Below are 72,089 nucleotides of genomic sequence, written 5' to 3'. Positions count from 1 at the left end.
ACTGTAGTATAAAGTTAACTTGTTAAGGCTTACAATTGATCACTTTTGATGATCTTCCCTGTTAGAAGCAATAACGATTGTAAGGTCCAACTTGTTAAAGGATTTACAAACATACAATGATGTATACATTTTGTTAGGAGATTTAGAAAAAGATAGTTAAGTCGACCCAGTTAAAGGATTTGACTAATGCACCTGTTAGGATGTATTAGTGAACAATCACTAATCTACAACTTTTATTTGATGAATGAGATTCCTTGAATTGCAAAGGTTGCCTAGTTGTGATAGATAAATCTATGCTATCTCTTATATTTCTTGTAGCCTTCTTTAATTTTCACTCATTCACCTTTTTATTCCTTCTTATTGACATTCTTGGCTATGATACAATGAGTTACATATATATCAATCCAAATAACTACTTACTGGAATCTGCTACAATACAATTTTCATCATAATTTACAAAGTTGACCCAACTATTGTAAATCAGGTTCAGAAGACAAACATAGTGATTTTTTGATACTTAGCAAACACTATCAATGCTTGAAAAACTCTTGCACTTGGTTGAAGTTGAATCTCGGTCCATACTGGCCACTTTCAAGTAGCTCAAACTTGATCAGCACTGTGTGACTTAGTGAACACTAAGAAACTTCATAGCTACTGAATCACTTAGTTGATATTGCATGATGTGGTCAACACTAGATTCACTTTGTTAACATTGCAGATTAGTAGAGACTGTAGAAACTTTCTTAACACTAGAGTCTTCATCACTTCTACTAGATAGTGATGTAGACATTGCTATGCTCAAGATATACTAAAAACTATCTCAACTACTTGGTAAATACTATGTAGCTTAGAATGAGTCATAAGCTAACTATTTAGCTCGGTAGCAATTGAAACACTTGGTTAAAACTGCTACATGAATGATAAGCTTGGTAGAAAATCTAGATCTCATTAGAAATGTAACCAAATGACTAAATTTTGAGTCACTAATAGACAAATGGACCTTAATGTCAACAATCTCCCCCTTTGCAATAGTGACAAAAACACTTATTATACCATAAAATATGAATAAGTAAAAAAATTCCTTTACCAACATTTTTTGCCTTCAACTCATTTTGACTTCCTATTGTTGTAGCTCAGTAAAATTCTCTTTTTTATTTTCTTTTTTTCAAAAGAAATTTTTGAAAAAAAGAAATTTCTTTTGTAAAGATATGTTCTACTTATTTGTACATTACTATACTACTCCCCCATACATATATCTTGAATATGATAATCTTCTCTATACAAGTATATATATATATATATATATATATATATATATATATATATATATATCCTTTTACCAATAGTATTCTCCCTCTTTTTGACATAAATGCCAAAGGTGTATAATATCTACAAGTTAATACCAAAATGTGATAAGAAATTAGAATGTACCACTAAAATTAGTACCATAGTCTTGTCCCAACTCTCTTATAATACCTTACTTGCATGTAAGGCTATCTATACTTTTTCTGACAGCTCCATCATGTGGTATAGAGAATTTATTATCATGGATGATAGTCTTTGTATGTTCATTGTGTTTTTGTAGTACATCCATGTTTTGAAGAATCATGCCCTAAATTTTTGCAAGTGTGGCCCTAATTTTGGCTTCTTCCCTCAATAATTTTGCAAGGAGATTTGTCACATATATGATCTTTATGAAGTGTTTATAACTATAACGTAGATCAAGTGATAGATGGTATGCACTTTCCTTCATATCCTCAACTATCTTTGATCATTTTTGTATGAGCTATTTGGTGATCTGAGATCAAGTTGAAGATCAGAGATTAGACAAGGAAGACAAATAATAGTAAATTACTTGTTTGAGTAGTGAGCTCTTCTTGTAGTTGAAATTGCATGTTTGGACAGTGGGCTCTTCGTGCATACATTATACTACAACTCCTAATGAAGTTAGAGTCTCCTAATAGGGATTCAAAGTCTCCTATCAAGGATTGCTTATACTAAATTTTCTCATTGACTCCTGATAGGGTCCATCCTCTAACAAGGAACTTATATATTAGTATATTATCTAGTGGGTATCATCCCCACTGAGGTTTTCCCTTGGCTAGGGTTTCCCTAGTTAGAAAAATATGGTGTTATGATTTATCTTTGTGCATTGATATTGTTACTTTTTAACATTACTTTATTGCTTTGTTGTGCATGGTTTAAAGTAATAATATTTAGTTGGTGACTAAAGTTTGTATATTACCGATTCACGCCCCCTAGTAATCCCTATTTCTAACAATTGGTATTAGAACATAGTTACTTTGAAGAGTCTTAAAAACTTTAGTAAGATCCCTATGGATATGGAATAGTTGAAGAAGAACCTTGAGGAATCTCTTGAACAAATTGATCTCCTTACTAAAAGTATACATTGGTCAATTGAAGGAAAAGATTAAACATCTAAAATCCAAGCTTGAATCTACTGAATCTAGAAACACTAATGATAACTATTCAAAGTTGAAGACAGAATACAAGATCTTGAAGCATGAGTTGAAAATTAAAAATTGGAACTTGATCCTTAGAAATGATCCTAGAGAAATTGAATCTAATTTGAAGACTAAAAATGGAGATCTAAGAGCTAGTCTGGCAAAGAAAACATCTGAACTTGAAACATTGAAAGAAGATCATGAAGAACTTTTGAAGTACAATACTATTGTGAAAGGAGAATTGAAACAATTTAAATAGAAACTTGAGAAACTTTATTCTAGTAGAGAAAAGCTTGATGATTCAATGTCTATACAGAGACCTTCTTATGACAAGATCGGTCTTGGCTATCTAATTAACATGTCTGCGAAGAAACAAGATTAGATTAGATCCAAAAGAAAAAGACAAGTCTGATGACAAGATGTAATCCAGTCAATCTTCTAAGAAACCTAAAGAAGCAATGCAAAACAAGGAAGTTGAAATCTTGTATGAACCTAAGCATGTGGAAAATCCTAAGGAAACTAGGTATGAATTTTAGAGGTAAGTGTTTTTTAATGTAATGAAATAGTTCATATAAAAAGAAGTTGTACTAATAAGTCATTTAATCATGTTAAGGAATTTTATTATAATAATTGTCATGGTATGGGTTATAATGTAATTAATTATAGGAAACTTAAGTACGATAATGATAGGAGAAATAGTAGAATGTCTAGATATACTAACCCTACAAGTAGAAGAAGATCTAATGAAAGGACATTGAAAGAAAAAAGATCTTATAGAACATAGATCATGTGTTATAAGTGTAACAACTTAGGACACATTGCTTAGAATTGTCATGTACCTAATAATCACCAAAATCCTAGAAGAAGAGCACCTATATGTTAGTTATACAAAAACTTCATACACATAGTGAAGTACTACAAAATGGATAGAAACTTTGAAGATAGAATAAACAATGGGAGAAACTTCAAGAATAGAAGAAATGATAGAAGGAACAATGAAAGGAACTCTAGAACTAGAAAAGACAATGAAGAAAAAAGAAACATTATAAGTGAACTTTGAGAAGAAATTAATGAAGCATTTTTGAAAGGTACATACATCTCAAAATAAAAGTTAGATGATGATGAGATAGGAAGATCAAAGTCAGTCATTGAGTTTGATTCAATTAAGTTGAATTAAGCTTGTTCATTGCATTAGTATTTGAGAACTTCATTCAAAGACCAAATTAGAGGAAGAAAAGTTGGGAAAAGGTGTGCTCAGTTATTTTTAGATGATATCTAAGCTCACTTGTGATTTGGAGCTCATCTAAAGAAGTTATGACATAATTTAGAGTTACTGGTACTATAGTAAGAAGTGACTCTGTAACAAAAAAAAAATGGTTTTTACAAAGAATTTTGTGATGTGAAGTTTTGAGAATATTTTTCATAATGGAAGGAGGCTATAGTAAACCTTGGGTGACATCTGAAAATTGGATAGATTATTTTGAGTAGTTATCTGATTGTAGAATGCAAGTAACAACTTTTTCATATTTGCAAAAGTACGCAATTAATGCAAGTTCAAGTTGAGGGATAAATGGAGTACATAATTAATTTTACTTCATCATGAACACATTCAAAGTCAAGAGAATTTTGAAGCAACCTATCAGAGCGATTTTGAAAAAAACCCTATTTAGAGGTATTTTATCATTGTTTGCAAAATTTGTTCGGTAAAAGATATTGTTGATAAAGAATCATGGATATGTTAGTTGTTCATAGTGTTGAGAATGAGGATAGACCTAAGTTTAAGATAGTTTCTATAAAACCTAGTGATGGAAACCCTAACTCTACATTGTCTATCACTCCAAACAACATAGTCTATCTAGAAGACGTAGAAAATTATTTGAATTGTAAGTTTGAGTCAATTGGTAGTGAATATATGAATAAGGATATGGAACTGGTTTTTAACCTTGACATTACTATGAAGCTCAGATTTGAACACTTAAAAGAATTAGAATTGTTTAAGTATCATTTCTACTGTGAATTACATAGAGATGAATGGACTCAAATCATATCAAGTAGGTTACATGATGGTAAACTATGGACACAAGATAATGTAGTAGACATTTCTGCCAACCTTATACATGATGTAAATAGTCTTAAGGAAGTTTACCCATAGGTGATAAGATGGTTAAGAAGAAAGTGGAAAGTTACACTAAGTCAGTATAGAATAGGAAAGCTATGGTAATTAGCTCCATCAAGCAAGATGATGTGAGATTTCTTAGCATAGTTATTGCTTATTCAATTTGTGTAAGTTCTAAGATAGATGAAATTTTAGTAGGATTTATATATACACCTTATAAGATATGTGTTGAGAAACATTATGTAAATCTAAGTAAAATACTAAGGATGCAACTCTTGGAGAACCTTGAAAAGATTCAAAGAAAAAAGAATGGTGTGTTTAGATTCCAATCATTGATTAATCACATATTCTTTCGTGTGCTAAAGATATTTCCCTAATTATAAATAATAGATATAATGAGTAGTGATAGATGCACTATGGAAATGATTATAGAAGTATGTAGAAGGCACCCTACAGACAAGATATTAGATAGTGGTAATTTGATAATGAGAACATTCCAAAATGATATGAAACAAAGATTTAGGATCTCACCTATAATTATGGATAGGTTCAAGGAAGACATATGTATTCTAGTTGATATAGATTATACTTGCATTCAAGTAGTGGAACCTCAAGAAACATTTTTAGATCCTTTGAGCTATGAGTTGAGTGATGATGTTGTAGTTGGCTACATTGATTTTTTGTTGAACTCAAGAAAAGATAAAAGCTAAGTATAGATTTGGCACATTTGATGAGATTACACAACATGCTCATCAAGTAACCATGGATAAAGCATCTCACAAGAAAGTTGAGTCAATCTTGAAGAAGACACTATCTAAGGCCAAAATGACAGAGAGTGAATCTGAGGTCGTGAGATAGACTATGAAACAAGGTGTATTGAACATACAACCCTTGTTTGTTTTAGTTGCTAAGACATCTTTGGAACAAAGCATATCTTATGCAGTATTATCTAATGTTCATCCCAGTGAACGTAAGATAAAATCAAAGAGATTGGTTGAAGCAGTGACTACAAAGGCAAAGAGAGTCAAACAAATGGCTATAGGACCTGGCAAGAGGAAAAAAGCATTGTTGAAAATTGAATCTAGTGATGATGACAAAGTTGACGAACATGAAACCAAGCAAGAAGAAAACATGACTCCACCTAAGCAAGTAGCAAGCAAACCTCAGCAACCATGGAAGCCAAAGATTGAGAAGATTAACACACCAATTTCCAATGAGGGAAACTTTGTTTAGATGAAAAAGTTTTATGATCTATAGAATAATTTTGAGAAGGAATGGATTGATATATCTACTATGAGATATATTATAGGAAATAGTCTTAGTATGAAAGATATCAAAGGAGTAGTGAACCAGAAATTCTATGAGAGACTTATAGAGAAGAACACTCCTACAAGGGAAGAAGACCTTGAACTTTGGAAGTCTATGCTAAGGAAAATCTACAAGACTGGTGATGAAGATGAGATTAAAAAATTGTTAAATAACCTCTCTTCATACTTGAAGAAAAAATTGAGTCCTTCTTCGTTCATGGTTGGTGAGAAGGATAAGTTGAGAAAGGAGAAAGCAACAACTATCAATTAGATGTTTTCACAAACAACATCTCCTCTAGCTCTTAGAACCTTGAAAGTATCAGTAAGTGATGATACTATGAAGATTGATCAAACCATTGTTACTCTTAACAATGATGATGCCAATCCATTTGGTGGATCTAAACCAAATGTACCTAACACCAAGGATGTTGAAGAAAATTTTAAAAAATTAAGGAAGAGAAGAGGCTAATAGAAGTTGAAAAGAAGAAGGTAGAAGAAGCCAGGTAGCAATTGCCTGAGGTAGATAGAAAAAGAAATGAATATGAAGGTGATAGAAGAATTGCAAAAGAAAAAAGGAAAAGGAAAAAAAAGGAAGAAGAAAAGAAAAGATCAGAAGAGAAGAAACAAAGAGAGGAAGAGGAAAGGAAAGAAGAGGAAGAGAAGAAAGTTAAAGAAGTAGTGGGAAGATGAAACTAAACCATCTAGTTCATCTACTCCACTCTCTCTTGCTAATTTGGTTGCTAATGATGATGATTAGACTGATCTAATTTCATCCTTATCTAAACTTTTATAAAAGAATAAAATGGTGAAAATTTTACAAAAATCACTAATGGAAGTGACTGATAGATTGCATAGTACTTTGAAGTATAACACACTGAGTCAGATCCCAAACTAAGAGCACAAGCAGTGCTATAGAAATTTCATGAAGAGTGTACTAATTTTTAGAATGTTGTAGAGGAGAAGGCTTAAATTTTCCATGATCCTAACTTGTTTAGCACCGTCTAATAGAATATCAAGAATGAATTAGTTGATCTTGATACATGTGTAAAAGAACTTTGGAAATGTTAGCAAGAAGGAAAAGCCTTGTATGTTAAGTGTGCATGATCATACAAACTAAATAAGGATTTGAATAGTGAGATAGAAGCAAAGATAAGTGATCTTGAAGCTTTATCTAGCTAGATCTCACACCCTTCTAGCAAAGTTGATAATTTTGAGAGTCAAGTTGCTAGTGTTCATAGTGAGATCAAGAAACTAGAACTTCAGAAAGAATAGATTTTGAAGAGAACATCTAATTTTAGAGAATCTATTGCTCTAGAGTTACCTTTTGTTGAGAAGTAGCTAGAGGAATGTGTCAAGGCCAAGTACACATATACAAACTTTTTGTATCCAGTTATCAATGCAATTGAGATTGCATCATATGCATTATGTGCAATTCTCTCATTAGTAGAGTCTACCACAAAGGTATGGATAGCTTGAAGACCATTTTTGATGATTTTATGAATATTATTTCAACATAAGGCAAGAACAATAGTTTTGACAATTTTGGTCAACATATTGACATTTTCACCTTTGTCATTAATGTCAAAGGGGGAGTAATAGCAAAAGAAAATTGGAAAATGGAAAATTTGGTTACTAAAGGGTAGAGATGTGAAAATTTTATACATGAGATTTTTGGGAGAGATACATGTGTAGTATGAAGTATATTGTAAGGGGGATCATATATGTAAAGTTGTAATAGATGTAATTTTTATTTTGATGGTTAGGTTTTGTCACTTTGCCAATTTTCCCTATTTTGTTGTCATCAATGCCAAAGGGGAAGATTGTTGACAATTAGCTAATAGTGATATTTAATTATTGTTATTAATGGCAAAAAATGATGTAAATGTTGATAGGAAACCTTTAAAATAAAGATACTTAGTGTTTTCTTATTAGATAATTATCTAAGTATAGAATTTGGTTTACAACAGCGTATTGTTTTATTTATAACATGTTGCAAAAGTCATATTATGACAAGTGAAGTTACATGGAGATAGTATACATGTTGGTGATGACATGTATAACCTCAAAAGTTTGTATAGACTATAGGGAATAGATATAATCATGTTTTGATGATGCAAGAAAGCAGAATTGAAGGAAAGAATTGTTTTGTTTACAAAATAATTACTTGTCCAATTAGGGCTGACATCCTAGATGTTTACTCTAACTTGGAAAAATGAATTGTGGTCTTAGGTGACCAAGAAATAACTTATTTAAAGGCATGGTACTTATGCAAAGGACTTCTTGAGATAAGAAGTGTGTGAACTTGTGAGATTATGTAATTGTGAAGTTATGCAAAGTGAGCAAACTTTTGTAAAGAAGTAATACAAAGTTTTGTATGAGCTATCTAGTGATCCAAGATCAAGATGATGATAAGAGATTAGACAAGGAAGAAAAATAATAGTAAATTACTTGTTTGAGCAATGAGCTCTTCTTTTATTTGAAATTTCATGTTTGGATAGTGGGCTCTTCTTGAATATATTGTACTACAACTCCTAACGGGGTTGGCACAACTCCTAACAAGGTTAGAATCTCCTAACAGGAATTCAAAGTCTCCTAATAGGGTTTTCTTATACTGAATTTTTTCATTAACTCCTAATAGGGTCCATCCTCTAGCAAGGAACTTATATATTAGTATATTATCTAGTGGGTATCATCCCCACCAAGGTTTTCCCTTAGCAGGGGTTTCCCTAGTTAAAAAAAATGGTGTTATGAGTTATCTTTGAGAATTTCTATTATTATTATTCAGCATTACTTTATTTCTTTGTTATGCGTGGTTTAAAGTAAGTAATAATATCTAGTTGGTGACTAAAGTTTGTAGATTATTGTTTCACCCCTCCCCCCCTCTCAGTAATCCCTATTTCTAGCATCTTTGTCATCAACATGCACAACAAAGTCACTATGTTTGTGTAACCCATAAATATTTTTCCATGTGGCACTAGTAGACTTCACTTGAAATTAAATGTCTTTAAGAAGTATCAGACATGTATTGAATTTGAAAGTGAGCTTCTTTTGATTCTTCTTCAAAGATTCCTTCACCTCTTTCTCATTGAGACTTGGCATAAGTTGTCTCAAGTTTTGTTTATAGATGTCCCTAGTAGATTTCATTGTACTATTCCATCTAGGTTTAACTATTTTTAGAAGTTCATCAGGAATTTTCTATGAAAACTCATATGGTGAGCATTTCCACTTACCTAATTTTACCATTAGGGTATCCTCAATCTTATTTTTCTCTTCATCATTCCTAGTCTCATACTTAAGAGACTTAAAACATGTCATACCTGGTCCTTGTTCCATCTTCTTTAATTTTTCTTGAAGGGTAGGTGTAGGCCTCTAAAAGATAATATATTCATCTTCATCTTCACCCAACTTCAGTGTCTTCTTGGACTTTGCAAATATTCTTGCAAACACAAGGGAGGACTTAGTAGGTTTGGTTATTATAACTTTCCCCTTCTTCTTAGGAGGCTCCTCTTCCTTAGATTGAGTTTACTCTGATTTTTCCTTTTCATCTTCATCTTCTACATCATCTCCTTTACCCTTATTAATCATGATAGGAGAGCTTGAAGACTTGGTATTCTTGATTATTTTCTTTATGCTCTTCCTTCCTCTATTCACTACTTGAGGTAGCTTAATCTCAAGCTCAATTCTAGCCTTAGCCTCATCATATGTTCCAAAATAGGTTGCCTTAGGATCCATAGGCTCATTCAATAGAGCTTCAAAGATATCTCTAGGGTCATCTATGTTAACCTCATATTCCAGAGGCTTAACCCATACCACTATAGGTTGACTGCTTGAATGTAAACTTTTTCATAATTAACCATAAAATAGATATCTTGCTCATAAACTTCTACAAGCTTCCTGAGAATCCTAAATCTTCTTTGCATTTCCTCCTTAAATGTGTCAAAATAGTTATCCATGATATTGTCAAAGTTTTCTCCCATCTTTTCTATGAATTCATTGATTTGGTATAGCACTAGAGTATCTTTCTTCCATACTATAGAACCTTTAGAAGGGAAAAAAATTTTGAAAATAGAAAAATAAATATGTCAAGAGAGAACCAAACTTACATGGATTTTTCTTTAACACTTGGATGATTTCGATGTTCTTATTGAATTGATTAAACAACAACTCGGAAAGGTCAAAAGATAGATTGTTCTTCACAACCTTGTATGCCAGATCAACTGCTTTACACGACATGATGTTCAATCAACTTGACCTATAGGTTTTGTGAGCAATGACATAGATGCCAAAATTTAATTCCATTTTAGTCACACCACTTAGCTTTATGGCTCTTTTGTCCCACTTGACAAGAGTTCACTTTGTTAGTTAAGCCTGACATAGGGTTTTGGTGTTCTTTTCTTTATTCAAAATGGGCAACCTAGTAATCCTTTGAATCATTTTCTTGGTTGTCAAAATAGGATGATCTAACCAAAACTATCCATTGTGAACATTACTTAGGATAAATCTAATCCATTTCACTTGAAAATCATTCGGCATATGTAGTATATGGGTCAAACCCTTTGTGTCCAAATTTTTGTGCTCAGGTTTGAGAATATCATCCACACATAATTCATTGAATTCTTCATTTAGCTCTAGTGTTCCAAGCTTCTAAATAAAATAGTGATAGAATGAATGAATTTCACGAACAAGAAGTACATCCTATGGAATTTGAGATTGTGCTCTAGTGGGGTCCAATGTCTTTGTGATTTCCAGAGTTAGTTTGAATGTGGGAATGTTGCAATCCACTCCATGAACCAACATTTTTGTACCTTCCTTGACCTTTTTTCTTGAAGATACCATTTCTTAGTAGAGTTTTGAATACCTGAGACTCTTCAATAGAAATTGCTTAAAGTACTCAGAGGCTTTGAATTCTCTCTTCACTCTATGCTCTAAAAAATTATGGTGAAATAATTCAATTGATTTCTTCCTTTTCATGAATTTCATATTTTCAATCACTATTAATGCTTCATAAGCATATTCACTTCGTAATAGGCTATCCTCCACTCAGTTTGGTCTTTAATTCTTAGAAGACACCTTCAAAATGTCTCATGACTTGGTAGGAACTACCAGCTTAGAGAACTCTGAACTAGGTAAGATTACCACCATTCAATTTGAACTTGGTACTCGATAGAGTCACCAACTCAGTGTTTACATCCTGAAAAGACATACAACCCTACCTTGCTCATTAAGTTCTTGAGTTTCCATCATCACTTGGTTATCCTTTTGCATCTTGAATGTTGATATGGATCTTTATGCTTACTAGATGGAACTGATGTTACATGACTTCTTCTGAATCACAATTCTAGTGATCTCTATATGGAACTAAGCTGAAAAGGTTGGGCCACCCAAATCATTGACTTGGGGGTCAACAACTTCATGATTTTGGATTGCATTCTCTAGAGGTTTCTATACCCATTACTTCCTTTTTTTTTCTAATTTTGTTAGTTTTGGCTTTCTTTTCATCTTCAATTCTACCTATGTTCCTACAATTTTTGGCAAGATGTCCAAGTTTTTTACAAATAAAATATCTTTTTGTACTATCTATTTTCCTCATGTGTTGTTTCATATAGTTTTCTCCATTGTACCCAAACTCACCATAGTACTTACATCTACACCATGTGTTGTAATCCCATCAAATATTACTTTCACAATTTTCTCTATTGAGTTCCACTTCTTGATCTTGCATCTAAAGATTTGTGTCCTTATTTGTTACAATAATGACACTTTCCTTCAAACTTAGATTTCTTTGTGCATTGACTTGCTCTATGATGATGCTTATTGTAATTGTAACACTTTCCATTAAATTTTTCTTTTCCATTGCTTCAACTTTTTTTTGATGTATGACCTATCTTACCACAATGATTGCAAGTAGTTTTTTTTCTCTTTTGAGCTCCTTGTTGAGATGATTAACCTTCTTCTATATATCCTAATCTAGCTTTCCTTTTGTGTCTAAAATTATTTTGTTCATTCAATTGATTCATGCTTTCTTGAGATTTCATCATTCTCTCATTGGTTTTCTTTTCAATACTGAGATCATTCTGCAGTCTCTCATTTTTTGTCCTTAGGTTGATAAGATCTCTATTTGCATCATTGAGTTGATCAATAAAGTCTTCTTGTTGAAGGGATAGTTGTTGAATTTCATTTTCCTTTTCTTCTATCTCTTCTTTGGCTTGGTCCTTTTGTTTCATGACTTCACATAATCTAACAAACTGGATTTATTGCTCTCTTTTCAGATTTGTGACTTCTTCTTGAAGATTGGAATTTTTCTCTAATAGGTCTTTGATTGTTGCATTGGCTTCATCTGAATTTATTTCTAGACATAAGTATTCAGTTCTTTCTTCAATGTAGATATTATCATGCATTTGTATTGCAAGATCTGTTAGAATCTGATAAGATTAATAACCCAGAAAATTAGTGCAAAGAGTAAATATCTAAACTATGAATGCAAATGATACAAAATCAAAATAGCATCATAGAGTTAGTCTCCAAGAGAGTAATGCAAATGCTGAAAGCAAAATAGCATTAAGAAGATGCAAAAATAAGAGATCCAAATACAAGCCAGGTAGCATGCTTATATAGGCTAGGAAGAGAGAGGAGGTGGCAACACCAACCAATGAGGAGCAACCATCTATCGGACTAAAGATAGCAAAGTATCTTCCCAAGATAGCTAATGGATGCTCACATGTAGGAAGGTGACACCTCACAACCATTCACCTAATAAGACATGCTTTATTAACCTAAGCGAGATTATTAAAAGTGTAGGAAAAACCTAGCAAAATAGGAAAAAATAAAAAACTACACTAACACCCCCCCATAAGCGAAGCTTAGGTGGATGTAGAAATGGGTCTCGGCAACGAGGCCATGTTAGGTACCCAAGTACAATGCAAGAAGCTGCAACCTCTGAAAGCGGGGAAAGAGAGAAAACCACAAGGGAAAAACCCTCCCCCAAAAAGAGGTAAGAACCTAGTGAAGAACTGAAGAAGTCTCCCGCTAGGGAAATTGTCCCCTAAAATAGGAACAAGGAGTGATCATGAAGAAGCAGCATCACTGAAGCATGAAGAACCGCAAAGCTCTGTCAAAATGCTAATCTATAGAACCCCCATGGAAATAGAAGGCACGAACCATCAACCAAAGGAACCTCCATGGAAATAGAAGGCACGAACCATCAACCAAAGGAACCTCGGTGGAAATAGAAGGCACGAACCATCAACCAAAGGAACCTCGATGGAAATAGAAGGCACGAACCATCAACCAAAGGAACCTCCATGGAAATTGAAAGAACGAACCATCAACCAAAGAAGCATAGAACAACAATATAACCTCCCCTTAAGGTAGGTGAGGTGACAGGCAGCTGAAAAGATGGGCCAAAAATCTCCTACAACACAGGAGCCAAACTCATCGAGAGTGAGGTACAAACACAAATAAAGGCATGTGTCATTGACACTGCATGAGGAATTAGAGAAAGAGAGCCTATAAGCGGCAAAAAACTATCCCCCCCATGGCACTTTATATAATAGTGCGAGTACAACGAATCACAATGATGAAAAGAATCTCGAATCGCAAGAGTGGCACTTTATCTCAGTGCGTTGCATAAAGATGCTTACAGTGAATATCAACAATGATAAAAAAAAACATAAGGCTGAAACAACAGAAGGTAAAGCTCAAAACGAAGCAACTGAAGCAACAAAATCGATCTCCGGACCTGAAACAAACAGAATATCCACCAGAATGCTAAAATGGAAAAGACTAAATAAGATGTGTCTGGAACAGAATCTGGAACAACAACCAACATTACTAGAAAGAGCACAGAAAGAGCTTTCCAGCGATATAAAGAAGTCCAAAAATGGAGATCGAAAGCTCAAGATACGCCTCCCGGAGTGCAAAATAGAACATCCGACTTTGATTGCCATAATAGGCAACCAAACTATATCAAAACTCAAAAAAACCTATACCAGTATCTCTGTCTCAGAACTAGCTTTTCGACGCTTCTTTCGGATCAGAAAAATACCTCCATATGCAAAAGTTATGGCCAAAAAACCACAAGTAGGTCTTGATTTCAATGCATTACAAACCCTCATGAAGAGCATATGTTAAAAGTGAAACTTGGGCACAATAATCAAGGAAATGAATAGCACCACTGCGATCTACTCGAAAAATCATGCACTTTCAAAAAAAGAATCACCTCGATACGAGGTCGTATGAGAAAGTTATGATCCTCTGAAGTTTCCAAAACGAGAACTGTGCACAGTCACAGCTGAGAATCTGCAATTTCTTAAGAATTCATGCATGAAAATCAAAAACTAACTCCACTAGTGGATAGAGCACAAAAAAATAGCCAAGTTCATAACAAGAATCATCAAAATCGGAGTCCGTATGAGCAATAACGAGACATTTGAAAACTGCATTCAAATCTGCGGCTGCCAACGGAGAGGGGTATGGCTGTAGCTTTGCATGCTCAATTCTGATAAATATACAGGTTGCATGCAAAATCTAAAAGATACCCAGATGGTTTTTCGGGGCTGCAAACAAAACCCAAAAAGCATTTTTCTTTCTGATGAACAGAAGATGTTGCTGTAGTGTAAATCAAACGCCTTTAACAGTAAAAAATGGCTCCAAAAATTAGAAAACGACCCCAGCAACCAAAATATGACATGCAAATGCTGGATCAGCTTCTTAAGTCCATCAATGGCATGTTGGAACCTGCAAAACTGATTGAAAACTCCAAATATACAAGTTGCTTGTCAAATTTGAGATTGAAACCCCAGAGAAAAATTGTTTTTGTCAAAACTTTTCTGATTCTCAGGATCATCCAAAGATGCAAGAGAAGAGCATACTTTGTTTTTCAAAAAACTACAATAAAGTTTATTTGCCCCCCCCCCCCCCCCCCGAATTTCTCAAATAAGGAAACTAAAATCTACTCTTGCACATAGAAAAGCTCTGATACCATGTTAGAATCTGATAAGATTAATAACCCAAAAAATTAGTGCAAAGAGTAAATATCTAAACTATGAATGCAAATGATACAAAATCAAAATAGCATCATAGAGTTAGTCTCCAAGAGAGTAATGCAAATGCTGAAAGCAAAATAGCATTAAGAAGATGCAAAAATAAGAGATCCAAATACAAGCCAGGTAGCATGCTTATATAGGCTAGGAAGAGAGGGGAGGTGGCAACACCAACCAATGAGGAGCAACCATCTATCGGACTAAAGATAGCAAAGTATCTTCCCAAGATAGCTAATGGATGCTCACATGTAGGAAGGTGACACCTCACAACCATTCACCTAATAAGACATGCTTTATTAACCTAAGCAAGATTATTAAAATTGTAGGAAAAACCTAGCAAAATAGGAAAAAATAAAAAACTACACTAACAAGATCTTTCCTTATTTTCAATTATTGAGATATTTTATCCTTTACCTTCTTGAGTTGTCCAATAACCAATTATAGTTCCAACTATTCATTCTCAATAGCCTAATCTAGCCTATATACCTCCATTTCCTTAGATCTTATCTCAAGTTGTTAAACGTCTTCTATGAAAACCAAATTCTTTGATACCAATTGTTGGAACTATAAGGTAGGATAGGTTTCTGAGAGGGGAGGGGTGAATCAGGAACCAATAGAACTTTAACTTACTTCTCTAATTAATCCTTCATATATTATTATAATCTAATTGTATGCATGAAAGAATGAAAGAAATAAAAAATTCATAACACTCTAACAAAAGATATGGTGACCTATCAACCTTACAATTAGAAATTAAAACTGGGATGGGGATGATACCCACAATCTTTATTACTAGAGTAAGATATGGTGACCTAGAAACCTTACAATTAGAAATTAAAATTGGGGTGAGGATGATACCCACAATCTTTATTACTAGAGTATAAAGTTAACTTGTTAAGACTTAAAATTGATCACTACTAATGATCTTTCCTATTAGGAGCAATAAGGACTATAAGGTCCACCTTGTTAGAGGATTTACAAACATACAATGAAGTATGCACTCTATTAGGAGATTTAGCAAAAGATTGTTAAGTTCACCCGGTTAAAGGATTTGACTGATGCACCTATTAGTATGATTAGTGGTTGATCTCTAATTTTCAGATTTGATTTTCTAAATGAAATATCTCGAATTGAAATGATCACCTGGTTGTAATAGATAAATCTTAGATGTCGCTTATATTACTTGTAGCCTTTGTCAGTTCACACTCATACACCTTTTTACTCCTTATTATTGACATTCTTGGATATGATACTATGAGTTACATATATATCAATCCAAATAACGACTTACTAGAGTCGGCTACAATACCAATTATGCCTTAATTCATAAAGTTGACCCAACTATTGTAACTCAGGTTCAGAAGAAAAACTCAGTGATGTCCTGATACTCAACAAACAAGATCAATGATCAAAAAACTCTAGCACTTAGTTAAAATTGAAGCTCAATCCATACTAATCACTTTCAAGTAGTTTGAACTTAGTTAACACTCTGTGACATCAATGAACACTAAGAAACTTGGTAGCAGCTGAATCACTTTGTTAACACTGCATGACTTAGTCAACACTATATTCACTTTGTTAACATTGCAATCTTGGTAGACACTATAAAACTTGGTTAACACTATAGATCTTGGTTAACACTAGAGTCTTCATCACTTCTACTAGATAGGTTGGTAGACACTACTACACTTGGACTATACTACAAATTGTGTCAACTATTCAATAAATACTATGTAGCTCAGCATGAACTGTAAGTTGAATGTTTAGCTTGTCACAACTGAAACTCTTAGTAACACTATTGGATGAATGATAAGCTCAGTAGAAACTATAGAGCTCATTACCAACGTAACCAACTAACTAAGGTTTGAGTCACTAATAGACAAATTGACCTTGAAGTCAACACTTTAATCTCCTTGAAGTTGAATAACTAATCTTTTCCTTTATAAAAGGGTGACATAGGTTTGTTCTTTTTCCCTTAAACAATCTTTCACAATAAGAAATATTTTATATGTCACATTATTTACTAAGTGTCTTGTCATGATTGATGATATCTTTTAAAATTTTGAACTACTTCATGTTATCATTCTAATGAATGGATAGAATATTTACAATGACAACATTAGGTAGAACATCAACTACCCCATTGGCATGTCTATGTAGGTGGATAATATAGACCTTTTCCATATTATTAATAATAATTCTCAACTCTTGAATAATGTTAAGCATAGTCCTTAAAAGGCTTATCTTATTTAAAGTAAAATAAAAAATACTTTTTGAATCTCCATCAATCCCTAAACATTTAGTCTCATATTTCTATGCAACTTTTAACCCTTGCAATAACTCCATTGCCTCAACTAGATGGTTAGTTTTTTTCCAAAGAGGGATTGTAATTGATTTCATTAAATCACCTCTTTCATTTTTGACTATTGTACCACATCTAACAACTCTTGGGTTCCCCTTGGCTGCCCTGTCAAAATTTATGTTGAGCCATCCTAGAGTTGAGTAATTCCATCTTGCCTTATCAAAATTTTCTTTATGAAGATATTTTTTTCCTATTTCCTTTATGTTCTTCCTCTTCAAAATTAATTTTCCCCTACAAACTACTTTAAAAACTCTCCATGACATTTAATTTTTATTCTTTCATCCAACATTAGAGGCAAGCATGAAGCATCCTTGAATACACTATTATGTTGTTCCTTCCATAGACTCCATATAACATGAGTTGTAGAAGCATCCAAAGGCTCTTATACATAATAGATTTATACCTTTCCACATAACCCATAAATCTATGATCTTCCCTTGTAACATCCAACATAGATTCCACCTAAGAAGCACATACATACAAGTTTTCCACATAAAATGATATCTTAGAAAAATATGATCTTTTGATTATAAATCCCCTTCAAAAAGAAAACACATATTAGTTAAACACATATCTCATTTTCCCTGATTATCTAGAGTCTATATTTTTTTTCTAAAAAACTAACCAATGGAAGATGTTGATTTTTTATATAAGAAGCTAATTTCTAAAAAGGGCCCAAATAGGGGAGAATAAAATAGGACCTTGGAGAGATACAACTATGAAAGCCGCTGAGAAATTTCTTCTAGCATTATTAGTCCAAATGAGTTAATCATATTTATTATTTTTGTTCACTAGAGAGTTGAGAGCAACCATCTCCTGGGAGGTCATTGGATCAAACTTTGTTAGACTAACATAGGTCTCATTCAACCAATAAATAGACACCAAAGAACCAAAATCATGGATGCATCTCTCCTTAAATAGGATATTATCAACACAATTGGACATAGGAATCTAAAAAAACCAGTTATCCTCCGAGAAGTCTATATTCTGGCCATTTCCAACTTTTCATCTGGCTTTTAATTTGATAATTGTTCTATCCTACTAAATGCCATTCTAAAAACTTGACCCCTTGTAAACAACTTTAAAATACAAAAACTCTTCTAAACTTTAGTTCATATAAAGATATTTAATCTTTATAATCTTATTCCATTCTTTTTTATCCTAAAAAATATATCATATTTGTTTAGCTAGGAGAGAAACATTACTCAATTTAAAGGAATGAAAACCTAGCCCTCCATTGGATTTAGTAGAACAAAATTTATCCTAGGCCTCTAAGGCCAGTCATTTTTAAAATTCCACTCAAGACCAAAGGCAATTCCATTGGATATTTTTATGGCATCCAAAAACTTACAAGGTATCCTAAACAATCCCATGGTATAAACCAAGATATTTTGAAGAGTAGATTTCATAAGATACATTATACTAGCCTCAATGAGTAAAGACCCTTTCAACTAGCCCATTTATGATAAAAAAATCCACCAGTGCTGACTAGAAGCATTTAGATAGCTTAAGGCTTAAGTATAAACCATGGTAAAATGTTGATAAATTGTTAATTTTGTAATATAGAATAGTTTCTATCCTTACTTGTATGTGGGTTGATGCATTTATAAAGTAAAGAGATCTTATATCCCAATTGATGAGTTAGAATGCAACTTTAGTATAGACCTCGGGATAATTTTTTAAATCTTTTCCTTCTTTAATGGAGGATTCTCCCATCATCATTGTTTCATCAACAAATTATTGATGCAAAAAATATATATTATCCAAAGATGACTTCAGCCCCATAATTTTTCCATTGGTCATTCGATCACTTAAGTACATATTGGAATAGGAAGGATATATATGATTCTAAGAGGTGGGGGGTGAATCAATATCTTCTAAAACATTTACTATCAAACAAGCTTCTAACTTTAAATTTTCTAGCTTTTGTAACTATGTAATCACTAAATTTTTGTCTCAATACTTTGTATATTAAAATAACATAACTAATTTAACATTGACAAATTAAAAATAATAAACTCATAAGACATAAAGCATAACATAGTCATTTGGTATCATAGAACTCCTTGGGAAGAGGGAAAACTACAGTGGGATGGTATCCACAAATCCATGACTACTACAATAAGAGGTTTCCTTGTTAGGGATACAATGTTTAGTCACTTTTAATGACTTAGATGGTTAAGCATATATAATAAGATATATAAGGATCTACCTTTTATAGGGATTTTAAAACACTCTTTAAGTGTGACCTTGCTTAAGAGATTGGAAAAAGACTATTAGGTTACCTTTTTCAAGGATTTAGAAAAATACTACAGTGGTTAAACAATGGAAGCAATGATCTTTACAATACAAATTTACTTTCCACCAATGATCTTTACAATAGAAACTTACTTTCCTTCAATAGATCCATATTATTTTCTCTAATTATCACCTTACTATGATAGTTTTTTATTTCATTCCAAATTTTTCTTTGTCTTTACCTTGATTCGTGTAAAATGTTTTTCTTAGTCAGTAGGATCATGTAGCATTAAATTCTATTTCAATTCAAGCTTTGATGTTGTCACTATGAAACTTAGTGAATACAACATTTTTACTTATTGGAACTCAATAAATATTAGCTTGAAGTCATCTACGTAGCTTGATAAAATTATGCACTAAATAAAACCTGTCTTCCTTTCAGCTCTGTATAAGTAGAATTTCTTGGTGAATACTTGAGCTTGGCTATAATTAGTAATATTTATTTCTCTCCTTCTTCATTTCTTGAGAAATATAGTATCTTGACTCCTATACACATTTTGACACTAATATCTGATATGATTCTTTGTAGAAGTAATATTCTCCCCCTTTGACATTAGTGGCAAAAACATTATGTACATAGATAACTTGATCTTCATATACACTCCCCCTATGCATATACTTCCTCTTTGTATAGTTTTTATTTTACAAAACCCTTTCCAATATTTTTTTTTGGAGCATATATATAATATCTCCTTATAACTCCAAAGTGCATACAAACAAACAAATTTATCGAGAAAAATATATATTTCCCCTTTTTTGTTACACTTATGTCAAAATAATTCTTAGCATAGAAAAATACTTACTTTGGGGGTAAACCAAAATCTTCCAAGAAGTCCTTATGATTCTTCAATATGATCTCTAGAGTATTGTCCTAATTGGATATTATCACCTGTAATCTCTCTTTCTTATTTTTAAGTTTGGCCCCAAGATCAATCATATGATCATCTATTGAAAGACATGAGGTCACTATGGGAACCTTAGCATCTCTGATATGAGTTTTTATAACCTCTAGATGAGGTAGTATCAAATCTTGAATCTCATTTATTTTAGTTCTCAAATTGCTTTCCTCTTGTAGAAACCCATGTTGATTTCCTATGAGAAATCCCACTCAGGTATAGTGCAATGATGATGTACTTAGGTCTTTTTTGAGCTCATTTGGACTCAATTTTATATCTTCATGTATTTTCTACAACTTATTTTGACCTCTTTGGTGATGAATGGAATGTCACATAATTTTTGAAATAATGATAACATTTTGTATAACAGCCTCTAAAGAAGTAACAAAAGTGAATATACCCACTTGCTCAATAGCAATCTTAGTAGTGATTTTCTCCAATACTCAATTTTTAAACTTCTTCTCATTCCTTTGCATCGAAAGTGAGTGTTTGTCAATGTTTGAATTGTTTAATTTATCAAAAATATAAACAAGTTGATCCAATATAGGTTATTTGTCATTTAATTAAATCTTGGGCATAACCTCTAGAATTACATCATTTACATAATGCATCACCTACTTTTGTTTGTGCTCTTTTTTCGCTCTTTTTTGTTCCCTCTTTCTCTCACATAGATTAGTATAAATAACCATTCAATTATCATCCAAAGTATTTGGACCCCATCTTGGTATAATTAATTTTTCCTCTAAATTTACTAGTTTGGACCAAAATTCATCTGACTCCTTTCTTTTGAGCTTCTTTCCTTTTCTTGTACTCAATCAAACAAGTTGTAGAAATGGCACTTGAATTTCCTGATTGGCAATGTAATTTTAGTTTTTGTCTGTGATACTTCCTCTTGTTTGACTTGTTCAATTAGATAGTTGTGGCACAAATGGTACAAGTGTCATTCTTGGTTTTGAATCCTTTTATTCATTATTTTTATCCTCAATACTCATTAATGCGTATATTTTATCCTTGCATAATATCAAAACTAATGTTTGTAAAAATAATGGATCAATAGAAAAACTTGACCAATTACTTTAAAAAGTAAATCCTCCAATCTTTGGTTTATTAACAAGTATCAATTGGCCTTTCCCAATCATTCACCTAGTCAAATGTTTGTAGGATTGTGCTAAAACTATTATAGTAGAGGAATTTGTGATCCCTAGAGTCTCTGCTATATGGCTCATTTTTGTGGTTCCATAATGCATGCCCCATTTCTTTTAAGAAATGGGGACCCCCTACTTTTTTTTTGGCTTTTTCAGGACCCTAGTCTAGCGTCTGTGTCATTTTTTGAAGTCTTACCTAATCCCCTAGTTTGTATCCTAAGTCATGAATCAAAAAATTAGTTATCAAAGATCAAGTTGGAGTAGAAACAAGTCAAACTTGAAAAAGAAAAATGGCACACTAGTGCACCTAATGAGGTGTACCATTGTGCCAAATAGAAGATAAAACAAAATTTTGATGCACAGATGAGCACCTGCGAAGATGTGAACCTATGCAGCACCCCAAGGGGTGAGGATATATAAGTCCCCACTCCATTTTTTTTTCTCACCTTGCATTTTTTTTTCCTCTTCCACATCAACATTTTCTTTCCTCCCTCACATCTCTAACCATTGGCGTAGCTTCTACACCAACCTAGGTGCATCTCCCTCTCACTAAAGTGAGGGGCACAGTGGTGCACATGTTTCAATGCACCTTTGTGCACCTTCCCCGTTCAAAAAATACACATGTACCTCCCAAAACAAGCAAAAAAATGTAAAAAACAAAAACTTGAACATTCTAGGTGTGCTAGTGCACACCCAAATTTTTTTTTTAAAAAACCTAAATATCAAAACTTAAAAACTTTTAAAGCACCCCCCCGCCATGAAAAATGGGTGTGCATCGATGCACCTACTCAAGTGCATTGAGACACACCCCAAAAATGAAAATAAAACATTCAGAGGTGTGCACTAGTGCACCTAATGAGGTACGCTAGTGCACACCTTATATTTTTCAAAAAATTAAGAGAAAAAAGCATAATAAGGGGGATGCTTTCGTACTTTCCTTGCATTTTACTTTTTAGATTTTTGTTCAAGATCAGACTAATCTTTTTCATTCCAAACTAATAGATGTCTTTTCATATAGATAATGATATAATGGCATCTTCTTCAACTCCTTCAAGTGAGAAAATGGCTCTAAAACTGGTGGTCTTCAAGTTCCAAGGAGTTCCATTAGAATCAAGATACCAAGATGACTAATCAGAAATCAAAGACATAGACTTGGGGCACACTAATTTGGGGGAGTTCCTAAAGATATGCAACAAACCCACTGAGAGGTCTGTTATGATTTCTACATTAATCTGATTAGGGCTAGTAAACATAGCTTCACACCTAATGTGAGTGCAATCCTCAGAGCTCATTATGACACTTGCACAACATTTTATCCTTGAGGAGAGAGTGGTGAAGAGTGTTAAGGAGAGATTGTTCTCGATCTATGACCCAACAACATTGAGAAAGTATTCCATCTCCTGAGGGTAGATCAGTTTATTAGGTTAATCTATGAGGTAGTAGAAAGGTGGTACAGAGAGCACTTGAAAGAGACTTCTAAGATCATCCAATCCTCTTATCTTATAGAGAAGACTCCTCTAGGGAAGGTAACCAAAAAAGTGGACATGACAAGGGGATATATGAAGGAAGATATTGGGTACTCAATCATACTTTTGAGTAGAGTAATGGGGTTGCCAATAGTTAGACACCTAAATGTCTTCATGATAAATTTTATCAATACTATCAAGATGGCAAAGATACCACTTGACTAGACTACTATGTTGAGAAAAAATCTATGTGAACAGTTGGAAGTAGTGAAGGATAAAAAGAAGTTCTACATGACATCATGTTTGGTGTACCTGTTAGCTACAAGGGTGACGAACTATCCTAGTTTGTATAAGAGAGGTAGCATGCAGGATCCTAATGCTTGGCCATATATTGTCTACCCCCAGTTGATTAGGAAGAAGCTCTCTAAACAAAACAAGGAATATAGAATCATGAATGATACATTCATATTTTCCATCATCCGATTCATAGAGGCAGATTATGTGAAAAGATTATATGATGATGTAGTGGCATAGATAATAGATCTTGGAGCATATTACATTCAGTTCAAGACATTTACATATCTAAGGGTAGCTAGTGCCACTATTAACCCAAAGAAGCTTCCCAAGTATCCTAGTGACAAACTTGTTCTTTTGGAGGTTGCTTGACAACTCAACTCTATGTATGGCAGAGTTAGGAAATAATGAAAGTCATGATGGAACTGGCCTCTGATCATAAGACCCTTTCAAGTAAAATAGAAGAAATATATTCCTTCTTTTGAGTGTGAATAGGATAAATATCCCTTAGAAGAGTAAAATTCTCCATGGCCATGTTTTGATAATATCTAGAGAGTACAGTATTTACTAGGAAAAGAATTCACACATGAAGAAGCCATTGAAGACCATTGGATGAATGCAAAAAATGACTATGATGTCTGCATCAGGGATTATTATAGAATGACTTTGTATTTGGTAGAAAAGGCCTTGAAAATAAATATTCCATTTCAAATAGTGTAGCAAGACTCAGGGGAGCTTCTTCATTCTTTGTTCAATGTAGATAAAATTGTAGAATGGCCCATAATAAATGTCAAGGTAGATGGGGAGGAGAATGATGATATTAACCATAAAGTGAGGCATGTCATCCAAATGATGCAAGATTGGATCAAGAAACCATATAAACTTTATCCAATACCTGAGATAACGATTTTCCATGCACAAGCCCACCCAGCCAAAGGTAGAGGGTAAAAGGTCAGCATCCCTACCTTTGCAGCTCAGTCACCCACAGGGCTAGAAATAGTATAAGAACTTGATCAAACAGTTGGATACTATCATCCTTAGGAGAAAAAGGGAAAGGAGAAGAGAAAGAGGAGTTCTCCATAAAGGGTAGAGCCTGAGGAAAGTGAAATCCTAGAAACTCAATAGTAAGAGGAAGAAAATGTACAAGGGGTCAAGGATACTGGGGCACCACAGGTTCAAATAGACTTGCAACTCCCACTAGCTCATGTACCAAGCCAAACAAAGAGAAAAATTGAGGTTCAAAAGGTTTCTCCACCTCAGAAAATAAAACAGGCATCCCCTTTTGTGCCTAAGAAACAAAGAAAGATTAAGACTCCTGTCAAGAAAAGGTAAAGGGTGATTATAAGGGTGGTTCCTTTTCCATCTATCTCGAACCCCATTCCAAAGAGGAAGAAGAAGATGAGGAGGAGGATGTGCCATTGAAAAGAACCCAACTAACAAGATCCATGGAGCAGGAAAGAAGAGAAAGTTCTACTATTACACCACCATCAATCCCTGAAGAACCTCTGCAAATAACTTCCTCAGAGGATGAAGTGTAGCAATGGGTTGATGAGCAGGATGTAGAGGGCACTAGCATATTCAAAATGTCATATTTTGACTTCATGCCTATAGGGATGGAATTAGTGGGAGGCCAAATCAGGGATATGCCAACAAATGAGCCCCAACAAGAAGATTGGACTCAAATTCATCCTGAATCATAGGTTCTCGATCTTTCTTCTTCATCTCCAATACAGGTCACAATTGTGGATAAAGGCTCTGTTACTCCCCTACCTCCAAGTATTGAAGAAGAATAGATTCAAAAGGAGTAGGAGGAAGAGCCACAACAAATAGAAACTAATGAAGTGTTTGAAGAGGGACAAATGGTTTAATATCCTTAGCAAGCCTCCCAAGACATTGAGGTACAAACTATGGGCTCCACTAAAGAAAAAACTACAAAGGGAAGAGCCTTCACAAAGAGAGAAAACCCCAAAGAGGAGTGATAAGGGAAAAGGGGTAGCTGAGAAAATTCCTTCATCCTCTTAGTGGAATGAGTCCCAAGGTGGTTGCAAAAGGAAATAATAAGAAATAAGAAGCCACTTTCCAATGATGATGAAGAGGACATGATTGATTTGATTGAGGTTCTTAGGAAACCTGTGTCCCCATCAGAGGAAGAAAGAGCCTTAACATTCCTCAACAATAGTCAAAATCAAGATTATTTTGTGCTAGTGGCTATCCCTCCTCCTAGTGCAGATGTAGAAGATTTAAGCCAACAAGACTATCAGATCAGAGAGGTTTTACTTAGGAAGCCTATATTGGATACAACCAAGTTGATGATCACAATAGGCATACAGGAGGTTTTCAAAAGCTTAAAGCAAGAAGGGGTAGAACTCATAACACTTCGTATTCAAAATGAAATCCTAAGAGGATATTTAGCCAAAGTTGTTGGTCCCTTGGATTCCAAACACCCCAAGGAGACTCTAAATACTATGCTGAGAGATGGGGGAGGTGTACACTTGGATCCATTTTTGAAGGCCTATCAGTAGTGGCAAGAAATTTTTGAGGAAAAGGGAGGAAATCTAAAGCTACTACATGCTACTTAGACAAAATAGTAGCAATTTTGAAGCAAGATTTTGGTATTATGGATGAAGTACGTGCATGGAGTAAAGATTTACAAGTATTATAGGCCATAAAAGGGAAGAGGTACAGGATCCTTGGAGATGTTTATACAATATAAGAGTTAGATTTAATTGATGATTGGATTGAGAAGATAGTAGATAGTAATAAAGTAATGGAAACATTACATGTGGAGATCCATCGAATCAAGGACCAAGCCCGAGAGAAAATTTTGGAGGCAGAGAAACATTACAGTGATGCATAGTTGGATATTTTTTAGGATGATGAATGGGAGAAATTAATGCCCATAGAGGTAGCGGTAGAGAAGTTTAGAAATATTTTTGAAGAGGCTAGTAGTGATGATGACATCCAATAAGTGTTTAGAATAGAAGAAGCCTTGCTAGAGCTGGATACCAAACTTGGGGATTTTGTGGAAACCCGTATTGAAGTAGACAACTATAGACAAAAGTTAAAAGATAAGTATGATGCTTTAGATTTATCAAATGTGGCTAAGATTACTAAGATAATTGAGAAGTTCAAGGGCAAGCATCCAAACATAGCTCTGGTATGAAGGGGGGAAAAACCCATAAGCCAGAATTTCAGTTTTGACACTCAGTGAAATTTTGTAATTTTGGACCTTTTGAGGTGAGCTAGTGAGTAGGTGCACTAGTGAACTACTACATTGGTGAGCTGGTGTGCTATTGTGCTAGTGAGCTATTGCACTAGTATGTTGGTGAGCTAGTGTGCTTTTCTAGAGGTGCGCCAACAATCAACTGCGAGCTTTCCATGCATCAGAAATGCATTCTAACAACAATTTAACTCTGGCAGATGCCCAATGAAGAATTAGCTTATATTTTTGACATGTAAAGGCTCATGCATCCGATTAATGAACATAAAATGGATGGAGTCCTACTAAGCACCAATTAGATTGATAGTTTGTATGTAATTAGTTTGTTTTATTAAATTAAAAGTATATTATTGCATGAAGATATCTCTCACTCTCAACACAAATTGAGGAGATGATTTCTTATAAATACTCCATTGTAATATGTAATTGGGGGCCACCATTATTTTGCAAAAATATTATGCTTTTAGTGCTCGCATTTGAAGTGTAGTGATTTTTGCTTGAATGTGTCATACTTTTGTGGATCTATGTTCATGGACTTGTGACTGATCCAAAAGTTTATTGTGTTATTTCTAGTTGTGTGATATATTAATTCTAGTTTTTGCTATGGTTTTACGAATTCTTCTAACATATCTAGCTTGAGAAGAAATCATCAAGTTCTACCTACATAATTCTTTGTCTCACATGAGCACACATGATCTTGTGATTTGATGAAGAGTGAAACATCATATGGTTATTAAGTTTCCCATCGATGATTGCATCAATGGAATCAAGGTAGTTTTGCTCCTTCTTTCATTAGTTACCCATGGATTTCTTTGAAAGCTTAACTTGTAGAACTGTTGTTTTCTATGGCTTATGTCCATTAGGATTTTATTTACACAATATTTTCTTTAAAGTTCTTATTATTTTCTTTATTAACCCCCTTTGTTAGAATAGGAATTCATACTAGCTGCATTGTTAGATTGCATTCGTTTGAAAAAATAGAAAAATAAAAAAGCATAGTTCTTTTTGTGTGTTTATTTTGAAGCAGTGAACAGATTCTACATCTCAGCTAAAATCAAATGAACTAGTAAAGTCCTCCTCCTCGAAAAAAACATTTATCTTCAACTAAGAAAATTCTACTAGGTCACAAGATCACTTGAAACCTTGGATTTGATTCACAAAATTGACTTTTAAAGAGAGGAATTCAAAAGAGTTCCTGTCATTTAGCATCGTGCATAACAACAACTCAACACCCATGTAGTCTCCTCCAACTTTAGAATGTTTAGTATCAACTTTCTTGTCTTCATTACTAACTAAAGTACTTGCCTCTAGAGAGTTTTGTTCCTATTTCTCATTACCTATTCTCATTCATTGTCCCTTCATACTTATTTTGGTATCTCCTAGCATATGTAGTGAACCAATAGTTATATCATTCACATCTTGTTCCTTTGGTTTGGGTAATTGTTTGCTCTATTAAATGACTAGCTTAAATCTTTCCATGTGGTTGTGTGATGATTTATTATTTGTAGGAATGATTTCATATTTCTTTGGTTTTTCTATTGACACTACATCTATTAGATCTTCAATTGTCACACTATCTTCTTCCCAATTATATCATCTGCAATGTCACATACTGAGTCCCCAATTTTCTATGGGTGATGTTGATATAATCATCTTCTTTATTATCGAGTTCAACATATTTCTCAATTTTTGTATCATCAACAAAAATTATTTCATTAGGAATCTTAATATTATGATATTATCTCCATATCATTTTTGAATCTTCATCCACTAGTTTCAAATTCTCAAACATAATATAAATAACTCTATGTTTTTGTATAAATATATTCTATCCTTCTCTGGAACATCAAAAATATCTTCCAATCCAAATTCTAGCATAATGTTTTCCAGTGCTTTACTTCTCAGTTCTTTCTCTATTCTTAAGGCATACTTTCATTGACTATCAATCCTTTTATATAATTCATTAGGTCTTTGGTCTCCAATTTCTAGTGGTGCATATTTGAATTTTATCATCATGACAATTAATGATTCTTCTATTTTCTTCTTATCTTCATCACTCATTGTTTCATATTTATAATATTTTTATACTTCCTAGGCACCAAGAGAATGAATACTATTTTTTAATGCCTTTTTATATGTAACAATTTAGTTATGGCTTACCTCATCAAATCCAATTTTCTCACTATCATCTATATCATCTTTTATTATGAGCTTTCTCCTCCTTGTAGAAGATGTATCTTATTTTCTGGATGATTACATAGCCTAATTCCTTTTCTTAGATGTCATCACTTGTGGTACACAAGGATTTTTGATCTTGGCAATTCATTTCTTCAATGTTAAAGAGGCATCTTGTCCATCGCAAGCTCTAGATCTTGTAGCCTTAGGGATTGAAGGGCTAGTTGTTAATCTCATATTGTTTTTACATATGAGTGAAAATATACTTAATTCATTTACTTAGTTCATGCTAAACAAGTAATACATGTTGAGCATAAGTTGTTAGATAGTATATGTTGAGCAACAAATATTTTATGTGGGCCAAGTAACTAGTAAGTGCCAAATCACTCAAGTGTCAAGTAGATAGTATGTGTTGAGCTATTCAGATGCAAGTGATTAGTGGATAATAAGTCATTTAGAGGTTGAGTTACAACATTGAATTTGTAGTTAATGCCAAGCATCAAGGACTTCAAGAATTGAGTTACACAATTTTGACATAGTTGTTTGTAATGGCACAAACTTTTATGTAAACCATTTTTGATCTGACTTAAGGATCATTTTATGATCTTTCTTGATGAGGATGAATCTTAAATGTGAGTCCCTATTAATTACATGCATCCAATAAAAAATGGGAAGGTTTCAGTGGCGATATGGGTGAATCACAACTGTTGATTCATACCTAACCCTAAGTCACCTAGGTCTTCTTAAGGAAGACAAACCCTAAAATTTTTAATGAATGCTAAGGAGAATTAAAGAGATTTTGCATGTGTAAACAAAGCATTAATGGTGATTAAGGTGTAATAAATTGAGTTATATTGTAGAATCAATTAAAGGATAGTAGAGATACATCTAATCAGAAAGAATCAAGTACACATCAGTATGGAGGTGATCCAACATCAAGCAATAGAGTGCTAACCGAAGGATCATTTCTAAGAAATTTTAACAAGTGAATCAGTTAAATCTCTTAACAGAGTATTTGTAACAAGCTATTGTAAATCCTTTAACAAGGTGCTTACTTCATTGTAAGTTAAATTCCTCTTACCAAGCACACTTTTAGCAGGGTGTTTAAAATCCTTTAATAGGGTAAGATCTAACAATCTTGAAGCCTTTAACAAGGTAGACCTTTCACATTGTAAATCATGTTTCATGATCAAACATTGTAACCTTTATTAGATACACTTTATTACTATACTAGTGAAGATTTGTGGGTGTCATCCCCACTCCATTTTTACCTTCTCCTTGGAGGGTTTCTAGGTATCCAAATATCTTGTGTCATACATGTGTTGAATATTTTACTTTCATGCTATGGATGTATATGCTTAATTTGGTATTTTATTTTATATGCATATATTTTGATATGGATGTGTGCTGAATATTTTTTGAGGTTGAAAGTTTAATGTTTTAATTCCCCCCCCCCCCCCCCCCCCCCAACCCCAGAGGTTACTTCCCTATTGCATTTTCAATAATTGGTATCAGAGTGTAGTTCTGTAAAAGTAAAGCTTTTCAACTTTGAGGAAAGATCTTGAAGATGGAAGTCTACAAGTTAGGAAAGACTATTGATGATGGAGGCACAACCAAAAACCAAAATGAACACATAGAAAAAGGGAAAATATTATTATCAATGAAAATTGCCCTATGGGCTTACAACAATATGATTCTGGAGAAAGAAATCCTCCACACAGTATCTTCTCTCTAACTCCACTAAGTGTTGCCTTTACTATGCTAGAAATGTTCTTAAATAAACCCCAAATGGTTTAGGGTTAGGAATAAATTCTAAAATATTCCATTTGGCATCCACCACCAAAATGGAAGGTTCCAAAAATCACGTTAGAAGTCGGTGTAAAATTAGAAGAATCCAAAAACGATAGTCAAACTTTTGGGAGGCGTAACTTTTGAATCATAGCTTCGATTGATGAATTGTTTACATTTTTGGAAATCTCTTAAAGTGCTCTATAGCCCTATGGACTAGCTTTTCTTGTCTCCCATTTTTCAGCCCTGTACAAGGCCATTTAGTGAACCAAAAAATTGCAATAACTTTCTTACATGAAAGCCTTTTGACCTAATTCTTTTTTGGAGGGTTCTAAATTACAAATATAACCATCCCTCCAATTTACACCCTCTAACTCACCATAATTATGGCTCAATTACATAGTTCAATTTTTTAAAATGTACACATATCCCAAGGTGCTTAAAAACTCTAACCCAAAACATTAATTATGGAACTGTGAAAGTTGGAACCTTTATTTGACCCAAATGGGTATCCAGAAATGAAAAAACATTAAACAAAAACTATTTCTAATCATATTTTTGGGTGACACAAGGTTTCCCTTACACCACTAGATGCTCCTGCATCAAAAACCTACAGTAGATTGAAAAGTGACTCTGTCACTTTATGGTAGAAGAAAACCCAAATGAGAAACCTCTGCTGCTGATATCCAAGTTGATTCCTCTATTGGTCATCCTTTCCACTTTACCAGGTACTCCTCATATTTCCTATTTTTGGTACTCCTACCCACACGACTATCCAGAATCTCTTCTATCTCGTCCTTCTTAGAACTAGGAATTGGACATGGTTCCAGCATCAAACCCTCATATGTGCCATCATAATGATATTCTATTAAGTCTATAATGTTGAAGATAGGAGAAATATGAATCCCACTTAGCAACTCCACCTCATATGCATTTTCTAAGTCATGTTTCTTCAAAATTTTACAGGGGCCAAATTTCTTCATCTTCAGCTTGTTGTAAGTACCCACTGGAAACCATTCCTTTTGTAAGTGTACCATAACCATATCCCCTACTTGAAATTCCTTATGTCTCCTCCTTTGATCAGCCCTAGCTTTATACTATTGATTCATCCTGGTAATGTGTGCATGGACCTCCTCATGTAGGCTCTTGATATGTTCAGCAAATTCTTTTGCCTCGACACTTGTCCTCTCCCCTTGCTCTATCTGTCTCAATTCTGGTGTAGTCCTTGGGCTACTTCCATACACAATTTGGAATGGTGATCTACTAGTACTCATATTTACAAAGTTATTGTAAGAAAATTCTGCTTGTGGTAGAATCAAATCCCACCCCTTGGGCTTATCTCCCACTAAACACCTTAGCGAATTGCCCAAACTTCTATTTACCACTTTGGTCTATCCATTAGACTGTGGATGATGAGTGGAACTGAACCTCAATTTTGTCCTCAACTTCTTCCATAAAGTCCTCCAAAAATACCCTAAAAATTTAGTATCTCTGTCAGAAACAATACTCTTTGGGAGACCATGTAGTCTCACCACCTCTTTGAAACAAAATCTGCAATATGTACAACATCATGAGTCTTGTGGCATGGGATGAAATGTGCCATCTTGGAGAACCTATCAACCACCAAAAATATTGAGTCACTACCCCTTTGTGTCTTTGGCAATCCAAGAACAAAATCCATACTTATGTTCTCCCAAGGCTTTGATGGAACAGGCAATGGTTGATAAAGTCTAGTATTGTGACTATATCATTTGGCTTCTTGACACACTTAACAACTCTACACAAATTTCTTCACATCTTGTGACAATTGAGGCCAAAAATAATGTTCTCTAAGAATGGCAATAGTCTTATCTCAACCAAAGTGTCCTGCCATTCCTCCACTATGTTTCTCTTTGATAAGGTTTTCCCTCATGGAACTCTTTGGAATGCATAATTGACTGCCCTTAAACAACATACCATCCTGAATCAAATAATCTAGCCACCTAGTTCTATCTACAGTAACAGGTTCTCTACAAGCCTTCCATGCTTCAACAAAATTAGGATCTTCAAGGTACAAATGCTTGAGTTCATCAAACCCAACCACTTCAACCTACATTACTGTAAGCAACAATTGTCTCCTACTCAATGCATCTACAACCTTATTAGATTTTCCACTTCTATGTTTCAACACAAATGTATATCTCTACAAGAACTCTACCCACTTCATATGTCTCTAGTTCAATTTACCTTGGCTATTTAGGTACTACAATGCTTGGTGCGTAGTATACAAGAAAAATTCTTTTGGCAATAAACAATGCCTCCATTTCTTTAAGGCCTAAACTATTGCATAGAACTCCTAGTCATAAACATAATACTTCTTCTTTGCATCATTAAATTTTTCACTAAAATATGCAATAGGCTAACCTTCTTGGCTCAATACAGCCCCAATAGAACTATCACTATCATCACAATCTACCTGGAACACTTTATTGAAATCTCAAAGTGCCAACACAGGTTGCTCTGTCACCTTCTTCTTCAACAATTCAAAACTCCTTGCAGTTGTTGTAGTCCATTTGAACTCTTTTCTCTCTCCCCTTATTTTTTTAGTTAGGGGTGCACATATGTCACTAAAATTCTTAATGAACTTTCTGAAAAAACTAACCAAACCATGAAATGATCTTACCTCAGTAGAAGACCTCGGAGTAGGCCATTCCAAGATGGCTTTTACCTTTTATGGATCCATTTTGAGACCCTCAAATGATACAACAAACCCCAAGTAGACTAACTCCTTTTTTACAAAGCTACACTTCTTCAAATTAATCAACATTTTCTCTTACCTCAACCTTTCAAGGACCCTACGAATGTGGAATAAATGTTCATCCAAAGTCTTGATGAAAATTAAAATATCATCCAAATAGACAATAACAAATTTTTCCAAGAATTATTTTAGTACCTCATTCATAAGCCACATGAAGGTGCTTGGCATGTTGGTTAGTCCAAAAGGCATGACTAACCACTCATATAGACCCTCCTTGGTCTTGAATGTAGTCTTCCACTCATCTCCTTCTTGAATTTATATCTAGTGATAGCCACTCTTGAGATCTATCTTTGTGAAGTACTAAGCTCCACTCAAGTAGTCCATAAGATCATCCATTCTTGGAAAAGGAAACCAATACTTGATGGTTATCCTATTTATAGCTTGAGAATCAGTGCACATTCTCCACTCTCCATCCTTCTTTGGTGCCACAACTACAGGTACTACACATGGACTTAGGCTCTCTTGAATCAAACCCTTCCTCAATAGCTCCTAAACCTATCTATTTAGCTACTTAGTTTTAGTAGGAGTCATCCTATGAGCAGCCTTGTCAGGCAAAATAGCTCCAAGGATTAAATCTATCTGATGACTAATCTACCTTACTGGTGGTAACCCTTCTAGAACATTATCAGAGATGACATCTCCATACTCACTTAAGAGGCCTAAAACTTCAGGTGGAATTTCACTACTACCTTCCTTATCTCTTCTAGGAATCAAAGCATAACACATATGTTGATGTTTCATACCATCCAAAAAAATTCTTCCATCAACAAGACATATCCTAGCACTACTGCATACCTTTTCACCTTCCTTTATCATGGGCTTCAATTTGTGGTGAACTCCATCCTTGGTCAAAGAGTATGTATTTGCATGACCATCATGTATATCATGTCTGTCAAATTGCCATGATCTTCCCAACAATAAATAGTAAACATCCATTGGAGTAACATCATAGAGAACTTCACCATGGTAACTCCCAATCTTGAACTTCACCAAAAACTATTCACTAACTAGGACCTTATGATCATCCTTCACCCAAGCAATCCGATAGGGTTGGTGGTGTTTCTCCCTTTTGAGCTTTATCTTAGAGACCATCTCTTTAGATACCAAGTTGTCAGTGTTTCCACCATCAATAATTACATCACAACACTTATCCTCGTACTTGCACCTAGTACAAAAAAAACTCCTCCTCTATCCAGGTTCAGTTTCACCACTTAGTAAGACCTTTTCATTTACGAGAACCTCTCCTCTTTTTGTATCCTTAGAATGTGATGACTATGCATCTTTTTCCACATGAGCAACCCTTTCTTGACCATCAATCCTCCTATCTATCCTTCCTTGTCATTGAGGGTATTCAAAGGCATAATGACCTTCTTCATTGCAATGAAAATAGGTACCACAGAAGCCTCCTCTTCCTGATCCTTGTCTATGTCCTCTACCTCTTCCTCTCTGATCTCCAAATTTTTGATCATGGGAGAAATTGAAACCCTCATTTCTCTAGTTTCTTCTAGTACCCACATCTTCATTTTTCTTTTGGGTCTCATTTCAGCCTCTAGATGACCTACTGCTGCCCCTTCCTCCTTGACCACACCCTCTTTGCCTTCCTTCAAACCTTTTATTTATCTTCTCTTCAACTTGTAGGGCAAACTAGTATGCCTCTTCAATGCTAGTCATTCTAACCAAACTTAATTCCTCCTGAATGCTAGGTCGTAACCCACTGAGGTAATGAGCAACCTTCTCCTTATTAGCTTCTGCATGCCCTGCTCTAATAAGAAGTTGATAAAATTCCTCTGTATATTCCTAGATATATTTTCCTCCTTGTTTTAACCCTTGCATTTTCTTCAACAAATTAAGCTCACAATCAACAGGACTGAACTACTTTTTTAGTTTGTCCACCATGTGATCCCACCTAGTGATTTTCTCCTTTCCTCTTCTATTCCTTTCCAACTGAACCTCTTTCCACCAAATTTTGGCATGGCCTTTCATTTTTTCCTTCACAAATTTAACCCTCTTAGGGTCTCTGATATCCTCATACTCAAAATACTCCTCTAGTTCATTGATCCAATCAATTAACTCATTTAGGTTTAGGGTTCCCAAAAACATATCCACATCAATTTTAGGTCTTTTTCCAAGCTTAGAAATGGCCCTAAAAAGCCTCTCCTCTACCTAATTTAGGACTTTGCCTTCACCTTCCCCTTCCTATCCAATTTATTCTTCTTCATTTTCTTCCTCGCTTTCATTGCCTATGGCAACATTCAGTCCTCTACGAATCTCCTCCTACAATGCTTGGACTTGCCTCTAGAGGGCTATAACCTCCTCAAGATTAATAGCTTTGGCCCTTCCACCATGCTCTCTTCATGGAGGCATCTTCTTGACTCAAACCCACAACCATACAGTCCTGGTGCAAATTGCCTCATAGTCGGCACTCTATCTACACACTCAGGAAAACTTGCTCTAATACCACTTGATGGAGACACAATGAAAGACCAAAATGAACACATAGGAAAATAGGAAAAATATTATTATTAATGAAAATTTCCCTATTGGCTTACAACAATATGATTATGGAGAAATAAATCCTCCACACAGTACCTTCTCTCTAACTCCACTAAGTGTTGCCTTTCCAATGCCAGAAATGTTCTTAAATAAGCCCCAAATGGTTTAGGGTTTGGAATACATTCTAGAATATGATAGTTGGAATCCACCACCAAAATGGAAGGTTCTATAAATCACATTAGAAGTTGGTGTAAAATTAGAAGAATCCAAAAATGGTAGTCTAACTTCTGGGAGGCATAAATTTTGAATTGTAGCTCTGATTGATGAACTATTTACATTTTTGAAAACCTCTTGAAGTGCTCTATAGCCCTGTATAGGAGCTATGCTTGTCCAACATTTTTTGAACCTATACAAGGACATTTAGTGACCCATATCTGACTTTGAAGCGCTCTTAGGAGGTCTCCAAGAACTAAAAAATTGCAATAACTTTCTAACCATGAAGCCTTTTGACCTGATTCTTTTCTAGAGGGTTCTAAATTAAAAATATAACCATCCCTCCAATCCACACCCTCTAACTCACCATAATTATGGCTCAATTACATAGTCCAATATTTTAGCATTTACACGTATCCCAAGGTGCTTAAAAACTCTAACGCAGAACACTAATAGTGGAACTATGAGAGTTGGAACCTTTATTTGACCCAAATGGGTATCCAAAAATGAAAACACATTAAACAAAAACTATTTCTAAGCATATTTTTGGGTGATACAGGATTGCCCTTACACCACTGGATGCTCCTGCATCAATTGAGAACTAAATGATTGAAATATAACTTTTCCTACCTCAACTAAATGAAGCAAGGGATGAGTTAAAGAGATAATTAAAAAGAAGAAATGCAATTTCTATTGAAGAGAATGACACACAATACCAAGAGATTGACACAACTAAATTATTTGCAAATGGAAACTCCAATGAATTTAATGCAACAGCTGCAGATCTGATGGAATATAATAGAATCCTAACTGAAGAAGTTAGAAATCTACAGAGAGAGAAAGAAGTCTAATCAATATTTCTATGTGAGGTGACCGAGAAGAAAAATAAAGTTGAAGATGACAAAGTCATGATTGAAGATGACAAAAGGATTTTGACCAACATACTGGAAGAGAAACATCAGATGTAAATAGGATTGCTAACATGCAATCGGAAACTTTGGGTCAAATGATGATTACAAATCATGAACCAAATACAAAGAATATTGAGATCACAACACTAAATTTTTAGAATGAACAACTAAGAAATGATCTTGAAACAGAAAAAGAGTTTGCTGATAGTTTCAACAAACCTAGTGAAGCCATCAAGTACATCGAACAATTGATGAGATTCCTAGATCCAACAATGATACTTCTAGATTGGGATACACTAGTATTGAAGAAGGAGAATCATCCAAAAGTGCTGAAGAAAGAAGTAACAAAGGTAAGAACTCCAAACCTACTTGTCACAATTGTGGTAAGATAGGTCTTACTACTAATTTTTGCATGAGCAAAACTGCAAATCAAAATCCTAAGAAGAAGTTCATGGGTAATTTCCATAAATGCAAAAAACAAGGACATCAAGAGCATGAATGCAAAACCAAGACCATAAGCACACAAATATTTGAAGGATACTACTATAACTATCAAAAGTATGGACATAGAGAATATGAGTGCAAAACTAAGCCTAAATGGTCATCAAACAAGAAAACAAAGGTAAAGCACAATGGAAACTCTTATAATTGGGACTATAATACAAGGTATAGTTATCACTACTATCAAGAGTATGGACATGTTGCTGAAAACTACATTAAAACACATTTTAGAAGTGACTACGAAAGGTGGTTAACTCAAACCACGTGTTTTAGTTGTTTTAAGATTGGGCACATAAAAAAAACTATTCAACAAGGTCAAAGGCACTAAGCAATGAGTTCAATAAAGGTAAAGGAAAGGTAGATGTTGAGAATGTCAGAGATGAGATGAATAATACATGGAAGAGAAAGGAAGATTGCAACACATCAAGTTCAAAAGGGATCACTTCACCCAATAGGTTAGGTGATCACACTTCCTCAAATTAAGCAATCAAGAGGTAAGTGGGACTAATATTTAAAAGGATATACTACACAATAGTTCCAAGGATTGAGTTCTAAAAGGATTACATGTGCATAAAGAAAGATGCAAAGTGTTGATTATAATCTAGAAGAATATTTAAGTTCTAGTTGTTTTCATGTTAGTGTAGAGCATGAAAAGTTTCACTGTGGTTTCCAACTGAAATGTTAGTAGATGTCGAGCTATCAAAGGTCATAGTGTAGACTGAGCTTGTGGTGGTTTTTGAGTAAAAAGGAAATGTCATGGAAGCTAAGTGAGTTGAAATATTTATTAAAGCTGACCTTATAGTTGTGTAAGCTCTAAACATTAAATGCAAGGTTTTAAGGCCTATATGATCAATTTCTACTCATTTGACATCATTTAAATTTGAAGGAGAGCATGACGAGTGAAAGGTGAATTAAAAGATATTATACCAATGTTTGCAAGAAGAATTCAAAATTCACTCGACACAATAACAACATATTTGTAAAGGTATATATCATGTGTTGAGCTATGCAATTTGATTTTTTGTGAACCCTAGTTTACATAATGGTATCTAATTCTTCAACTCCTAAGGCTAAAGAGGGTAAAGAAGTTTTGAATGTGCAATTGGTAAGAAATGAGATAAGACAACCAAACTTTAGATCCATTCCTGATATTGCTTACAAGCAAGATCCATCTGGTGCATTTTCAATGATACCACCTCAAGTTTTGATGATTCAAGACATAAAATGTTTCTACACATGTAAGGGGGTAGTATAGGAGACATGGAGATTGGGGATACCTATGGGAAATTATGTGAAAATAAATAGTGAAGGATGAATTCAAAATAGTAGAGAGAAAAGGGTTGACTTGTGCCCTATATTTTCCAAATTCTTTCAAGACTGAATGGATTAAGATAGTCCTGGGTAGAATTTATGATAATTCTATATGGTTGGATAATGGACTAGTGAAAATCACAAAGAAAAATGTACATAGAGTAGCAGGGTATCCAACACTTGACTGACCTAAAACCATGAGAAGTGAATCTAAAGAGGTCATTGAAAAGAATATAGGAGTGGTGTGGAACAAATAAGGCATGAAAATTGATACTATCTTTGATCCTCTAATTGCATTTGTAGTGAGGAAAATAGCACATAAATTCTACCAATCAAGCAAACTCAACAGTGTACCATGTATTGTTGTTGACATGGGCTATAAGATAGTAAAGAAGGATCATACATATGACCTTGTTGAGTGGTAGATGCAAAAGTTGTTGGAAAATTTGGGATAAATAAGGAAGACCAAAAGTGCACAACGTAAATTTGGTTTAATTCTTGTATGTATGTTCTTTTATGTATAGAATACATTCCCCACATTTGGTAAACTTGTCTGGACAACAAACAGATCTATTGTAGTGTAGATAGGTGAGTTTATTGAGCAACTAGGAAACAATGTTGAGTCATTTATGACCATCTACTTTGAGGAATTCAAGAAATCAATGAAGAAAAGACTGAGGGTACCAATTTCACTAGTTGAGAAACATCTCAATGATGTTTTCTTTCTAGTTGACACTAATTCTACATATGTTCAAGCTATTGTCCCAAGCATAAGGTGATTAAGATCACTAGGCTATGAAATTAGTATTGATGAAGTCTCTACAATAATAACAACATTTCTTGTAGAATATGTAAATGATAAGCCTATTGCCTTTGGAAACTATGACATGGTCAAATCTAAGATATCAATGGATTTGAAGACCAAAGTAGTCATTAGGGAGAAGAAAAAAATTGTCAAGAAGTTAAAAGAGAAATTTGGTAAAGGATAAAATAATGAAGAAGAACAAGAAGATGATAAAGAAGAAGAGGATATGCTAGCTTAAGCACCATTGGCCTTAACTCAAGGTCAAGGAAAAGATCAAGCAGCAGAAGTAGAAATTAAAGAAAGTGTTGAGGGAGAAGAAGCCAATGAAGCACCTAAGCAAAAGAAGATGAAATCTAAGACCCCAACTACTAGCAAACCAAGGAAGGTTGTGAAACCTAAGCCTATAGTTCCCTCTACAAGAGAAAACACAAGGGCTACTACAAAGAAGGCTCAAGAAGAAGACAAGCCAAAAGGGAAAAAGGCTAGACTAGTTAGCTATAAAGAGGAGCCTAAGAACAAATCAAGGAGAAAATACTTAGCTCTAATTGAATCTAGTGAAGGGAAGATAGAATCAAATGACAACAACCAATTCCAAGTGGTAAGACATCATCCTTCTTCAAATTAAGACAATATATGTGAGAATATAAGGAATAAGGTTGATTTATCTAGTCTCACACATATTAAATTTGATACACTTGGAAAATTTGAGATGAACCAAGTAGAGGAGTCAATATATGCCATGATGGAAACATTTAAAAAAACTCTAATTGAGATTGCCAACTCTCTACCAAAGGAATTGTCTAATAGAGTTGAGTAGAAGTGGAAATATAATCCAAACATAAAAAGACAAATTAGAGAGACTACACTTGCACAAGTAATGCCATAATTGGATAGGGAAATAATGGTGAAGGAATTAAGGAAGCATTTTGGAAATTTTTCACCGAAATACAGGGCATTCAACATATTGTAGAACAAGGTTGAGGATGTTGTGCAAAAGACCACTTTGATTGGTAAATCATTATATGGTTTGACAACACCCAAGGAAATTATGTTGGCACCTATTAAGGTAGGTGAGGAAAAAGTTGAGTAGAAATAGGTAACTAAGTAATCACATTTGACACTAAGACAATTATGCAAGAGGAAGGCACTAAAAGAAAAAAAAGAAACATAGGCACCAAATGAGGAAGAGTAGCAGAAAAAATAGAGTGTACAAGATACACTAGTGTTGAGTTCTAGTCCTCAACATGAGGTGAATATAGAATGCAATAATGTAAAGATTAAGGATGTTTCTAATACTATCACTCAAAACATCAATCCCCTCACAGAGGATGGCTTGAAGAAGATAATAGTTGAATCCACTACATAGGCCAAACTTTGTGAAAATTTTGTATTGCTAAGTGTTGATGAAATTGAGAAGGCAAAAAAAGTATTTTCAAGGGAGGATGTAAAAAATAAAGACACATCTACAACCCCTCCTCAATTCACATTAATGCAATTACATTATGTTGGAAATATTCAAGACTGTGCTAAGTTACTAAGAGGGGAGGGATGAATTAGTAACTTCTAAAACTTTAGTAATTTCAATTCTTAATCCAATAATCCAATTAGCAATTAATTCATAACATATGATCTGAATGCATGTATGAGAAATTGAAAACATTAAAGCATCCACAACAATTTGACACAAAGATTTGGTGACCTAGAAACCTTCCAAATAGAAAGTAAAATTCGCGTGGGGATGATATCCACAAACTTTAGTACAATAGCATAAAGTTAGCCTATTAAGGCTTACATTGATCACTTATGATGATCTTCCTTGTTCGAAGCAATAAGGATTGCTAGGTCCACCTTATGAAAGGATTAAACATATAATAAAGTATGCACTCAGTAAAGAGATTTATGAAAGATTGTTAGGTCTACCTTGTTAAAGGATTTGACTGGTCCACCTATTAGGATGAAGCAATGGTAGATCTCTAATCTATAACTTGGTTTGTTGAATGAGATTCCTTTGTGTATTGATCATCTTCCTATGATAGATATGTCTCTATTTCTCCTTATAATATTATGGCCTTTATAATTTGCTCTTCTTTTGCTACATTCATAACTTGTACTTATGCATACACCCACATATATATTGATATGGTACAATACATTACAAATATACCAATCCAAATTTCATAATTACAAAGTTGGCCATAATACAAGTTAACACAAATATTCCAAAGTCGACCCACATGAAGACACTCAGGTTCTAAAGGCTGACTTAGTGAGGTTCTGATACTCAACATCCACTTTCAAAGCTCCACATCATTATGCACTTAGTAGACATAGAAGCTTAGCCCATACTAATCACTTTCAAGTAGTCTTGAACTTGGTCTCCATTGGTGACTTGGTAGATATTGTGCAACTTAGCATATAAACTAAATCACTTGATTCACACAGAGTTACTCAGTCAAATCTTTCTTTATGAGCTCGGTGTAAACTATATCACCTGGTTAACATAGAGTACCTTGGTTAACACTGGCTTCACATCACATGAACTGTGATCTTCGTAAGCACTTCTCTACTCAATTTACATTGATAAACTTAGCATACACTAAAATGCATGGTTTATACTGCTGGACTTCACACTAACTAAATCTGCTCAGTAACCACTGGGGTTTGTCCAAAGGACTCGATAGCAACTGTAGAACTCGATAATAATTGAAATGCTTGGAAAAAACTATAAACTATATAATAATCTTGGTAGCTATACATAATCTGAATAAGTGTGTGTCACTAATAACAAACTTGACTGATATGTCAAAAATATGCCCCTTTAGCATTAGTGACAAAAACACTTATCAACCAAAATTGAATACCTTATATCCATTACCATATGATACTAGCTCAGTAGAGTATACTATTTTGAGATTTTTCAAATTTGATTTTGTAAGGTATATATAGTATACTATAAATCTTCTTGCTATATACAACATGTCTGCAAGTTCTCCCCCATACTATCTTCTGTCTTTCTCCTCGTACTATGTGTCTCTCCCCCTTTTTGATAGTAATTCCAAAGATTTATTCTATCTTATTTACATAGAAACACCAAAATGGGATAAGAATTTAGAATGTACCTTAAAAATGATTTCCAAGGTTTTATCCCAATTTTCTTGTAGGACCTTACATGTATGAAGTGTAATTTGGACTTCTGCAGAGAATTCTATCATATGGTCCACAATAGAGAAGTTATTATCATGGATTAGAGTTTTTGAATATGCAATATATTTTTGTAATTCATCCATGTTTGGAAGGATCATATTTTTTATGTCAATCAATGTTGATTTGATCCTTGCTTCTTCTCTTAACAATTCAGCTTGCATGTTTGACAAAAATCTAATTTTCTTGAAATGTGTAGAGCTTGAATTAGGGTCAAGTTGCAACTGTTGAGCACTAGCCTTTAGATCTTCACCTATTTTGGACAATTTATCCTTTATTTCCTTAGTAAACTCAAAAACATCACATAGTTTCCCAAAAAGCGATGACACATTTAAACAAGACATTTCTAAATTACCCAAAATTTTAGAAAGCTCTACTTGATGAATGGTTGTTTGTTGAGTAGTGTGCTCCAGCACTTATTATTAAATTTATTTTCAGCCTGTTCCTCTAGCTTATCTTGTCCATCAATCTCTTCATTGAATTTCTAGGCTGCTTCTACTAGCTAATACATAATAGGTTGAGAAGAATCAATCTCAATTCCTATTGCCTCTATCAAAATTTTCTTGGCATCTTTAATTATCTTATACTCTTTATCTCTCTACTCTCTTAGCCTTGTTGTTTAGCCTTTTTCTAAAGGAGTTCACCAAATATATGTATTTGGTCTAGAGTAAGATTGTAAATATCCTAATTTTGGATTACTATTTCCTAATCTAAATCAATGTCTTCCTCTATCTCCTTTCTTTTCCCCAAAAAATTTGTGCTAGGTTGAACCTTAGGCTCAACTGTCCTTACACATATTGTTTTTGTATCCAAAATGGAAACAATGGTAGACATATTTGGTCTTGTAGTAGAAACTTATACTATACTAACTAAAGGGATACTCATAGAAATATTTGAAGAATCCAAAATTGATGAAGTCAAAATTTTTGTGCCCAAAATTGAAGTGCTAACAACTAATGTGCTCATGACTGAAGTAGCCAATGTATCCATAGTTGATGATGCCAATTCGGTTGATGAAGAAGGAGTCTATAGCTCGGTAGATGAAATAGAGATTACTTTTATCAATGATATCCTAAGTTGAGTGGGGCAAAGAGTGATTGGACATTTCATATATCACTAATGGTCACAATCCAACTTGCTAAGGCTATCTCCATACTTGATGTAGTCAATGGTTTTCTCAGAGAGTGGGGAAGAGAGGCAATGATTGTTGTGGCTATCTTGACTGGGTTAGTCTCCTAATCATCTTTCTTTTCTTCCTTGGTGTATTCTTCATAATAAACTATAACAAAATGGGTTGATCCTTCATCATCCTCTTCATCCTTGTCTTCATCATCATCATCATCATCCTTTACTTCAACTAGAAAATCACTTGCTTTGTGAAGATGATAGACATTCTTCCAAGTGTTGGTTGCATTCTTCACAACATACTCAATATCTTTCATCAAAATTAGACATGTATTGAATTTGAGAGTCAATTTTCCTTCATTTTTCTTTAGAGACTCTTTCATCTTCGCATCAGATATGCTCGGTAGTAACTACCTTAGGGTTTTCCCATATATTTCCTTGATAATTTGCATGTGATATTCCCACCTTGGCTTGATTTTATCAATTAAGACACTGGGAATCTAAGAAGCAAGCTGATCAAGGGAGTACTTCCATTGTCCCATCTTGTCTACGACCAGATCTTCTATTTGCTTCTTCTCTTCATCTATTCTAGTTTTATATTTCAAAACCTTGGAATTTGTTATACCAGCTCCATCTTATAATTCCTTTAGCCTATCCTAGAAGGTGGGTGGAGGCCTACTGAATATGATATCTCCTCCTTTGTCAGCCTTCTTTCTTGACGTCTCGGTGAATACTATAGTGGATGGCTTTATTGGCTTGGTGATAATCACCTTGCCTTTCTTCTTTAATGGTCTTCTTTTCTAGATTCTTCATCATCCTCTACTTCTTCACCTTGCTCATCCTCACCTTTTCCTTTGGTTAACAAGAGAGGTGCACTTGATTCCAACATTGCAATCCTTTTATTTCCTTTGTTGACTGCCTGAGGGGGCTTTATTTCAAGTTCAATCTTGGCCTTTGCTTCATCATACATTCCAAAGTAAGAGTCCTTAGGATCGATTGGTTCATTGACAAGAGCTTCAATGATGTATTTTATCTCATCAATGTTAACCTCATAACCAAGAGGTTTTACCCATGCAATTCTAGGCCTTACTGCCTAAATGTACACCTTGTCACTGTCCACCATGAAGCATATGTCATCCTTATAATCTTTAACTAACTTCTTTAGAATTTTGAACCTATTGTTTATTTTCTCCTTAAATGCATTGAAGTAGTTATCCATGATACTATTTTAGCTTTCACCCATCTCAAAAATATACTTATTGATTTGATATAGCACAGGCACATCTTTTCTCCAAACTATAGTGCCTTTAGAGAGGAAAAAAATTTGTATATAAAAGAATAGGCAAGTTAACAATGAACCAAACTTACATGGATTATTCTTTAATGTCCTTATGCTTTCGAAGTTCTTGTTGAGCTACTTCAACAATAGGTCAGCAAGGTTGTATAATAAGTTATTCTTAACCACCTTTTATGCCAAATCCATAGCTTCACATGACACACTATTTAGTCTACTTGAACTATATATTTTGTGTGCAATAACATGAATTCCAAACTTTAATTCTGCATTAGTGACACTGCTGATTTTCATTCCTCTGCCATCCCATTCTGCTTGGTTTTTCTTCTCCAACTCTACCCGACCTAGGGTTTTTGTCATTTTGGCTTTGCCTAGCATAGGGAGGCCAGTGATTCGATGAATCATCTTCTTTGTTATTAGAATTGGTTTTTCTAGCCATAGTTTCCCATTATGCACCTGACTAAGAATAAACCTAATCCATTTGATTTGAAATTTATGGGGCATATGAGGGATATGTGTCAACCCTTTGGTTTCTAGATGTTGATGCTCAGGTTTTAAGATTTCATTCACACATAGCTAACCTAGGGCATAATCCATTTCTAGTGTACCAATTTCTTGAATAAAACATTTAAAATGAGTATGAATATCATTGATAAGAAGTACCTTAGGAGGAATTTGGGATTGAGCCTTGCTTGGATCTAAGGTTTCAACAATCAAAGGAGTGAGCATAAAATTTGGCACCTTCAATTTGACCCCACAGACAAACATGTCAGATCCTCACTTAACCTTGTTACTATTGGATGCCATTTTCACTTGGTAGATTAAGAGAACTTGAAAAAAAATCCCTAGAAATTTGCTCAAATTTCTTTGGTTGCACTAAAAATTGCTCTTTGCAATAGCACTCAAAAATTTAGGGTAAGAAATGAATTCAATTCCATGTCATTTTTTGAAATTTTGTCATTAATACTTGATATGAAAGTAGATATGTTGACAGACTATCATCCACTACTTTGTGTTGATCACATGGCAAAGTCTTTATGACTCAATAACCATAGTTGTCTTTATTACTCCTGACCTTGCTTGGTAGAGGCTATGATGCGACCTTACTCAATAGAAAAGGTAACTCGACAATAACTGATACTGATCTTACTCAGTGATCCTTTTGTATCTTGTATACAAATTTTGATCATTTTCACCTTTCAACTCGAACTAATTTGGATGTCATCTTGATAGCCTAGTTCTAGTTCTCCCTTGATAACTTAATTAGAAATGGTAGAGTTACCCAATTCTTGACTAACTTTACCATCATTTCTTGAACTTGTGTCCTCCATAGACATAGGAATCCATTGGTGTTTCATCTACTTTCAGATGTTATCAGCCTTTTCCTTCTTCTCATCTTCAATTCTACCAGTATTCATATAATTCTTGGCAAGATAACCGATTTTTGTATAAATGAAACATCTTTTGGTGGTATCTCTTTTCCTCATATGATGTTTAACACAATTCATACCAATGTGTCAAAATTCTCTAGAGTAATGACATCTACACTAGGTATTGTAGTCCCAACCAAATATTTTTTTCACAATTTGCTCTGCTAGATTTAATGTCTTTGTTTTGCATTCTGATGCCTTGTGTCCATGTTTCTTACATTTGTGACAACTGCCTTCAAATCTTGGTTTCTCTTTGAATTCATTAGCCCTATGACCATGCTAATTGCAATTGTAGCAGTTTCCATTGAATTTTTCTTTCTCATTGCTCCAACATTTATTTGGTATATGACCTATCTTACCATAGTGATTGCATGTAGGTTTTGTATTCCTTTGAGCACCTTTTTTAGAAGATTCACCTTATTCTTTTTATCTAATTCTTGCTTTGCCTTTTTGTCTATAGAGATTTTGCTCATTCAACTAATTCATGTCTTCTTGGGATTTCATCATCCTTTCATTGAGTTGCCTTTTAGAATTTAGATCATTCTATAATATTTCATTCTCTGATCTCAAGTTCATGATTACTTCATTTGCATTGGTGAGTTGATTGATGAAGTCAATCTACTAGAGAGATAGATGTTGAATCTCATTATCTTTTCCTTCCATTTTTTCTTTTGTTTTGTTTTTTTCATTGATAATTTCACGTAGCCTTGCTAACTGGATTCCTTTCTCTCTTCTTAGTCTCCTCACATCTTCTTGTAGTGAACCATTCTTCTCTAGGATTTCTTTGATTGCATCATTTGCTTCACCTAAGATCCTTGAAGTGTGAAAGTATTCAATTATTTATTCAATGTAGAGATGATCATTCATTTGATTTACAAGTTCCTTTCTTCTTTTCAGGGATTGGGAGAGTTGCTCCTTGGCTTTCCTGAGTTGGGCAATGGCCATTTCCAAATCCAACATTTTATTTTTGATAGCTTTGTCAAGTCTAAATATCTCCATATCTTTAATCTTTTCTCAAGTTGTTAAACTTTCTCCTAAGAACCACAAAGCTCTGATTACAATTGTTGGTAATATTCAACACTATGCTAAGTTATAGAGAGGGGAGGAATGAATTAGTAACTTCTAAAAATTTGATAATTTCAATTCTTAATCCAATAATCCAATTAGCAATTAATTCATCACATTTGATCTAAATGCATGCATGAGAAACTAAAAGCATGAAAGCATCCACAACACTTTGACACAAAGATTTGGTGACCTAGAAACCTTTAAAATAGAAAGTAAAAATAGGGTGGGGATGATACCCATAAACTTTAGTGTTGTAGCATAAAGTTGGCCTATTAATGCTTGCATTGATCACTTCTTGATCTACCCTATTAGGAGCAATAAGGACTGCTAGGTCCACCTTGTGAGAGCATTAAACATATAATGAAGTATACACTTGGTAAAGAGATTTATGAAAGACTGCTAGGTCTACCTTGTTAAAGGATTTGACTGGTCCACCTATTAGGATGAAGCTATAGTAGATCTCTAATATGCAACTTGGTTTGTTGAATGAGATTCCTTTGTGTATTGATCACCTTCTTGTGATAGATATGTCTCTTTTGCTCCTTATGTTGTTATGACCTTTACAATTTTCTATTCTTCTACTACATTCATAACTTGCACATATGCATACACGCACATATATATTGATATGGTACAATACATTACATATAATACCAATCCAAATTTCATAATTGCAAAGTCAGCCATAATAAAAGTTAATAGAAATATTCCAAAGTTAGCCTATATGAAGACACTCTGTTCTAAAGGCTGACTCGATGAGATTCTAATACTCAACATCGTCATGCACTCAGTAGACATAGAAGCTTAGTCCATACTGATCACTTTCAAGTAGTATTGAACTTGGTTTGCATCGGTGACTCGGTAGATATTGTGCAACTTGGCATATAAAATAAATCGCTTGATTCATATAAAGTAACATGTTCAAAGCTTTCTTTATGAGCTCAGTGTAAACTAAATCACTTGGTTAACATAGAGTAGCTCAGTTAACACTGGCTTTGCATGACATGAACTATGAACTTGGTAAGCACTGTTCTACTCAATTTACACTAATAAACTTGGCATACACTAAAATGTATAGTTTATACTATTGGACTTCACACTAGCTGAATCTGCTTGGTAACTAGGATTTGTCCAAAGGACTCAGTAGCATCCATAGAACTTGGTAACAATTGAAATTCTTTGCAAACACTATAAATTTTATAATAAGCTTGGTATCTATATACAATCTGAATAAGTGTGTATCACTAAAAAAAACTTGACTGATATGTCAACACATTACCCATTGTGGCATATCAAAGGAAGGAGACATAAACTTCCACTATTAGTGAATTGATGCAGGACACTCCATTCTTACTTAATATATAGGAAAATTAAAATGATAAGGGTGAGACAGTTGGAGAACACAAAGATGAGATAGAAAAGAATGAAGGAACCCAAGTTCTAATAGGTCACATAGATACTCTTGCACATATAGCACAAGATCAAGGTGCATCTGTGAATGTAGAGAAGGTAAAGGACAAGACTAAAGAGCTAGGTATGACTACAAAACCTAAGAAGAAAATTGCAATACAAGCATTAGTAACTTTACCATAAACTATTACTCCTCCTAATCAAGCTCTTCATAGGCCAAGTATAGAAGCTATACCCCTTTAATCATCATGGCCAATTCTGAGCACATCCAAGGAAGCAAAAGTCATTGAAAGCATGAATGCTAATGATATTCCTATGGGGGGGTATTATAGATATGTTACTATGATGATATGTTACATTCATGACTAAGTTTTTTATTGATGTCAACATAGCAGTCTTCTGTGGTATCTGACAGAAGAACAACAAAAATATCAAGTTGGTATAGATGGCTAGTTGAGTATTCACACTATTTGAGGTTATGGGAGATACTTCTAAGTATCCAATATATCTAGTTAATGTCAAATGAAGAAATGTTCAGTTTGGAAGAACTTATGTATGTTTTGGTGATGTATGTTCTAAGATAGAGTTTACAGAGGCATGTTATGGTAAACTTGTTATATCTCTTAGCAAAATTGTTATTCTAAGAATTGAGATTGAGGATATGAAGAAGAAATTTTGGTGATGACATGGCTAAGTTTTCTTGTCATAATATTATGTCTACAGAAAAATATTCAAGTTGTAAGGTTGAAGATTAATGTTATCACTAAGTGTAACATGTTCTTAATGTGGTCCTATAATGATTAATTGAGAAGGTCTAGCAGCTGACTCAAAGAATTTTTTTATGGACTTGGTATAAAGGAAGGAAATTTTCCTTTATCATATAGTATGGAATTATGACATGAAGAGGTGATTGTAAGTAGAAAAGAGAGTAGAATGCAAAGTTGAGCAAAGAAAAGCAAAAGCAAAGGAAACTTCATTGTCAAGATTCTATTGTGTGATTTGAGGTTTGATATTTCGATCTGAGGTTCATGACCTAGGCTACAAGGTTTGACAATGATTGGTTTGGTTGATAGAACAAAGGAAAGAAGAGCATAATAGTAAATTGCATGTTTGAGCAGTGAGATCTTCTTATAATTGAAATTGTGTATTTGCATAGTAGGCTCTTCTTGCATACATTGTACTACAACTCCTAACAGGGTTGGCACAACTCCTAACAAGGTTGGAATCTCCTAACAATGATTCAAAGTCTCCTAACAAGGACAAAATCAGCAAAGACAATCATTGTTGAAAAGGATTCAAAAACTTGTATCAAGGAAGAAAGAGATCTTTTTATGTGCAACATGAGAGCTGGAGAAGCACTATTGACTATACTTCATGAAATTGAATAATCAAGTAAAATCACTTGTTACTTCACATTTGATTTGGAAATCTTTGGAAGCTAGTTTTGAAGGTGATGCACATTCTAAGAAGTTGAGGCTACGAAATTGGATTTGTGCATTTCAAGATGCTAAAATGATGGAAGATGAATCTATAAGAACATATGTAGGCAAGATATCAAAAATTACTACACGTATTAAATCTCAAGGAGGAACCAAAGAAGATGATGAGGTTATGTGGAAGATATTGAAGACTTTAACACCATGATTTAAGTTAGTAGTTCAAATGATACAGTTATTGATATCTTATACCAAATATTTCATAAAGGAGACATTTCTTGGTAGACTTGAAGCAGTTCAGAATGAGCTTAGACAATATGGGGAATTAACTAGAAATGAAATAGCTTCTAGTGCCTTGAATATTCAACATAGTTTATCAAGAAGCACAAGTGCTAGAAGAGATTTTTCTAGAAACAATAGATTTGATGAGGATAGAAAGATTAAAGAAGGAATAGCCCTTCTAGGAAGAAGAGAAAAAGGTGGTAAGAAATTTTTTAAATGTTGGAATTGTGATGAATATGGTTATTATGTATCTAAGTGTCCTAAAAGAGACAAAAAGTATAAAGGAAATTATGAACCTAGAAGAGAGAGAGAGAGTGTTTGTATACTAATGAAGAAAATGATTTTGATGAACAAGCAGTAAGTGCTAGTGACGATGAAATAAGATTTATGGTAATTAAAGAAGAAAGTCAAGAGAAAGTAGCTCTGGTGTCACAGGTTGAAAATAAATCTAATTGGATAATTAATAGTGGTTGTTCACATCATATAACTGGTGATATGAACAAGTTTTTTGACTTCAAAAGTTAGGATGGAGGCATTGTTAGAGTTGGAAACAATGCAACATGCCAAGTTAAAGTTATTGGATCTATAACTCTTGATGGTAAAACTAATATCGAGGATGTATTTTTTTTTATGGTTTGAAGCACAACCTTTTGAGTGTTGGACAACTAGTGGAAAAAGGTTATTAGTTGTAGTTCACAAAAAAATACATGCATGATCAAAGATAAAGATGGAAAGGTAATTGGAATAGGAACCAGATCTAATGTATTTCAATTGAATCCTACCAAAATGGCATATTTGGTTGCTAAAGTAGATGATAGTTGGTTATGGCATAAGAGATTTTTTCATATAAACTTTAACAGTATTATGAAGACTAGTATTATGTTTTTAGTTAGAGATTTTCCTAAGATTATAAAATCTACTAACACAATTTACAAAGAGTGTGTTTTGGCAAAGCATAATAGGACTTCTTTTCTCAACAAGTAGTTTACTACTACAAAAAAATTGGAGATTGTACACATAGATCTTAGTAGTCCTATGAAGAGTAAGGATTCTATGGTGAAAGGTATTTTATGATTCTAGTTGATGACTTTTCTAGAATGATGTGAGTTGCATTTCTTAAAGAGAAATCTAAGGCATTTGATAAGTTTAAGATATTCAAGTATAGAGTTGAGAATGAATTGGGTATGAAGATTAAATATTTAAGATCAAATAGAGGATGAGAATTTACTTCAAATGAGATTAACATGTTTTATGAAGAAAATGGAATCAAAAGATAGTTATCAACTCTGAGAACCCCTAAATAGAATGACATTGCAAAGAGAAGGAACAAGTCAGTTACAGAAACAACAAGAGCTATGTTAGCAGAGAATGATGTACCCAAGATGTATTGGAGAAAAGCTATGAATTTAGCAGTCTACATTATGAACAGAGTGCAAGTTAGGAAAGACACAAATAAGACCCCTTATTAACTATGGTTTGGTCACTCACCTATAGTTAAGCATTTTAGATTTTTTGGTAGTAAGTTTTATATCAAAAGAGATGATCATATTGGTAAGTTTAATTCTAGAAGCAATGAAGGCATGTTTCTTGGTTATTCATTGAAAAGCAAGGTTTATAGATGTTGTAATTTGAGAACTAAGACTATTATCGAAAGTGAAAATTTGAGAATTGATGAGAAATTGATGCAGGAGCATCCTAGGTGTAAGGGAAATCTTGCATCACTCAAAAATATTTTATTTTCAATCTTTTCTATTTTAATAGGGACTAGTAGACAAGGTGGTTACTATTTATGGGAACTTGCTATTTTTAGTCATTTTTTCATATGAGTTTAGAATGTTCTCATTTTCTATAAAAAAGGTTCATTTTAGAGATATAAGACTACCATAAAAATCTCATTACTCCAGCTTAAATATCAAAGAAGTTATTGTGGATTTTTGGTGGAAACATTTATAGAAAAATATTTATGCTCATCATTGGAGGCCTTAGGGTGCCCGAATGAGGTCCAAAAACTCATGGAATGGCATAAACACCACTCCAAACCTATAGATTAGGAGCTAGAGTTTTTGAAAAGTGGTTATAATAGCCAATTGGAGTAACCCTTCACGAGTTATGGCCTTCCAAAGTTGGGCTACCTAAAATTTTAAAATAATTGTCAAGGATGTATTTGGCTGACTCTATATGTCTTGTTAGGGTTTGTCAACCCTAGGTATTAAGTTTGAGCATCTAGAACCTTCCTGGGTGACATAAAACTACCTATTTAAGAAAGACCTAAACATTGTCTAGGACAGCTCTAGGTGATAGTTCACAATTTGTCTTGAAAATTATTGTACTGAAGGCACCCATGTAGGTTAGCATATTAAACTTGTGAATTTTGTAATTCCAAATTTTTAGTAGAAATAAGAAGTCCATATTTTGTTCTCGCATTTTCTGATGTTTTCTTATTTCTATTATGCATGTATGGTATTAAGGGGAGCACCATGCATTAAGTGGTTTCAGAGCTAGAGTTCTTGAGTGTGTGTATAGATTGCCAACTGTGAGAAAATTCACACTAGGACCATGGTTTGGGCTAAGCATGAAGATAGATTGCTTATTGTGAGGTAGTTTGTACTAGGGTTTTGGTTAAAGTGCAAAAAAAATGCCTCCATAAAGAGAGTGTGGTAAAAGATTTGTAGGTGTTACACCTGAGGGTTTTAGAGCCCTCCAAAGATTGATGCAAGCATTGGAAGAACAAATTCATAGAGGAATAAATCTTTCTATAAGAGATGAAAGCAAGGATGAGGATGAAGTAGAAGAAAATGTCAGAGTAGAGGCAATTCTAAACCTAGAGGAAGAGAGCCTTTTTAGGGCCATCTCCAAGATTGGAAAAAGACATAAGTTGAAGTTCCCACATTTTTGGGAAATCTTAATTCAGAGGAGCTAATCGATTAGATCAATGAACTAGAGGAACACTTTGAATATGAAGATATTGAAGATCCTAATAGGGTCAAGTTTGAGAAGGAAAAATTAAAGGGACATGCAAAAATCTAGTGGTAGGAGGTTCAGTTGGAGTGAAATAGAAAGGGAAAGGACAAAATCACTAGATGGAAATGGATGGTAACTAACTAAACCAACTATTAATTCTTGTGGATTATAAGCTTGATCTATTGAAGAAAAAGCAAGGGTTGAATCAAGTGGGAAAATTTGTTCAAGAGTGTACTGAAGAATTCTACTGAGTTCTCATTAGAACTAGCCATGCAGAAGCTGATAAGGAGAAAGTCACCCATTATCTTAATGGGTTAAGGGAAAGCATTTAGAAATTTGTTGAGTCTAATTCAAATGAGGAGTATTGAGGAGGCATACAAGTTGATGCAGAGCCACACCTTGGAAAACTCAGGAGGAATCAGACACTCAACTGAGTTGCATCAAGGGGCGTCTACAACCTTCAGGATCACACACTAAAATCCAACATCACAATGTATTAATTGAGTTTCTTCATACACATTAAAAATGCATATACTCTCTAAATCCATTCTATATACTTTTCCATCCACTTAATCCATTAAACAAAAGTTTTAAAACAAATTGCCCAAAAAATACATTCTTGCTGCCTCCTGGATAGACCTGCACTCAAACATGAATAACTTTTGAACCAGATCAAAACTCTTCGATCGCTCTGGTGAAGATGGGCGTAATTAGGTCTATAACAACATATCCAAAGCTCATCAAAATCCAACGGTGCATTTGGGAGATATTACAAACGCACTGAGACTGATTTCTGCAAACATACCAAATTCAACCCAAAAATAAAAACTTGTCTTCTTCCTCTCTCTTCCTCTCTAAAAACTGACTCCCTAAATAAGGAATATGAAACGTCCCTATCCAAGAATAGGAGACTGTTTCAAAAATTATGAATATTCTTGCTGCCAACTATCTGTCTTTTTTTAGGATATGATTAGATTCTTAAATCATTACACACTACTAACTCCACTAAAACAAACACACATGGTCCTAAGTGGCTATATTTGGAGAGTTTATCATTTCACTCCTCCATTTATGCCACCACATCATAGGACATTATTTTAAAACATTTAAATTTAAAACACACACAAAACGTAAAACATTACTTATCATATTTTCCGCTCTGCTACTGCAGCACAAGTTTTCCCTAAGAGTTAAGGAGAAACTAAACAAGAAGTTTGACAATAAGAACAGCAAAAGAGGTCACGGTGGAAGATCTAGTGGATGATCTAATGTGGTCATAATAATGATCAAAAGAACAAGGATGACGCTGCAACTAGCAATCAAGACTAGTGTGAAGATAATTCCAATCATTTCCATGATCAGAACAATAGAGATTAGAGAGGAAGAGGTAGAGGACAAGGATTTGGAAGAGGAGGCTTCCATGGGAAATATTTTCACTGGAGAGAAGAAGGGCATAGAGCATTCGAATGTACCTAGTGCCAAGGAAGGAAAAATTGAAGAATAGAAGGTCAGGCCAAAGTTGCACATGTTGATGAAGATGTCAGACCCTCACATTCTAAAGATGTTGAAAGATGAGAAGTCTTAGATAACTAAAGAGTACTACTAAGTGGTGAGAATGAATCTGAGCAAAGGAGGAGTTTATTTCACAAAAGGTGTAGATGTGAAGATAAGTGTTGTCATGTGATCATTAATGGTGGAAGTACTAACAATCTGGTGTTAGAAATGATGGTCACCAAGTTGAAGCTAAAGAGGAAGAAACACCCACATCCATACCATATTGCTTAGGTGCAAGATGACCACAATGTCATGGTCAATGAGTAGTGCTCAGTGAAGTTCAAGATTGGAAGTGAACAGGATTAGGTACTATGTGATATCATACCTATGGACATATGTCATACGTTATTGGGTAGGTCATGGTAGTTTGACAAGCATTTTGTACATGATGAGCTAGCAAATACCTACACTCTAATTAAGGATGGATTAAAACATAAGTTGAAGTCATTGCAGGATAAAGAAGAAAAGGTATGTAGTCCTACAAGAATATGTTTTGTTGATGGAAAAGAGTTTCTTAAAGGTATGAAGCATAAGCATACATGTTTTTCTATAATTCCTAACTATAGTAATAAGAAGTAGAGGAGGTACCTATAGAAGTTACAAATATGTTGGAAGAGTTTCCTAATATTGTATCAGATGATGTACCTGATGGATTTCCCCCAATGAGGAAGATCAGTTACTAGATGGATTTGATTCCAAGAGCCAGTTTTCCAAACAAGGTAGTGCACAGAATGACACTAGTAGAAAGTGACAAGTTGAATAGGCAAGTTCATGGGTTGTTGTAGAAGGGGTTGATTCAAGAGAGTCTAAGTCCATGCGTTTTACCAGTAGTATTAGGACCAAAGAAGAGTGGAGAATGGAGGATGTGCACAAATTCTTGCATTATCAACAAGATCACAATAAATTATAGATTTTTGTTGCCAAGGATGGATGATATTATGAACTATTTGAGTGGAGCTGAGTATTTCATAAAGATAGATCTGAAGAGTGGGTACCACTAGGTTCATATCAGAGAGGGTGATGAGTGGAAGATTGCTTTCAAGACAAGGGAAGGACTATATGAGTGGTTAGTCATGCCTTTTGGGCTAACCAATGCACCAAGCACTTTCATGAGGCTCGTGAATGAGGTGCTAAAGGAGTTTCTAGGAATTTTTTTCTTTATTTACATAGATGATATATTGATTTTTAGTAACAAATTAGAGGAGCATTTGATTCATATTCGCAAGGTGTTTGATAACTTAAGGGAAGAAAAGTTGTTGATAAACTTGAAAAAGTGCAATTATGTAAAGGAGTTGGTGTACCTAGGATTTTTAGCCTCAGTTGAAGGTCTAAAAATGGACCTAGAGAAAGTGAAGGCTATCCTTGAATGGCCTACTCCAAGGAGTGTGATAGAGGTAAGATCTTTTCATGAATTGGCTACATTTTACAGAAAGTTCATAAGAGGTTTTAGTAGTATTTGTGGACCCTTGATTGAAATAATGAGAGGAGATAGGAAAGAGTTTAAGTGGATTGTAGGAGTAGATAAGAGTTTTAATCTGTTGAAATAGAAAGTTAGTAGGTAGCTTATTTTAGCACTTCCTATTTTTAACAAGGTTTTTCAACTAGACTATGATGCTAGTGGTACTACAATAGGATTTTTTTTGAGCCAAGAAGGTATACTTGTTGCTTATTTCAGTGAGAAATAGAATGATGCAAAAAGAAAATATTTTGTTTATGATGAGGAATTTTATGCTATAGTCCAAGCATTGAAGAAGTGGAGACTCTATATTCTTCCTAAGGAGTTTGTTTTGTCTACTAATCATCAAGCTTTGCAATATTTGAATAGTCAGGGAAAATTCAACCATATGCATTTAAAGTGGGTTGAGTTTTTGCAAAGTCATACATTTGTTTTGAAACACAAGAGTGGGAAGTCTAAAAAAGTTGCAGATGCTCTTGGTAGAAGACAACTTTTATTAACAAAAATGTAGATAGAGGTGGTTGGTTTCAAGGAACTCAGTACTTTGTGTCCAGGTGATGCTAATTTTGGTGAAGCGTGGAAGGCTTGTACAGAACCTATTACACTTGACAGGACAAAGTGGTTGGATTTTAGGATCTAGGATAGTATGTTGTTCAAAGGAATCCAGTTGTTCATTCCTAGAAGTTCAATGAGAGAGAATCTCATCAATGAGAAGCATAGTGGAGTGATGGGTGAACATTTTGGTAGAGATAGAACCATAACTTTGGCTGAAAATGATTACCGGCCACAATTAGAGCAAGATGTGATGAAGTTTGTACAAAGTTGCAGAGTATGTCAGATGAAAAAAGGAGTAAAGAAAAATATAGGGTTGTATCAGCCATCACCTATACCAGAGAAGTCACGGGAGGATGTTAGCATGGATTTTGTTCTTGGATTACCAAGTGTATAGTGTAGGCATGATTCTATTTTTGTAGTGGTTGACAAGTTTTCAAAGATGGCAGATTTTATTCCTTGCAAGAAGACTAGTGATGTTTTTCATGTAGCAGAGTTATTTTTCAAAGAAGTGGTGAGATTACATGGTCTACCAAATAGTATAGTTTCAGATAGAGATACCAAATTTGTTGGGCATTTCTTGCTAGATACAATAAATCAATTGTATCTTGTCTTTGATGTTACACAAATGTCATATCATTGTTAGTCAATGCCTACCAAGCTCACTCGGGTAGTGAAGACATATTTCCATGACTATTGAGCATTCCTATGTAAAAGACAGTGTCTTAGAGTCTGCATGAGCATCAAAAGAAATCATGCAAAAGAAGAGTGTTAATTGAGCTCACTCAGTTAATGAAGGAAATTTGGATGGAACTAGTGTTAACCAAGCTCACTTGATTACCAAAGGATTTTTGTAAGTTTGCAGTGTTAACTGTACCAAGCTGGGTTGGCTAATGAAGGATTTTCTTATTTTGGCATATTAAGCTCAATTGATTTTTTTATTAATTCTAGTCAACTATGGTGATGAATATTAGTTATTTTAAATTGTATTTGAGTTGGCTTCACAATATGAAAGGTATAAGTAAAAGTTCAAGTTGTGGTTTCAAGTGTGCAAATTGTAATGAATGAATTGCAAGAGATGAAGAGAGGAAGTGAATTTGAGGATAAGTCGAATATCCTTGAGGAGAAGAAAAGTTATATTCGATCAAGAAGGATTAAGTACAAACCAGAATAGAGATCTATAATCAGCAATTTAGCTGCATCTCAATTAGTTCATTTCATTGTTACTCTCCAACCATTGTAGTAGTGATCAAAATCTCTTAACATAGTTGGTCTAATGACCATTTATAAATCCTCTAACAAGGTTGCAATTATATTGAATTGTTTTAGGACCTCTAACAAGGTGATTAAATCCTTTAATAGGGTCACACCTAACTGTGTGTTTTGTAACCTTTAATAGAGTTGGCTCCTAACAGGGCTCACTTCAGAAGAGTGACAAATGGTAACTAGTTACAATTGGTGGTTTTCCCAAATTAGGTTTCCACATTACATCTTGGTGTCAAATGTGTTCACGTTATTTCTTTCATGTTTGCAATAAAGTTTGAGTAAATATAATCACTGAAAAATATCTTTAAGTCTGCAAAGTTAATTAGTTACAAAGGACATTCAATATTTACCGAGTTACAACATTTTATATGTGTTTACTAAGCATCAGTAGTATTCAATTTTTAGATTGTATTTTGTACTGACATCTAAGGAATCTAGGATTTATTTCAGTAGTAACTCATTCACTCCTCCCCTCTTAGTTACTCTTATTATATTTCCAACAATTAGTATCAGATTGTTTGGTTCTTGCAAAGAAGGTTGTAACGACCTAAGCTAAAGATCAAGATGTCTTATAAAATAGAGATTCTAAAGCTCAATAGAGACAATTTTGTAGCATGGCAAGGACTCATGAGATTATATCTAGCTACTATCAATGATTCAAGTTGCATGTATCTTGATGTTGAACACAAAACTCCCCCTGGAACATTATCAGTTGAAGATATTGCTAAGAAGAAGAACCATAACATCATGATGATTGATATTGCATATGCTCTCAGTTATGCTGAATTTGATGAGGTAAAATACTATAAAACTACCCATGAAATGAGGACCAAACTAAAATATATGACAATGTAAGAAGAGCCAAGGTAGAAAGTCTCAGAGAACAATTTGACCAAATGAAAATGAGAGAAGATAAAAACATTGTAAAATATGGGGAAAGAATTAAAGTTAGTGTAAGTGCAATAAAGCATTTGGAGGAGACATTAAAGATGAAATTTTTGTGAGTAAGGTACTTGGAAATATTCTTCCTATCTATGCAATTAGAGTGTCTACTATTCAAGAAATGAGATGTGATCCAAATAACAAATTAAACTTGGATGCTCTAGTTGGAAGTGTTGGTGTTTGAAAATGCTAGACGGTTTTCAATTATCCCACTGAGAAATAGACATATCTAGGGGTAGCTAACTCCCATTTTCAACATGTCATTTCTGACAACAGGCCAACTATAAGGCATGACCCTTCTTCTACTTCAGGCTCTGCTAAACCTAGGTGGGTAGACCTCATATTCAAATGATACCGTACCAATGCAAAAATATATCCCTAAATCTATTAAGCAGATGAGAATCCTTATTTCTCCTAATGACTTATGAAAAGACATTGACCTACAGTAGCTAAATGTAGATCTATGAATCTCAGAAGCTGAGTGTGGGCATTACATTTGAGTCCTTCAACATGAAAGATGAAAACACTTTTAATTAATAATGTTGATTTCAACAAACCCTCAAATATGCAACAGTAAGACCTAATGATCCTATAATTGATCAGTGCCTTAACCATTGGGAAAATCCATGAATCACAAACATACATATGAATATCTGAGACATATGTGTATCTTCAGCTATTTGATCTATCTATTCATCTTGTAAATAGACATCTACGTTCAGTTTAATTCTCATTCTTACCTTATATCCTCCTTAATAAATCTGTAACCCTATTGATTTCTATGAAGCATTTACATAATTCTTTGAATTATCAACAACAATGAAACAACATACAGCCTTAAGGGACTGCAACTATGACCTAGGCTCTTTGTTCAAAGGTCATAAAACATTACAACTCACTGAGAATGGAGATGAGATTCAACTGAAACTCAATCATCTACTACTCTTTGTATTATTTCCTTGAAATTATACAATCATATGCATGAAATGAAAACACAGAAAAACCTAACAGATCTGAATTATCTATATTAACATTCTCAATGTTGTTCATAAGAGAGAAAATGCTGAAAGAAAATGGTATCTTAGTATTGGGAATGCATCAAGAGCTAGATCCAAAATCTAGTATCATAGTAATGATCAGATTTTCTCCAAAGAACTGGAACCAACTAGTTTCTCAGTGACAAAAACTGGAACTTCACTTTCAGATTTGGAAATAGAATTCATACCTTTACTGACATAAGAGCACTCACTTCTGCCATTGCTCTTTTCTTCCCAATCTACATCTGACTCACATGAAGATGAACACATAGTAGCTCTTTCCTCTTCTTGACTTGAGTAACCTCTCTCGTCATTTTCTGCACATGATGCCTCTTCACAATACACTATATCAACAACTTCACCTTTATCACTTGAAAATTGATTACTTACATAAAAATAGACAAAATAGCGACTAGCCAGAAAACTTCAAAATCTGGCAGCCCATTCAGACACCAGGCCAACTATAAGGCTAGACCCTTCTTCTTCTTCAAGCTCTGCAAAACCTAGGCAAGTGGACCTATAGATTCTTTATATGGTACCAGTTATCAAAGAGTACACTAAATATAATATGAAGCAGATAAAAACCCCTAAATCTTCTATACTTAACCAGGAATCACAAGCATGAAATAGCTAAGGACATAACTCATGAAACTGGCAAGCTAAGTGCGGGTTAACATTGAATAGCTTTCAACATAAAAGGGAAAATTTATTTAATATGTTGATAACAATAAGACCCAAGTATGAGCAATAGAAAATCTTCTATTTGCCTCAAAAACTATCAATCCTGGCAAACTTAAGCGGGCCCCAAACTGGGTCCGGCTAAAAAAAAATTCATTTTCAAACAACTAATCCATCAAATTGACCCATAGAACATTTGATACTGATTGGAATCAATTTCAAACATTATTTGATCATTAAAACTCATTTCATCACTTCTTGTCTACAAACTGTGAATTTGTGTCTAGAGGCCTGCTAGCTGGGCTTAAAAACTAACTCAATCAAGTAACCAGACCATAAAAATTGGCATGAGCGTTCAATCCTACACACTCTATCATACTGCAAATTCTCAGCCCATGAGGAATTCCCAGTCAACATATTTTAATTATCGAACATCCATATTTCAATTATCCTACAGGCAAACAATGTTAAAAAACATAAACTGGGCTCGGGTTCAGCATTATAAACTAAGTTATTGATCACTTGGGGTTCTGAAAACCAAGTTATAAGTTCTTTTTCATGAGGAGAAAATAATTTTATGGTTTGGGCTCATGACGAATCACAGGATGCATTTGGCAAATTTTTGAAAATAGGTACTTGGAAATTTTAACTAGGAAATGTGTCAAAAAGTGATTTTTGGTAAACCGTCAGACATAAGAAAGTATCCAGATGGATTTGTCATGATTTGAGAACTGGCATACTTCAAGAATTTCCAGGACACAATAGGGTGGTACAATTTATTTAGGCTTTCCAATCATGAGATCAAAGTTATAACATGTCAAACAAGGGTAAGGATCAATCTGAATACCTTAGCCATAACAAAACAATGTAAACTCGATTTTTAATCATGTTAGCGAACTGACCACATGGATTCATCATGATCTCAAAACTCGAACATATGAATTTTTTGACCCCTAGAACATGATGCTAAAAGAAATTCTTCATTTCAGTCAACTAGGTCAAAGATATCATTGGTCGAACAGGGCTTCCCACAATTGTAAACAACTACACAAATGCACAAAATAGTAAATGACCAACTTTGAGGGGTTCAAAACCTAGTCAAACAGATTCAAAATGACTTGAAACTTGGAAAATAGGCTCTCTAGTATGCATACTAAACATCCCCAAAGTGGCGGGCCATGACACATTCTTGAGTAAAAGATATTCAAATGCAAACTGGGCCTCTGGTCAGTATTTCACACTTGGGCAGAATTGCAAGCTTGGTAAATGCTCAAAAAAAGACTTCATGAAATGGCTCAAAATGTCAATTTATCATCATGGAACACTTAAACGCACTGGATGGAGGGTGTTAGAAACATTAAACACCTTAGGGGCTCAAATGTACAGCTGGGTACATGGGCATTGAAAAAGTGTTTATAGGGCTTAATTTCTTCAATGGTGCTAAAAATTGACCATGCAATTTTTAGTGCCAACAGTGGCTCTGTCTAAATTCTATTTTTCTAAGTGATATACTTAGTCTATTTTTGTGAACAACATAGCGACTAGCCAAAAAACTTCAAAATTTGACGAAGAGTGTGAGAGGATATGTGAGTCCCGCCTGGAAGATGTAGCGAACCAGGTAGCACCAAGTGGCAACTGACAGACTCATGGAGTGAGAATGTGGCAAACTGTGGACCAACAAGAAGGTGCCATGTGGCACAAATTTTGAGGCAAGTTGTGATGTAGCGAGCAGGTCTAAAGATGCACTAGATCATGCCACATGGCAGATCGGAGGGTTCTCGCTATATCACTAAGAGGAATTTTCTCACTCATTAGCATAGCAACATAGCGAGTATGAGGTGGTGTGCTGACATGGTAGTGAGATGGATGAATCTGGTGATGACATGTGGCACCTAGTCAAAGGTGTCTGACAGCTATGCATGGAAGGAGCCAATCAAAATGTGCCACGTGTCAAGGATGGTCAAATTAGGTTTGACCTAGATGAAGAATGGTGGAGAATTTGAGAAATTTTCAAATTTCAATATTTTACTTTTTCTCCTTCAAATTGACATGCAGGACTTTTTAAATAAAGTTTGAACTCCTGATATAGTTTTAACTTTTGAAAGTTCATATATTTGTGCAATGTTGTCATGGAGACATGAGCAGAGGCTTGAACTTCAGAGGGCTATATCTGGGGCAAATTTTGTCCAAAATATGCATTCCAATATACCACCAGAACTGGGAAAAGAAAAATTTTCCATTTCTGAGGTCAGATTATGCACAGGTGTTCATCGGTTCGTGCTATAGCTCAATTTGTAAAATTTGGGGCATTGGCAATAGAACAAGCAAATTTGATCATCAATCATCAGAGTTTGTTAGAGGGTGGATTTGATGACTTTTTGGAGCCTAAATGTGGAGAAAAACAATTTGAAAAGGTTGTATGGGCTTCTTAAAGTCACTTTGTAACTGGTTTTTCACCTTTTACCGTGAACTCATCTTTAACATCAAAAATCAGTTAAGATGGTGAATCAAATATCTCAGATATTTCTACCTTGTAGAGCCATAATGATGGGATTTGATTTTTAGTTGAAGAGAGAGATTAGAGAGTCTTTTCATGCTAGGAGAGGGAATTTCATGTGGATAGATGTCAAGTGCAGATTCAATCCAAAATTTCCTTCTTCCTATATATCTCTCATTCTTTCTCATTGGAGGGGTTCTAGTTTTTCACTGTAAGACCATTGTTGGTAGGAAATTTTTAGTCATTCTGTGAGACCACTTCTTTGGATCCAGAACTATGATTCCACCTTCATTCTTTAGCATATTCTCTCTTGTATGAACAGCATTAGGAAGGAATATACAGATAGTTCAGATCTGTTAGGTTGTTTCATGTTTTTCATTTCACGCATATGATTGTATAAGTTTCAAGAAAATTAATACAAAGAGAAATAGATGATTGAGTTTCAGTTGAATCTTGTCTCCATTCTCAGTGAGTTGTAATGTTTTATGACCTTTGAAAAAAGAGCCTAGGTCATAGTTGCAATCCCTTAAGACTGTATGTTGTTTTGTTGTTGCTTATGACTCAAGGAGTTATGTAAATGCTTCAGTGAATCAACAGGGTTGCAGGTTTGTTGAGAAGGATATCATGTAAGAATGAGGTTTGGATTGAGCACAGATGTTTATTTATAATGTAAATAGATAGATCGTATATCTGAATATATACATAAGTATCAAATATCCATATGCATGCATTTGATTCATGGATTTTCCCAATATATTAGGCACTAGTCAGCTATAGGATCATTAAAGTCTTACTACTGCATATCTGAGGGTTTGTTGAATTCAACATTATTAATCAAATGATCTTTCCCTTTTGTGTTGAAGGACCTAAATGTATTGCCCTCACTCAGCTTTTGAGATTCATAGATTTGCATTTAGCTATTGTAGATCTGTGTCTTTTCATAAGCCATTAGGAGAAATAATTGTAAAATTTGCTTAATAGATTTAGGGATATGTTTTGCACTGGTACGGTATCAATTGAATCTGAGTTCTACCCACCTAGGTCTTACAGAGCCTAAAGAAGAAGAAGGGTCAAGCCTTCTAGTTGGCCCATTGTCAGAAATGGCATGTTGAAAATGGGAGTTAGCTGCCCCTAGATATGTCAGTTTCTTAGTGGGATAATTGAAAACCCCCTAGCATTTTCAAACACCAACAGGAAGATTGATAGCTTTTGAACTAGACAATCATGACAACTATGTTCTCATTTCCAAGAATATTGAGTCTGCATTTGAAGCCAAACTATCACTCAAAGAAAAGAGTAAGAAATCAAAGGCAAATCAATCAGGAAGTGAGGAAGAAACTAAAGAAAATTCTTGACATTGATCTTAAAATTGTTGAAGCCCTACTTGCAAAGAAATACTCCAAAGGCAGAGGAAAGTACAAAGGTAAAATCCCTCTAATCTATTTTTATTGTGAACAAATTGGTCATATTGTTGCCACATATCCAAACAAAGAAAGCAAGGATGAGAAGAAATCCCACAAATACAAAGGCAAGAAGGAATTCAAAGGTCACAAAACCTACAAGGACAAAAGTAAGAAAACTTTCTTCATGGCTAAAGATTCTAATAATAGTGAAGATGAAATGGTGTATATTGTTGTAAAAGATGAATTTGATGATGAAGAAGATAAGATGGCACTTGTTTTTCATGTTAGCCAAAATATACATGGATTATTAATAGTGGATGTTCACACCATATGACTGGAGATAAAACAAAATTTGAACATTGTGAATACTATGATAGAGGTATTGTAAGGTTTGGAAATAATGAACCTTGTTGCATAAAAGAAAAAGGTCAAATCTCATTAACTAGTGAACTTGTATGTGATAATGCCTATTGAATTGAAGGAATAAAGCATAATATACTAAGTGTGGCATAGTTGAACAACATTGGATTCAAGGTAGAATTCATGAATGGCAAGGCAAAATTGCTAGATGACAAAGGAAATATGGTTGGATCAGGCAAGCAAATAAAAGGTAATCTATTTTATCTTGATCTTGGTGAATGCTCATGTCTTATTGCTAAAGTTGAAGAAAGTTGGTTATAGCATAGAAGATTATGTCATGTAAACTTTGATAATCTGGTCAAAATAAGAAAACATAAAAGAGTAAGAGGTATTCCTAGTTTGAAGAAACCTGATGTTGGTTTGTGCAAAAATTGCCAAATTGGTAAAATGGGAAAGACTAGTTTTAAGAGCAAAAACTATTAGTTAGAAGAAGTCTTGAAAATTGTGCATATTGACTTATGTGGACCCATTGGATTAGAAATTTATAGTGGAGAAAAATTCCTCATTCTTTTTGTTGATGACTATTGTAGAATGATGATTGTGATGTATCTAAAAGAAAAATCAAAAGCCTTTGAGAAATTAAAATAGTATCTAGCAAGAGTGGAAAAAGAAATTGGAAAGAGAGTAAAGTGTTTAATATTAGAAAGAGGTAATGAATTCATCTCCAATGAATTCAATTATTTTTTCATTGAAATAGGAATCAAAAGACAAGTATCAGCCCCTAGTATACCTCAACAGAATGGAATAGCTAAAAGAAGAAATAGATCCATCATGGATTGTGCAAGGACACTAATGATTTAAAAGAATGTTTTTATCAAGTACTGGAAGCAAGCTATCAGCATTATAGTTCATACTTTGAACCAATTTTAGTTGAAGAAAGACTCAAACAAAACTCCCTATGAACTATGGTATGGTTACAAACCAAATGTAAGTTACTTGAAAGTATTTGGTAATAAATGTTATATCTTGAAAGAATCTAGGAAAGGAAAATTCAATGTAAAAGATGATGAAGACATATTTACAGGATACTCATATAGAAGTAAAGCATACAAATATTTGAATTTATCCACTCATAAGATAACAGAAAGTGCACATGTAAGAATTGATGAGTTTGCAGAAAAGAGTGAAGAAGAAAGCAAAAAGGAGCTAGAGGATTACAGAAGATTTGTCTACTATGAACCTAATACCCTACCAAATCTATTTGAGAGAAAGGATACTTCATCTCTCAAGCTCCCCAAATCTCCAATAGTTATCGAGTTGTAGTAAGTGCAAACTAAGTCACAATCTGAAGGACCCAAGTCACTTTTAGAGGCTATCGAGCTAGTTTAAACCAAATCTAATGAACCTAAGACACAAATAGAAGGACCCGAACTTGAAGCTGAAGTTCATACTGAAGAAAGTGGATTTCATTCAAAGCCCAAAGAACCTATATTAGCAAGATATGTTAGAAGGCATCATGCACCTGATCAGATCATTGGAGACAAATCAAATGGAACAATGACAAGAAGAAAATTGAAAGGTACATGTTTACTTGCTAAATTTGAACCTAGAAATGTTAAAGATGCTCTAAAAAATGAAATTTGGATTGAAGATATGAATGAAGAGATAGAATAGATAGAGAAGAAAAATACTTGGACTCTTGTTCCTAGGCCTAAGAATAAAAATATAATTGGTACAAAATGGGTATTCAAAAATAAGTTGACTGAAGATGGAAAAGTATCTAGAAATAAAGAAAGTCTAGTATGTAAAGGTTATTCTCAAGAAGAAGGTATTGATTATGGTGAAACCATTGCCCCTATTGCAAGATTAGAACATGTTAGAACTCTACTTGCATATGCAGCTCATAGAGGATTCAAAGTATATTAGATGGATGTTAAATCTGCATTCTTGAATGGAATTCTTGATGAGAAAGTCTACATTGAACAACCAGAAGGTTTTGTAGATCCTAACAACAAGGACATGGTCTGTAAATTACACAAAGCACTATATGGTCTCAAACAACCTCTTAGAGCCTGGTATAAAAGACTGCATAACTATTTGATACAGATTGGTTTTCAAAGAACAAATGATAACAATAGTCTGTATATCAAGTAAGGACCAAATAACAAGATTGTGTTGGCAAAAATATTTTTTGATGATACTCTATTTATAGGAAATGATGAATTATGCAAAGTATTTTCAGAAGAAATGAGTAAAGAATTTGAGATGTCCATGTTTGGTGAGATAAAATTCTTTGTTGGATTGTAGATATAGTAGAACAAAAATGGTATCTACATCACTCAATCTAATTATATCAAGGAGATACTAAAGAAGTTTGGAATGGAAGATACAATACTAGTTGAAACTCTCATGTCTATTGGACATAAGCTTTCCAAAAATGATGACTCCAAAAAAGTGGATCAGACCTTATAGAGATCAATGATTGAGAAATTAAAGTATGTAGTACATACAAGGCCTAACATTGCCTTAGCAATTGGAATAATGGCAAGATTCTCAAAAAATCCCAGAGAAAACCATATGATGGCAATTAAAAGGATCTTGAGATATCTGAAAGGTACTGAAGATTATGGTTTATGGTATAAACTTGGAGGAAATCTAGACTTAAAAGTGTTTACTAATGTTGATTGGGTAGGAAGTCTTGATGATAGAAAAAGCACTAGTGGTGAAGAATTCTTCCTTGGTAAAAGATTGGTATCTTGGACAAGCAAGAAGAAAAATTGCACATCTCAATCCACAGCAAAAGCAAAGTATGTGGTAGCAGCAGTCAACTATTCTAGCATTGTTTGGTTCAAACAATTGTTAAAAGGAATGAATGTAGAAACCAAAGATTCAGTAGTCATATATTGTGATAACACCAATGCAATCAACATATCAAAGAATCCAGTGATGCATTCCAAAACAAAGCACATTTCTATAAACTATCACTTCTTAAGAGAATTAGTGTAGGATAAAGAAGTCAGGTTGGAATATGTGAATACAAAAGAAAAAATTGTAGACATATTCACCAAGCCATTACTTAAGGATGCGTTCTTGTATCTAAAAGGTAAGCTAGGGGTCATTCCCCTATCTAAAGCTCACTAAATAAAGTTTAGTGATGCATCAACAAGAACTAAGTTGAAGATCAATCAGTTGATGTAGTATTGTCAAGCGCATATTGCAAATGAATTAGTACTCAAGGTACATTGATACTAAATAGAACTGTTGTCTTTTGCATGTCTTAAGGATGCATTCTTGTATCTAAGAGGTAAGCTAGGGGTCATTCACTTATCTGAAGCTCACTAAATAAAGTTTAGTGATGCATCAACAAGAACTAAGTTGAAGATCAATCAGTTGATGTAGTATTGTGAATCACATATTGCAAATGAATTAGTACTCAAGGTATACATTGATACTAAATAGAACTGTTGTCTTTTGCATATGTTATTATATCTCTCTAAAAAAATTGTCATTTCATAGAGGGAGAATCTCTATGAAGAAAATTCAAAGGAGAATTTTACAAAGACGGAGAAGTTCTATAAAGAAACATCAAAAGAGAATGAACTTGGTAGAAGATTGTTTCAAACTAAAGTTTACTAACAAAGGGAGTCCTATCCCCAAAACTTCATTGTGCTATGACATGTTGTGTTGTCATCAATGCCAAAGAGGGAGATTGTTGGATACAATTAATCAATTTGTGTGTTGCCTTTTATGTTACACAAATGTCATATCATTTTTATTCAGTTCTTATCGAGCTCACTCAGGTAGTGAAGATGGTTTTCCATGACTATCAAGCATTCCTATGCAAAAGATAGTGTCTACCGAGTCTACTCAGGCATCGAAGGAAATCATGCAAAAGAATAGTGTTAACCAAGCTCACTTGGTTAATAAAGGAAAGTTAGATGGAACCATTATTAACTGAGCTCACTCGATTACCAAAGGTTTTTTCCAAGTTTGTAGTGTTAATCGAGCTTATGTTGGTTAACATAGGAAATTGCTTCTGAGTTAGTTTCTACCAAGTTGGGTTGGCTAATGAAAGATTTTCTTATTTTGGCATCTTAAGCTCAATTGATTTGTTTATTGGTTCTATCCAACTATGGTGATGAATATTAGTTATTCTAAATTATATTTGAGTTGACTTGACAATATAAAAGGTATAAGTAAAAGGTCAAGTTATGGTTTCAAGTGTGTAAGTTGTAATGAACTTATTGTAAGAGATGAAGAGAGGAAGAATATTTGAAGGATAAGAAGAATATCCTTGTGGAGCATAAAAGCTTTATTCGATCAGGAAGGATTAAGTACAAGATAGAATAGAGATCTATAATTAGTAATTTAGTTTTATCTCAATCAGGTCATTTCATTGTTACTCTCTAACCATTATAGCAGTGATCTAAATCTCTTAACAAAGTTGTTCTAATAGTCATTTGTAAATCCTCTAACAAGGTGACAATTCTATTGAATTGTTTCAAGACATCTAACAAAGCCACTCCTATTAGGGTGATTAAATCCATTAATAGGGTCACACCTAACAGTGTTTTTTGTAACCTTTAATAGGGTTAGCTCCTAATAGGGCTCACTTCAGAAGAGTGAAAAATAGTAACTAGTTACAATTGGTGGTTTTCCCAAATTGGGTTTCCACATTAAATCTTGGTGTCACATGTGTTCATACTATTTATTTCATGTTTACAATAAAGTTTTAGTAAAGATAATCACTAAAAAATATCTTAAAATCTGCAAAGCTAATTAGTTACAAAGGACATTTAGTATTTACTAAGTTACAACATTTTATATATTTTTACCGAGCATCAGCAGTATTTAGTTTTTAGATTGTATTTTATACTGGTACCTAAGGGATTTTGGATTTATCTCAGCAATAACTGATTCATCCCTTCCCTCTTAGTTACTCCTCTTATATTTCCAATAATTTCTAGCATACATTGTGGAAGAAGTTGAAGATAGATTTGAGGTTTAGTTCATCACATCATCCACAGACTAATGGACAGACAGAAGCTTTGAATTGCAGTTTGGAAAACTTGTTGAGATGATTGGTTGGAGATAAAGCAAAAGGATGGGATATGATTTTACCATAGGCACTTTGGAGATAAAAGCATATTGTACTTGTGAATTATGTAATTCTGCATTTGCAGTGCAGATAAGAAGTCCATATTTTGTTCTTGCATTTGTTGATGTTTCCTTGTTTTTGTTATGATCTTATGGTATCAAGGGGAGCACCCTACATTATATAGCCTTATAGTTCACCTGGTTTCAGTTCAAAGTACATCCATAGGAGTTATCTTCCCCTTAATGCATTTTGTTTCAAATTTTCTAGTAGTTCAATTCATTGTTAAATCAAGATCGAACAAAATGGTGACTCTACTAGGGATTGTATTGAATTCTTCCAATAGAAAAGCCTTGAGAATCTAAAAAGATATTCAATACAATAGGAAAAGAATGTATGAAGAAATTTCTTATGATACTAAGGTTATGATATGTTTTCAATTTCCTTGTTGAAAACTCATGTCTCCAAGTATTACCTTATTCATCACATCATAAACTTTGTAGATCTAAAATTTATTGCATTATTAAAGTCATAGGTGAATACCCCATATCATCCATCTCATTGCAAAGTCTTGTTGTCAAGTCATAGAGTCAAGGATTGATAAATTCAGCCATGTCAAGTATGTATAATTCTATGAGTACCATGAGGATAGCTTTTTTATATGTTTTATATTTGGAGTAACTTAAATCTTATTTCAAAGTTCTTCAAATTGATTTTCACAATTGTTAAATGACAACTCTAATTGAGGATTTGTGCACTAGTGTAGTATATAAGTATTTTTTATGATCATTCTATAGCTGACAAAATGCAGATTTGAAGATAAGTTGCATGTTCTTGGTAGAAGGTTGAAATATTTTATTGACTTGTTACGTGTTTTGATGCGTTGAAATAAAGATTGTAATATTTGAAGTCTCATCTTAATAAGTGGTTTCCTCTTCATGAAGAGGCATGATTCTACAATTTGAATTCCATGATAAGATTGGATGAGATCATTAGATCTATCATTGTTTCAAGCATAGAAGTGGTTTTCACCCATTAGACATTTGAGGTATTTTAATTTTCATTAAGTTTCTCTTTCATGAAAATAAGTTATAGAAAAGTTTGTTCTCCATTAAGTGATTTCAGCACAAAGTAGATAAAAAAATTAAGTCTTGTTTCATACTTCATTGAATGATAAGTTTCACCAGGTTTAATTGGAGCTTAAGGCATGCTAATTTGAAGTTTAGTAGAGAAATATATTGGTCTACTGTAAGTTATAAGTCTAAGAGTTATTTTGGTGAATGAATGTTAAGCTTGTGAAGAACTCCATATTTCATTTCACCTAGTAGGTAGCCCATTAGTGAGATTTGTAGATCTATCTCTACTAAAAGGTATTTTTCATTGTGTATTGATGGCATCCATGGTTTCCCCAATGTTATTCCACATGACATTAGAGAGA

This window comes from Cupressus sempervirens, chromosome 3 (assembly GCF_028749045.1).
Source record: "Cupressus sempervirens isolate cs-2001-9-10 chromosome 3, ASM2874904v1, whole genome shotgun sequence".
Taxonomy (NCBI): domain Eukaryota; kingdom Viridiplantae; phylum Streptophyta; class Pinopsida; order Cupressales; family Cupressaceae; genus Cupressus; species Cupressus sempervirens.
The sequence above is the reverse complement of the archived record's forward strand: the minus strand, read 5'-3'. Positions refer to the sequence as shown.